Source organism: Vipera ursinii (genome assembly GCF_947247035.1).
Source record: "Vipera ursinii genome assembly, chromosome: 1".
NCBI lineage: Eukaryota > Metazoa > Chordata > Lepidosauria > Squamata > Viperidae > Vipera > Vipera ursinii.
Genome location: NC_139512.1, coordinates 228,654,367 through 228,726,455, shown reverse-complemented (window position 1 = coordinate 228,726,455; position 72,089 = coordinate 228,654,367). Strand labels below are relative to the sequence as shown.

The 72,089-nt window shown below is 37.9% G+C and overlaps 1 protein-coding gene across 1 annotated transcript; it reads left to right on the top strand.

Annotated features, from left to right (window-relative positions):
• Positions 1-28,505: 28,505 nt before the first annotated feature.
• Positions 28,506-71,823, top strand: BMP5 (bone morphogenetic protein 5; the record flags this gene model as incomplete). Its single annotated transcript, XM_083348071.1, has 7 exons — positions 28,506-28,992; positions 50,372-50,564; positions 55,476-55,624; positions 64,489-64,686; positions 68,223-68,299; positions 70,346-70,456; positions 71,640-71,823. The coding sequence occupies 7 exons, from the start codon at positions 28,506-28,508 to the stop codon at positions 71,787-71,789; spliced, it is 1,365 nt and encodes a 454-aa protein (XP_083204197.1). The 3' UTR covers positions 71,790-71,823.
• Between the last annotated feature and the right edge of the window lie 266 nt (positions 71,824-72,089).

The following is a 72,089-nucleotide window of genomic DNA, read 5'->3' as shown; positions in this document are numbered from 1 at the left end:
CTGTAATTATAAACAGCTTCTATTCCTGTTTTTCTGTCTCTAAATCTATCTGAATCAAAATCTATGTTTCTAAAGCTATTTGAAGAACCACACTTCCCCAGTTACATCTACCTGTTCTACAAGAGCAGGAAGGCAGTGTGCATTGCAGGTCCCATCTATTAAGGAAGTCCACTAGATGGGACCTAGAAGGGCCTACCTGTAGTGGCTCCTTCCCTTTGGAACACCATTCCCTCACAAACAAGGTTAGCTTCCTCCTTTTCTAGAAGGCCCTAAAGACAAGGTTTGGTCAGCGGACCTGATCAAGTGGCTTCTATGGTTGTGTTTGTCACTGTCAATGAAGGGTATGAGTTTCTGGGATTTTTATATTGTTGAGTTTTGATGCTGTACAGTGATATTTAATTAATGATCATTTAATTAATTATTAATTAAATATAACTTTTACTAACTGCAACAACTGAACTTTCCCTTGTTCTTTTATCAGCCCAATCTGCTATAGGTAATCCTCAAGATACGACCCTAATGGAGCCTGCCCATTATGGTCACATGTTGTAGTTGTCATTAGGTGAAACATGTCACTTAATGACATCCCCACATCCCCGCTGTCTCCATAAAACCTAAAACAAACATTTGGGTCGTTAAGTGGAGCATGAGGTTGCCTCCTGGACAGGTAGGAGGCTGTTGAAAGCCTAATATAGGCCCAATCCTGCCTATTCTAGCCCTCCCAAGCCCCACCCCACCCTACCCCTAAGATGTCTCATACTCCACTTTCTCTGCCTTAGATCCCAACAGGACTTTTCTTACTCTCACCAGGTCCTACCAAGCCTTAGGCCTAATTCCCACCCCATCAGACAAACACCCTTTTCCTTACCTTCTGATGAACTCTGAGGCTTTCTGGAGCACTGGAATAACTTTCTTTTCTTTCCATGGGGTCTCATGGTACATTTCCGGAAGCGGCCACCATTTTGTCCTGCCCACAAAATGGTGGCTGCAGTCGAGTTGCCGTCACATGTCTCAGTGACAAACTGCTTCATTTTGCTGCCTTAACAAGCTCTGCACAGTGCTGCTGAAGCTTTCTGCAGCATTCAGAAGCCTCTGAGGCACTGTGGAGACCTCTCTAAGGCAGCAAAATGAAGCAGTTTGTCTGGCAGCCACCATTTTGCCCCCACCAGTTTGTGGGCAGGATAAAATGGCAGCTGCATTAGGGTCACACAGCCCAGGGACAACTGCTTCATTTTGCTGTCTCACCAAAACCTCCAGCATTCAGAAGCTTCTGCAGCACTGTGCATACCCCTTTAAGGCCTAACCCTTTAAGGCAGCAAAATGAAGCATATCTCTGGCATCTGCCATTTTGTGCCTCCCACAAATGGGTGGGACAAAATGGTGACCTCATTTAGATCACCCCCACAGGGCCCGGGGACACATGGCCTGTCCTCCTTCCACAATATGAGGTCTTCAGAAGGTAAGTGTTGTGTGTGATGAGGGTGTTCCCACGAGGTGGGATGGGGGAAAGAGATGGGAGGGTGCTGCAGCAACCCTGTGGTGGATTGTAAGGGTCAATGGCCACAGGCCTATTGCAGCCACTGTTACTTTGAAATGGAACTATATGTATTTTTGAGGGCTTCTGTCATAATTTCAAACGTTCGCTAAATGGCCAGTCGTACCTCAAGGGTTAACTGTACTTATGGCCCTCTTCACTGCATGTTGGCAAATGAGATTCTTTATTTGTCTATTTTCCTATCTTTAAGTTTGGATAGAGCCCCTCTTTGTACAAGATCCTCAGTGTGCATCTTGCCTGTCTTGAAAAACCTGGCTTTTCCCTCAGGCCTAGGGTGGCGAAAGAGCGATTGGACCCATGAATTTGTAGAGGTATGGATAGATGGTTTTGTTCCCCAAACAGTGGCTGTTTTACAGTTGCTGTTTTTATGCAGTATTGTTTTTAATTCTGGAAAGCAGCTCAAAGTCATTTGGAGTGTATGGGGGGGTGTTGAACCAATAAATACATTTGTATCAGTTCTCTGACCACATGTCCCCTTAAGGCAGCATAGCTGCTCAGCCTCTCATGACAAGAGAATTGCTGTGAAGACCCTTTGCAGGATGAACATTTGGCCAGGTAGTTTTCTGCTGTGAGAAACACAGCATGAGGGATGGACAGCAGCATGGAAATGGGGAGAGGAGATGCCAATCTTTAAAGTCCTTGACTTTTACCTGGAGGAAATAACAGTTAGCTCATCTGGAGTTCCAGGTATTGACTCTGGGGACAATTTTTAGCCATTCGAAATACAGCTAATCCTTAACTTATGATGATTATTGAGCTGAAAATTTTCATTGCCAAGCAAGATAGTTACTAAGTGAGGTATGTCCAATACTTTTCTTGCCACAGTTGTTAAGTAAATCACTGCAGTTATTAAGTTAGTAACATGTTTTTTAAGTGAATTGTCAGAAGGTTGCAAAAAGTGATCACATGACCCCAGGACACTGGAACCATCATAAATACATGTCTGTTGCCAAGCATTTGAATTTTGATTCAGGGATACTTAATGGTCATAAGTTACTTTTTTCAGTACCATTGTAACTTCAAATGGTCATTGAAAGAATGGTTGTAAGTCAAGGACTACCTGTATGACTCAGAGACCCAGGGAACAAAACTTGTTGCTGTGTGGAAATCCTCCTAGTTAGAATAGTGTCCTAGTTCTAAGAGATTAACATGTGAATTAAGACATCAACCCTGGGTGCACAAGGTTATGAAATAAACTGGTGAATCTTTTGAGCTTCAAGGCCTGCTGAGTCAATCATTCCTCTTGTGCTGCCATCCCCATCTTGGCTGCCCTACAGATCTGTAAGATTAAGCTGCCAGCATTCTTGGGCCATCCCAAAAGAAAATGCTTATATTGAAGACATTTATGTTGTAAAAAGCTGCATCTGGTAAATTAATGTAACCAAGAATGACATCACTGAAATTTCTATGTTTTTCAAAATGGTTTCTAAGGAAATAGCTAAAGCAGAAAAAAATGCAAAGGTTTTTCATATTAGGATAAGCAGAAAATTAATGTCTATAGTGAAATGGGCCTTATACTTTTGATCTTCATTTCCTTAACTGGTAGCCATTTCAATTTCAGCTGCCTGTTTTCAAAATAAGATAGTAACCAGATATCTCATGAATTGGCTAGCAGACTATTCACCTGCCATTAACCTCAAGTAATTATTTGAAATCTGACCTCTCTAGAGGAAAAACTGCTATGATTCATACAACAATGGGCAAGATGGACGTTTATCAACATTTATTTCAAGAGCTTGCCTGGTCTTTATTTATATAGAGTTCAGCATATGGTCAACAGACAATGTAGGATCAAAGAAGTGTCACTGGAGAATGAATGGTTTACTACTTGTGATTGGCTGTTTTAACAAAAAACTTAGGCTTTACATGAGCCGATTACCCTCAAAATCCTATTTTATTTAGTTTCAGGTTGAGAATTTACCTTCATAATTCTTAATACATAACACAGCCTTACCAAATCTTCTTCCATCTGGGTGAGTCTGACTTCAAGCTCCATGATTTCCAGTTATGTCATACTGACTGCAGGCTACATTCAGTATTTATGGTGACATACAAGCTATATTTAGTGATATTCAGAATTCATGCAGAAACTCACTCTAACTTTGATTATGTGCCCAACAAATGGGAAACTTCTTATCCTGAGATTTTCCTCTCAGTGTATTTAATAAATTCATCAAGGCAAGGATTAGGACATCACCCATGGTTCACATATTGATAAGGCATATGTCAACTCATGTGGCTCAACAGAATGTATACAAGGGACATTGTACTGGTAAAGTTGCATAGGTATGGAGGATTTGAAATAACATGAGAATCCATATTACTGAGGAAAAAATCAGATCCAAAAATCAGTTTTCGCTCCAGTTTGAAGGTATGAAATGTGCTTTCAGTCTTATAGTAATGCTATTTATCCATTGTGAATTATTTTTTATAGCCTTTGATATGTATATCATCACTGACTCTTGTATCTGAAGCATATTGGTCCCCTCCCCATCACTACCATAAATTAAAAAGCCATACTAGCCATTATGTTATGATATTTAACTGTTATGCTTGCAGAATAATAGGTGGTATGTCTTTCATTTCTGCTTTCAAAGTAAATAACTGAATCTCTAAAACAGGGGTCTTCAAACTCCACCCTTTTATGACTCATGGACTTCAACTCCCAGAATTCTGCAGCCAGTGTGCCTGATTGAGGAATTCTGGCAGTTGAAGTCCATGAGTCATAAAAGAGCCAAGTTTGAAGACCCCTGCTCTAGAACAACACAAACAATTAAAACAAAAAAGAATGATTAAATTTACAACAAAGTTTTCACTAATAGCTCAAGAGAATATAGCTTAGAGTTGAACTGTGACATCCTTGGTGCTCTCTGAGTTTGATTGTTTGCAAGCAAGCAAATGTCTGCAAGCCAACAACCAAGCGCAGAAAGCACCAAAGCTAGCACTAGATGGCAGAAAATGCTTATGACTAGAATTAGAGCTTGATTTATGTTTTGTTTTTTTAAATTCCAGTCATTCACATGGATTAAAAGTAAAATCCTATAAACGTAACTGGAAGTAAATCCAGTTGAACTCAGTGGAATTGACTTTTGAGAAGACCTAAAATTTATTCTAAGATATAGCAAGCAGTTTTTATCAATTCTAATCATGTACTTTAGGTATCTAAACAATACACTATTATATTTAATACAGTAGTCTTTATTATCATTTCATGTTGTGTAGTACAGATGCACTACTATCTTGAACTATTGCTATTTTCAGTGCTGGCAAAACAACATTCATGAATGTATTACTGATAATAGCTTAAATGTTTAATTATGTAACATGCCATCTCTACTGGACTTTTCTGATCTTGATTTTTTGAAATAATTAACATTACTGGATTTAAATATATTTTGGCAACCACATTCCTTCCTCCCCAAAGGAGAAGAGAAAAAGGGAAACTTAGCAGCTCCCCTCCATTCATTTCTCCGGTTTAATCCAATACTCCAAGCACCTCAGTGTGTTGGTGTTACCTCTGGAAAAAGCCAAGCTGAATACCAAATTGCCAATGAAAAAAATGACACGACCTTGTACTTTAAAAAAAGATTTTTTTAAAAAAGTAAATAATTAAAAACCCAGAAGGATTTGTAAAACTTCCAAAGAGGAACTGCACAAATTGACGGCTGGTGGGAAAAATAAAATTCAGCCTATTCTACTTCTACCGTGTCAAAGAGGCAAAATGCCAAAATGGACTGAAACACCATGTTACACGCATGGAGGGATAATTTCCCCTCTCTGTAGCAATGATACTAACAGACTCAAGATGACGGGCCAATTTTTCTTGATGCAAATCTAAAATCATACCAAGAGAAAATCAGAGCATCTGAATTGCTAACGTATGTCAAGATTCTTATATTTCATGTCACCACCTGTCGGAGCTCCTGAACTGAAATGTCATTCCTCAGTGGTGATTTATTTAGGGAATTGTTTAAAAAGAGTACAAAAGACCTTTGGGAAATATACATTGCCTTGATTTTGTTATCTACTAGCAGTGATTGAAGCCCGGGAACAATTCCATGACATCTCCATCAAGTAAAATTAATCCCCTTTTAGATGCGTGTCAACACTGAATGCATGTACAAATGGGCAGGGCTTGGACTGTGCTGTCAAAACAATCATCTTGACTTCTTTTTTTAATTTCCTCCTCCCAAACATTGTTGCCACAAGGAGATTTTTTTAAAAAAGAACAGTATTCTATTTATTCAATCTTGATTACTTTGTTTTAATAAGTAAACCAGAATATTCTCAAATCAATATAACTTGGATTCCTATCAAATTCCATTTAAGTATAAAATACCTACACATGAGATATTAATAGCAAATTCAAACAATATCTTATTTTATATTGGCTACCTTTGGAAATTGGTTTGACACTTGAAATTTGAGGGTATTTATAGCAGTGGTTACATTAAGCATATTATCTGTTCTCTCTCTCTCTCTCTCTCTCTCTCTCAACTCCCCCCACCCTCTGCAAATTAGTGAGCTGCTTATTTATTCAGCATGTTCTACCCAGCCCACTCAACAACCCACCATATTTATTTGGCACACACTTCCAAACAAAGCACTGTTTGCATTTCCTATGACCGTTTATAGGACATATATAAGGCTAAGAGGCATTCTTGGAAATAAAGATGATCCTATAGGTTGCCACTTTGTTTTGTTGCACACCAACTTCCTTGTTTTGTTTTTGCTTAGTTCAGCCAACTAAAAATATTAAAGCTAGGAGGACCAGAAACACTGCTCTCTAGGAGCAACAGATTATTTTTATTTGGATTGGATGAAAGTAAAATTGCATAGTGAAGTATTGCAATAGTATCGGCATGAGGCAAATAATTGTCCCTCTTTTAAATAAACAAAAATTATTTGTGTCAAGGTTCCGATCAATAAGACCAAATAATTCAGAACTCTGAGGCAGGAAAGTTCTTCAAAGAACATGTTTATTCGATACATAATATTGGCATGTTCAAAAGTGAAACCAGATTTAAACTTTCCCTTCAAGAATCAAAGTAATATAGTGTAACAATTCCCACCCCTCTATTCAGGCTACCCAATAGAACACCTTGGTGGCCTTTCTGACTTAACGATCCTCCTTCCCTCTGGCAGGGGAACAACCTTGGTTCTCACAAGTGGTGTTCATGTTTAGACTACTAGAAATACCATCCCCCCCTTCTTGTGGCAACCTAGAATGAAAAAAATGGCTGCAGCCAGGTTCGTTGTAGAGGTGACAATTTGTACATTTGGCACTGATTAGTAATTTCCCCATTTAATTGTTTACCTATAGCTGGTATATAAAACCAATAAGCTAGCACAAACTTTCTGAAGCCTAGAATAAAAACATGACTAGAAATATAAAAACGGAGAAAAATCCCTTCCTTAATCCTTTATGAGTAATACTTTAGATCTGAGTTTGATTACTTGTAACATTCTAGTATTTAATAATTCTACAACATATTTAACAATCCTAGTAGCATTTTCTTCCATGACATTGCCATTTAGGAAACCATAGTATCAGGTGGGGCTAGTGATGGAGGACTGGTTGCATGGAATCGCCTTCTCATTTTCTTCTGGATACTAACAAGAAATGCAACTCTCTCCTGGGAGGCTAAAACAGAAGTAGCTTAACAAACTGTTTTCTTAAAAGCTGATCCAATAAATCAAGTGCATGCTTACTGGTTTAACTTAAAAGGAGAACAAAGGAAACCAAAACTGTATCTCTCTTTTGTTAATGACTTCTGATATTGCTGGGAATAAGTTCAGAACTTTATTCAATTCCCCACGGTCTCCTCCCTAATAAGTAATCAACCTCTGGAGAAAATATAAAAACTAAAATGGAGACACCATCATATCTGCCAAGTTAGTAGATTTAATTGTCTCAGGCGATAGTATCCATAGACATTTAGACTTAATTAGAGGAACTGAAAAGCTTAGAGTGGTTTCCAGGAATAGCGCACAAGTTAGCTGGCTAAATTTAAAAAAAAACTAATCTCTTTTCCCAAAGTGCTTGAGCAAGCAAAGATAAATTTATTATGACTTATGTAGACCAAAAACCCCCCAGCAAAAACAAAAAAAACCCCAAACTGAATCCAGTCTTTGTTTAGCCTTCCCTAAAGTGAAAATCCAAGGGAAAAACAATTTTGGAATACAATTCTGTGTTCCAGATACCAAGATGTTTCAATCTAGTGTCTGAATATGTTCTTTCCTACAATTTAGATTCAAGACAAGAATTGTAGGACTTTGCTTTATGGATTCCAAAGTTTCAGTGTCCTTTTTTTTTAGTGGAAAAAGGAAATATGTTTACAAATTGAGAGAAATTGTTTTGCACTCTTAGGCTTCTGCAGTACAAGACAATAAAACAATACAAGTAGAAAAACGTGAGTGAAATTTGCCTACAAATTTACTACTTCCCTTGCGAGACTCCATATTCTACTCCAGGGGCCTCCAAACTCGGCCATCTTAAGATTTGTGGACTTCAACTTCCTGAATTTCCCAACTAGCATGGTTGACTGAGGAATTCTGAGAGTTGAAATCCACAAGTCTTAAAGTAGCCAAGTTTGCAGACCCCTATTCTAGTCCAAATGGAGCTTGACTGTCAGTTGGCAGTAGCTATGTACCTGCACAAACCTGTACAGAAACAGAGTAAAAAAATTAAACAGCTAAACTTGTTGGTTTAACCACCTGTCAAAACTTGCCTCTTCCCTGGCAGTCCCATCACACTTAATGAGAGTGATTACTGGATTATAACATTAGTGAGAGGTGATGAAAATGAAGCCAGGGGAATCCACAAATCCCTGCCCGTAATGTGCCTTACGCCCTGTAAATAAGAACAACGGCATCATTCTTGAGGGAAGGTGAAGATCATTAGTGGAGTATAAAAGTTTTATGTTTCTAAAGTTTTTAACAACTGGTGAACATGTTTGATACAAGGAATCAGCCTAGGCTGGGTAATAAGTGGAAAGGCAGCAACTTACATAATTTCAAAAGACAAATATAAAAAAATAGAAAAAATAATTCAATAGGAGCTGAGGTCTGGATTTTATGAAAGCATTTTGAGAAAGCAATTCTGTGGAATGGGATGAATACATCTATATAATACAAGTAAAAAAAGAAAGAAAATCCAAACTCAAATTGTTTGTAAATTATGGATGTAAGAGAGAGGTCTAGCAAAACTGGAAAACGCTGAAGTGTTTTTAACATGTTATTCTAAAATTACTCAGGGAAACACTGATTGGCGAGTCCTAGAAAAGGACTCATTGGAAGTTAGAGATGTCCACTGCAACATGAATTTCTGTATTGCATCTCCTTGGGGAAAATGTATCAAGTATAGGTTTGCAAAAAATTTAAAAAAAAAACAATTAGCAGTCAAGCAAATCTGAAGCAGCCTACTGTTTTGGGATCAGTTTACTTCCCTTTAGATCTTTTTGAAAAAGACCCAAGTACTCTTGGAAAGAGTCTTCTCCTCCAAAGTAGGCAGTTTGGGTGTGTTTTTCGGATTTTGTCCAAAATGGATGCTCACTGCAACTCTTAAGGCATGGGAAGAGCAATCCCACTGTTACGAGAAACAGTCTCTTGCAGAAGTTATTTTTCTTCATCCTTGCCAGGAGAAGTTAAATTAGTTTTAGGAATCCTAATCTAGAATAGAGCTGGAAGGGACCTTGGAGGACTTCTAGTCCAGCCCCCTGCTTGAGCAAGAGAACCTATACTATTTCAGACAAGTGACTGTCTAGTCTCTTCTTAAAAACCTTCAGTGATGTAGCGTCCACAATTTCTGAAGACAAGCTGTTCCAACAGTTAATTGTCCTCACTGTTAGGAACTTTCTCCTTAATTCCAGGTTGCTTCTCTCTTCGGTCAATTTCCAACCATTGTTTCTTGTCTTGCCCTCTGGTGCTTTGGAGAATAGTTTGACGCCCTCTTCTTTGTGGCAGCCCCTCAAATACTGGAATACTGCTATCATGTTGCCCTGTTTCTTTAGATTAGCCAAACCCAAGTCCTGCAGCTGTTCTTCATATGTTTTAGTCTCCAGACCTTTGATCATTTTAGTTGCTCTCCTCTGAACTTTTTCCAAGGTCTCAGCATCTTTTTTGTAGTATGGTGACCAAAATTGGTTGCAGTATTCCAGGTGTGGTCTTACTAGGGTTTTATAAAGCAGTTCTAGTACTTCACGTGATCTTGATTCTATGCTTCTGTTTATACAACCCAGGATTGTATTAGCTTTTTTCGCTGCTGCTGCACATTGCTGGCCCATAGTCAAGTGATCGTCCACTAGTACTCAAAGGTCCCTCTCACAGTTACTTTTTTTTCAACCATTTTATTATTTTAAAATTCATTAATTTGTTTTTAACTCTTCAAAACAAATTTCTGGTTTAATTAAACAACAAGAAAATGCAGGACAATATATTTACAAGGATAATAAAAATTGTAGACCAGCTTTTAAATTCATGGACCTTTTTTTAGATTAGATGCAAGCCAAGTTTTGCCCAAGGGTAAACTAGTGAAACCTTACATTTCTACACTGTACCAGTGTGAATATTCATGGCAGAAAATCTTTTGATTTCTAGCGACTTTGTGGAGATTGTATATACTTGTATTGGCAATAGTACCATAAGGTTTGCTTTTGTCATTGTCTTGGGTTTTTAAAAATGTTCCCAGTTCAGCCCACAGTTTGAGATTTTCCTATTTTCTTTTTGAGATTAACCCAGGCAGCTAGGTTCTGCTATCTATCTGAATAGAAATGAGATTTTGACGCAAATTGATTGCATGATGTGGAACATTAGAAAATATTTTTGGGGGGGTCCCCTATTCTCAAAATAGAAAAAGAAAAAACCTAGATGTGACTGAGGAACAATCAAATTATTTATCTCTTATGGAGAGCAAAGAGTATCAATTAAAACTGGACAATATTCTTGATTAAATTATTCTTTTAAAAGAATAATCATCAACTTTCTACAGATCATTATTATAATAACAATATAGTAATGTAGATCATTACAGATCTATAGGTCATTACTATAATAATCTAAAGTATTTGGAGACTGTCACATAAAAATGTGTGGCAATGAGTGTGACTAGACCCATTTTTTTTAAAAAAAACCTTAAATGGCTGAAATCCCACAAGATTGCCAGATTTATGTAAATCTTTATTTTTGTCAAATGTTTTGAGAGAATTTGAGCCAGAGTGCCAAAAGCTTATATTATTTAGTTATCTCTCAAGGTTGGCTGTATTTGGGGGTGTTCCCTACAATAGGCCCTTCCCTAAAGGATCACCAGTGATTTTCAGAGCACAGGTTGCAAATCATTATTTTAGAAATCATTATTTAGCATTTTAACTTAACTTTTAACTAGATGGGATGAGCAGCACATATGTAAATTTAATAAATAAATAAACAAAAATAAAATCAAGTCACTAAATGTTAACAGCCACATCAAACTACACGAATCACTAAACTGCCAGTTATCTGCAGTCTATTTCCATAAATGGTACTTTATGCTTCGTTCATAAATTTCTTGGATTTAGCATACATTGAAACTAGACAAATTCATTGGGAAAAAATGTTTATTTTATTGTGCTTTCCTCAGCATTCTAGACACAAAAAGGTTCCAAGCATGTAATTGTAGCCATCTGTTATATTTAAATCCAATCTGTCTAAATAGTCAAGCTGTCGTGGCAGCAGCTCTCAAAACAATGGCAATCATGCAGGTTTCCTGTATCTTTATTTGGGGACTAAACAAAGTTGATTTGGGGATATATCTAAATCTCTTTCCTGGAGGCATCTCTTCTGAATTTGCCTATCAAATGCAACTGAGGAAGTCAGGTATCTTGTGACAAGTATGGAATCTTTCCAGAAGTCTTTTCACGTGCAAAAGGACCACCTGATATTCAGCCTGCCACAAGTGAATCTTGATTTAGATTCAGATATGTGATTTTTCTAAAAAAAAAAATAGCCATAGCTATGAACAAATGGACTACAACTGGATCTAGCTAAAGCCATGGAGAGCCATAATCTCTGCAGATTAGCCACTCTGTCTGTGGAGATAGATGCCAAGCAGGATAGATAGGTTCTCCTCTCTCTTGCCGGTTTATGTTTGGAACGAACGATCCTAGGTTTTGTTGTGGCTATTCTTCAATACTCCATATACATTGGTTTTGAGTTTTCTCTTCCTTTTTGAGGAGCTCTGGGTATTAAGATTGCAAAGCAGCCAGCTGGAGTTCTAGCAGCAGAAGAGAGATGCCAAATCCAACCAAGCATAGCTTAAAGCCTTAGGAGCAGTAATGCTGGAAACTGTAGGCCTATAACACCAGAGAAATAGCCAAGTATTGTCTAGCAAAATTATTTCAGATGCTTATGGGGATTGCTGCATATTCTCCTGCTGTCAGATACTGTGTGGGCTGTTGCAGTGAATTTGCAGAATGGATAACATTGCCTGGATTCAGAATGACAGCTACTGCTATTGGTATATGGTTGTTTGAACTATCTCCTGCATGAATTCTGGGTTTAAATTGCCATGTATTGTACTGAAAAACACAAGTAAGAATTGGGAGAACTCTGTGACTGAATATTTCTGCATATGGCTTTTGACTTTTATTTTTTGGCTCCAATTGACAAAGAGGTTGGAAATCTTTCATTTTCATTAGAGACTAAAAGTTTCAAGGGATAAAGCAATGGAGTCATGAGTAGGTCAATCTGGAATTCTGGGATTTGCTGGAGAGGATTTATTTCAATGTGACAAGCCTTTCCATTGAGGGAAAGCATGGAACATTTCTAGAATCTGCAACAGTTAAGGCATTAATAAGTTAGCTCATGAGTATATCAACCTTGCTGCAAAGATTCCAGTGTGTTTCAATGACCCAGAAGCTTCAGGTAAAGGTATCTGTGATAATAACTCAAATAAGCAGGGGATCGTGGTCCAAGATGAAAAACTTGTTTTCGACAGGGAGAAGTGCAAATCTGGTATTACACACCGGTCATGCAAGAACAGAAAGGCATCCAAAAAGAGAAGCCACCTTCTGGTTGGTGATTCAATTATAAGGGATGTAAATTTAGGAAAGGACACAGAGGTCAGGTGTCTTCCAGGTGCTACTGCCAGTAGGGACAAGAAGCATATTTCTAAAATAATCAAGAATGCCAGCAAGGACTGTGATGTGGAGGCTATTGTACATCTTGGCACTAACAATCTGTCCCAAAAAGATGTACTCTCTGTGCAGAATGATTTCCAGAGCTTGGGGCAGGAACTTAGCAGAATAGGCTGTAGGCTTACTTTTTCAGAGTTTTTACCAGTGTATAAGGAGCAAAATGGAAAAGGCCAGCGTATAGCAGAATTTAATATGTGGCTAAAGGAGTGGTGTAAAGGAGAAGGCTTTGGTTATATTAGTCACAATGTCTGTAGCTGGTCCAATGAAAAAATGTATAAAAGAGATGGTCTGCATCCATCCAAGAAAGGGACTGAGTTACTTGGCAATAAATTCACAGCTTTTCTGGAGGAACATTTAAACTAAACAATGGGGACAGTGAGTTAATTGATACAGAACATCACTGTCCCCAGCAATCTAAGAAAATAGGGGAAGTCAGGCACCACACAAGTTATGTAGCAAGTAAACACAGGGTCAGTCATAAAGGACTCAAATGTCTATACACCAATGCACAGAGTATGAACAGTAAGCAGGGTGAACTAGAAATTCAGGTAAATGAGGGCGGATATGATATTGTTGCCATTATGGAAACATGGTGGGATGAAACCCACAAATGGAACACACAGCTAGAGGGATTTAAACTATTTAAAAGAAACAGACTAAACAAAAGAGGAGGTCGAGTTGCTCTCTATATAAGAAATAACTTTATCTTTACAGAAATAGAGCACAACAATGATGAAAACTGTAAACCTGAATGCATTTGGGTCAATATAAAAGGGGGGAAAATGACTCTGCCATAGGTGTATACTATAGGCCACCCAACCAAGCAGAGGAAATAGATGAACTTTTTGCTAGTCAGCTAACTAAGGTATGTAAGAAGCACATCACAATAGTAATGGGGGACTTTAATTACCCTGATATCAACTGGGAGACAAACTCTGCACCAAGTGGAAGATCAAACAGATTTCTGACAAACCTAGCAGACAACTTTCTCTCCCAAAAAGTAAAGAAGGGAACTAGGGGATTAGCCATATTGGATTTAATTCTCACAAACAGAGATGAAATGATAGAAAATGTCGAAGCCACAGAAACCTTGGGGGAAAGTGATCATGCAATATTGGAATTCAACATTCTGGAAGCACAAGCAATAGAACACAGCCAAACTAGAGTCTTGGACTTTAAGAGAGCTAATTTCAATAAACTTAGAGAGAGCTTGGGAAGAATTCCATGGATGAGAATCCTAAAGGGGAAAACAACTCAAGAAGCTTGGGAAATTTTGAAAAGTGAGATAATAAAGGCCCAGTCTAGTACAATACCAACAAAGAAGAAAAATTACAGCTCTCAAAAGAAACCAGCATGGCTGCATAAAGAACTCTCTGATAAATTGAAAGATAAAAAGGACAAGTATAAGAATTGGAAAGAGGGGCACATAACTAAGTCAGAATATCAGCAAATAGCCCGTGCCTGCAAAGATGAAGTGAGGAAAGCTAAGGCTCAAAATGAAGTAAGGCTTGCGACCAAAGTAAAAAATAACAAAAAATGCTTCTTTCAACATATAACAAACAAGAAAAAAGTTAAGGAAATGATTGGTCCATTAGTGGGGGAAAGTGGCAAGAAGGTGACAAGCAACAGGGAGAGAGCAGAACTATTTAACTCATTTTTTGCATCTGTCTTTACACAAAGGGAAAAAACAGTCCAACCTACCAAAACCAGTGCCATAAAAAACAGAATAGAAATGCAATTTAAGATAGGCAAGAAAATGGTAAGTGAGCACCTGTCCAGCCTAGATGAGTTCAAATCATCAGGACCAGATGGATTACACCCCAAGGTTCTCAAGGAACTGGCAGAAGTGATCTCAGAACCACTGAACTATATTTTTCAAAGGTCCTGGAGCACTGGGGAACTACCAGAGGACTGGAAGAGAGCTGATGTAGTTCCCATCTTCAAAAAAGGGAAAAAATAGATCCAGGAAACTACAGACCTATCAGCCTGACCTCAATACCTGGGAAGATTCTGGAAAAGATAATCAAACAACAAATCAGCGAACACCTTGATGCAAAAAAAGTCATCACTAAAAGTCAACATGGGTTTGTCAAAAACAGATCATGCTAGACAAATCTTATTGTATTCTTTGACCAAGTGACAAAATTAGTGGACCAGAGGAATGCTGTAGATATAATTTACTTGGACTTCAGTAAGGCATTTGATAAAGTAGATCACAACCTACTACTTGATAAGATAGAAAAATGTGGGTTAGACAGCATCACCACCAGATGGATTCATAGCTGGCTGACAGGCCGTACTCAGCGTATGGTCCTCAATGGAACTGCATCTGCATGGAAGGAAGTGTGTATTGGGGTGCCCCAGTGCTCTGTTCTGGGCCCAGTGCTCTTCAACATCTTCATTAACAATTTGGATGAGGGGATAGATGGGGAACTCATCAAATTTGCAAATGACACCAAGCTGGCAGGAATAGCCAATGCTCCAGAAGATAGGCTTAAAATACAGGAGGATCTGGACAGACTCGAACACTGGGTGCTATCTAACAAAATGAAATTCAATGGTGAAAAAAGTAAGGTTCTACATTTAGGCAGGAAAAATCAAATAGTAGTAACTGTGAGAGGGATCTCGGAGTCCTAGTGGACAATCACTTCAATATGATGAGCCAGCAGTGTGCTGCAGCTGCCATAAAAGCCAACACAGTGCTAGGCTGCATTAACAGAGGGATAGAATCAATATCAAGTGAAGTACTAATACCACTTTACAATGCTTTGGTAAGGCCACCCTTGGAATACTGCATCCAGTTTTGGTCACCACGATGTAAAAAAGATGTCGAGACTCTAGAAAGAGGACAGAGAAGAGCAACAAAGATGATTGGGGGACTGGAGACTAAAGCACATAAGGAACGGCTGCTGGAATTGGGTATGTGTAGTTTAATAAAGAGAAGGGTGAGGGGTGACATGATAGCAGTGTTCCAATATCTCAGGGGCTACCACAAAGAAGAGGGAGCCAAGCTATTCTCCAAAGCACCTGAAAGCAGGACAAGAAGCAATGGATGGAAACTAGTCAAGGAGAGAAGCAACCTAGAACTAAGGATAAATTTCCTGACAGTTAGAACAATTAACCAGTGGAACAACCTGCCTCCAGAAGTGGTGAATGCTCCAACACTGGAAGTTTTTAAGAAGAGACTGGCCAGCCATTTGTCTGAAATGGTATAGGGTTTCCTGCCTGAGCAGGGGGTTGGACTAGATGACCTCCAAGGTCCCTTCCAACTACTACTACTACTACTACTACTACTACTACTTGTTCTTCTTCTTCTTCTATTATTATTATTATTATTATTATTATTATTATTATTATTATTATTATTATTATTATTATTATTATTATTTTCCCTTTCCTTGGGATATTTTCGAAGCAAGGGGACAGAATTTTTGTAAGAAAAAAATTCTGAGTGGGTTTCACACAAGAGGGTGATGATACAGTCTTTGCAGTTAGTTTTATGAGCCATCTAGCTTACCATAAATCTCCTGAATTTTCCCTGTCTTCGGCTGCTGGGAATAGGCAGAAACAGTGGGCATTATTTCTATAAATAGTTCACATAAATATTTTTATGACATACCTATTTTCTTTCTCCTCTGGGCCAGTAAAAAAAGAATCCTATTTTTTTCAGCAAAGCTGAAAAAAATCATGCCTACAATGTTTTCTTTGGTTTACTGTTTTATTGAACTATCATGGCTGCTGACGTCTTTACTTCTGTTTAATAATTTTGCATTGCATTATCTTTTCTTTGCTTTTATAGTATTTGGTCACCCCTCTTTCCAATTAGATGATACAAATACTGCAAAAACTAACAGTACACATTCTCTGCTCAGAGCAGCTATGCAGATATCTATACAAAAATCCTAATTTTTTGTCACAGGTTTCCTTGTGAAATTGATAATGACCAATCTTAAAATTACAGGACTGCTGCACAGTAAAATATATAATAGGTATGCACATCCCAGGGCTGATTGTGGTCTTGAATCTGTTCTCCCTTAGTTCTTCCAAAAATGATTGCCATACTTTTGAATATGAAAAAAGGGATAATTCATCTTCCCCACCCACCTTGGCAATAAGTCTTTGTCCAGGCTCTGATTTTGGTGGAATGTATGCCTTTGTAGCAAATCTCTGCCACCAAGGCAATTTCAGGGTACATAATATTAATTGCCATTTCTTCAGTGATGATCAGAGGCATAAATATCTAGAGCTATCGTGAAAGAATCCTTTTTTAGTTTAGACTGTTCAGAATTTCATTAGATGTGGTAAGTCAGGGGAACAACAGATAATTTTGCAGAATAATATGAGAATATCTTGGAAAGGTAACATCTTACTTAAAAAATGCTAAAGATATTTATTGCATTTTCAAGAATTCAAAGATTTTCACCTATGTTAACATTTTCACAGATTTGGAATGTTTGACCTCAGGACATTGCTGAATTACAGCTCCTTCAGTCCCAGACTGCCTAGCTAATTGGTATGTTGGAACTTAAGGTTCAATAACATCTATAAAGGGCACTGTCACTCATCCCTATTCTAACTGCAAACATATCAGAGCTATAAAAATCCAGATGATCATTAAATAACATACAGAAAAATCCATATTTCTCATTTTATTTAGTGGTCATTCAGATTGCTTCGGCCAGAGATCTATCTAATTGTGATCCTTTAAAGGTATCTTTTGGACAAGTCACTAAATTGCAAATGGAAGAAGGGATAGAACTGGGGCTGAAATAGAGCTGCCCATCTAAAGTCACCTAGTGAATTCAGGGTGGAGCCAAGATTCCCCATTCATTTTAACTACATAGTTACCAAATCACACTAGTTCAACAAATGCACATTTTACTCTACCCATTTTTTTCCCCAGAACAACCCTGTGGTTGAGCAAAGGTTTTATGAGGGCTTGTAATAAGTGGTCATTAAATAGTCCTTTCCTGTTGAGGGAGACTCTGTTTTCATTGCCAGTCTCCAAACCAGCTGCCTCATTGCAATCTTGGCTTTCCAAAAATCTCCATGGAGGAACTCCACCCTCTCTCTTTCTGACTCTGTGTCTGTGTCCTCATGCACTTGCCTTCTCTGCTGTTCCAATCTTCATTTGTCCAACTCAGTCCCTCCCCTCAGTTGTGTTCTTTCTCTTAGGTTGCATCATCTATTGGGAACTGAACGAATTAGTCATTTCCACATGCGAAATCTCACCTAAAACCTATTTTCTCTCATGGAAAGCATCTGAGAAGAAGATATTTTCGCAGGCTGATTCAGAACATGCTCTATTGAAAGTAAGAGGTGCTGAGACATTAGAAAAACTCTACCTGGTTTTTAGTTTGGTGGGCTGAGTTATTAACTGTTCAACAACATTAATATTTTCCATTCCCAATGCAAACACTGCTATTTCTCATAATTCTTCAGCATGTAGCCAATAGTGCAATTTTACAAGTACATACAAAGAAGTCCCACTGAATTCCATATGATGTTCTTCCAGGTGAGGGAATGTAAGATTTCTTCACCTTTAGCAGATCTTTGGTTGAGGTGTCCTTGGTGCTTTCTGAGTTTGGTTGTTTTCTTGCAGGTGCTTCATTGCCCAAACTAGGTAACATCATCACACTGGCAATGTGTAGAAACATAAAACCTCTACAACAGACATGTCAAACACAAGGCCCAGGGGCCGGATCCGGCCCGCGAAGTGGTTTCATGCAGCCCACAAAGCCATCCTGGAAACAGTAATGGAACGGCCCCCTCTGCCTTGGCCCTGGCCCAGAGACCCTCCTCCTGCCAGAGACCCTCAGATCTGTCCCACTCCTGCCCAGGCCCCCACAGGCACCCTTGATGCAAACGATGTAGAGCTGGCCATGCCCACCCAGTAGGCCATATGCACTTTAGCCACGCCCACCCAGCAGGCCACACCCACCCTGGCCACACCCACCCGGCCCCCTGAGGGCAACCGCAATGCTGATGCGGCCCTCAATGAAATTGAGTTTGACACCCCTGCTCTACAAGAAAACAACCAAGCTCAGAGAGCATCAAGGACACTTTCAATCCTGAGCTACAAATATTCTCCTTTATTAGATCCTTGGTTCTCTGCTAAATATATAGTAGCAAAGCTACTATTAGCTTCAATAGGGTAAGAAAACTTCATACAATACAAGGCAACAACCACATTTTTGTCACTACCATACATATCAGAAGATTATAGCTACTCCAGGCTAACGTACAATAGTTCCAAGTTTAAAAAAAGAAATTTGTGTTGAAATACTTTTTCTTGGATAAATGACCCAGGGTAAATGACTCAGACACCAAACATTTAGACCATTGCTGGAGATGGAAAAATTAAAGAAGTTTGTTTGTTTACTTTTAATGCAACCTGTTAATGTGGTTGCAGAGATATGATGAAGTAGGTCACTAAGATCTGAGCTGAATTTTATATCCCACAGATTTTTAAATTACTTCATATAGTTGTTATGGAGAGTTGTTATGATTAAAAGAACCGGGATAGAAACTGGGAGACCATACGTTCTAGCCCCACTTTAGGCATAAAGTCATCTGGGTGATCTTGGTTGGGCCAGTCACTTTCTCTCAGCCCTTGGAATAAGACAATGGCAAACCACTTCTGAAAAACTGCCTAGAAAACTGAGTATCGGATACGACTGTTTTTTTTAAAAAAAAAATTGTTACAGCTTTAATTGTCTACAAAACTTTGGAAAATAAAACATTTTGGATTTGATGTCAGCCACACTGGCAAATTAGAAAATGTGAACAGGATCTGTTTGAAGAGAACTGATTTTTTTTCTTTAACCTGATCTCTGTGTTGTAGGTACTATAGTATGAGGGCCTACTACATTTTTGACTTCCAAAGGACTAATAAATTTTGTGGCTTCAACATTTGAGAAACTACTTGGAATGGAAGGCTGCAGATAAACGTACAACTTATATAACTGAGCCCTTTTGATCACATTGTTTAACAAAACACTTTTTCCGGCAAAGCTTTAGATGCATTTAACCTTAATTAGAAGAACCTTCTTCACATTAAGAAGCTTAATCTGTCTCCATTAAGATATCTCATAAAGTTGTTTTGTGGGAATCTTTTTATTTTGTTTTGTTTTGAATAGCCACTGCAACGTTAATACATTTTTTTGGATTAAGTAATGGTGTTGGGGGGAAAATGCCAATTTTGAATTAGTCACTACAAGAAATGTAGACTATAATTGAGCCACACAAATACTATGTAAAACCAAAAGGTGTCAGTTCCTCAGACAGTTTTTTAATGATTTAAAATGTTCATCCAAACTTAATATTTTTCAATCAGTTTGAATGTAAGATAAAAACTTTGTGTGCCTAGCCAAACAGAGAATGCAATGGAAGGGCTTTGACATCACAAAAGAAACATATTTTGTATTTCCTCAGACAAACAGTATGCAAAAAATCTTTTTTTTTTAGCTCCAAAATTTGACTGACACTTTCATGAGAGGAGGTGATTATAGTTAAATTTTAATGTAATGCTTCATGGGTTTTGTCATTGGAACCAACTTTTATTGCAATTGCTATTATCCAAGCAAACCTATTAAATTAAGTGTTACATTCAAGATTATACGATCAGACTTCTGTTTGTATAGCACAATTTCATTTTGCTCTTCCTTCTGGACCTCTCTCTCTCTCTCTCTCTCTCTCTCTCTCTCTCTCTCTCTCTCTCTCTCTCTCTCTCTATCTCTCTCTCTCTCTCTCTCTCTCGTATCTCTCTCTCTCTCTCTCTCTCTCTCTCTCTCTCTCTCTCTCTCTCTCTCTCTCTCTCTCTCTCTCTCTCTCTCTCTTCTCTCTCTCTCTCTCTCTCTCTCTCTCTCTCACACACACACACACACACACACACACACACACACAGAGAGAGAGAGAGAGAGAGAGAGAGAGAGATACCACCCCCAAATCTGCTCTGGGTGGTCCTCTAATCTTTTAGAAATCTGAGGGACAAGAGGAAGAGAATTTAATATCCCCACCTCTAGAGAAACACAGCATGGATTTAAAAATGTCTCGAAGCAGCTGCCTTGGCTCTGGGTGGAACATTCAGTATTGTATTTGGTGTAATATAAAGTTTTCTGTGTGATGGCTGCTACCAAAAAAGAGCACCTCTCAGTTGTGCAGCAAGCTTGGATCATTGATTCAATCTATTGCCTCTCCTAGCTGTCATGGGAAAAATACAGTAATGCAACATTCCACTAAGGAAAATTTCAGGCAAACGATAGCTGATAATGTGCTGACAAAGCACTTAATTAGCTGTCCAAGCCAGAATGGTTTCTGAAGGCAATGTTTTCTTTTTTTGAAAAGCATAATAGTCAATTATGACAGAATCCAGGTTTCCAAATTATAATTCAAACTCTGGGCTCTCTCTGCTGCAGAGCCTGTAATGAGTTAGGTTACCAGAAGCCTGTAATTACCTTGGTGCCTGCTAGTACTGCCATAGCAGAGTCTTTCCCTATTTCCATTACATTGGTCATTTTAAAAGCAATTTATAATGTAATTGCTTTTAACAAGCACATTGGACTGAAGCTTGGGAGAAAAACAATATGAAATTAAGGAAACCATGTTGGTTTCTGGGGATGGACTGGGGATGGACTTGGTGTGCCATCACTTTGAAGAACCAGATGAATTTCAGTGTAAAGAAATACTTGTAAGTAGAAAAAGTAACATATTTCAGTGCCAGCAGCTAGCCACAGAATAACTACAGGTAGTCCTTGACCTACAACCACAACTGAGCTCAAAATTTCCATTGTTAAGAAAGACCATTGTTAAGTGAGTTTTATCCTAGTTTACACCTTTCTTGCCACAGTTGCTAAGTTAGTAACATAGTTGTTAAGTGAATCTGGCTTCCTATTGACTTAGCTTGTCAGATGGTCCCAAAAAATGATCACATGGCCCCGGGCAATGCAACCGTCATAAATACATGCCAGTTGCCAAATTTTAATCACATGACCATGGGAATGCTGCAAAGGTTGTAAGTGTGAAAAGCAGCCATAAGTCACTTCAGCTCGTAACTTCGGATGGTCACTAAACAAATAGTTGTCTAGGACTACCTGTAATTGCTTTGAGCAGTGCAGGAAAAAATGAAAGATACATCCGGTCTGTTAAATGGGGCCCACATTAATCTCGCTGTAAGAAGCCACCCTGTATGTATGCTAGTTTTCATTTACTCTATGGGAACAAATCTGTTTTAAAATTTTTACTGGCCTCAATAAAGGCCACATTTAACAAAAGGTACTTGCTCTCACTCATGAATTTCGTATTCCTCCACTTGTAAAACCACTGTAAAAAGATATACTGTAATAAAATGGTTGCAGGTTTTTTTTGATTGAGTATTATTTTGAGCTCTATGCTGCAATTGACCTTAGGGTTTATTACTGCATTTTAAATTCTGCATAGAAATATGAGAATGTATTCAATAAAAACACATTTACAACACACGCTACAGATAGCTAACCATAAACACACACATATATATATACAAACAGAAGACTACCCACTCTCTTAGTAATTTAATTCTATCCTTGTGTTATTGTTTCTCATGTAGGACAAAATCCTCAGTCTAGTTCTATGTGGGGAATAAATGATTCTTTCACTGGGTTTTCGGTTCCAGTCCAGGCCCAGACAAAAATACCCAGTTGAAATGAAAATGCTATAAAAAGTAGTTCTTGGTCAAGGTAGTAAGTTGTGTTGATCCAGTGGTTTGTGTGCATAGATGAATGCTGAAATGTTCAAAGTAGAATATCTTGTGCAGTGATCGTGTCCATTTATTGCACAAAACAATTAAGTAATTAGGACATTTTGTGCAAAATTCAATGACCAGCTCCAGTGTTTTCATTCTCTATCGCCTGGCAAACCACATTAAAGCCTCGACCTGATCCGAAAACCAGGGAATGACTCTTTGAAACAGAAGTCAAGACAGTAACAGACCAATTGATATGGCTAATAGAAACAGAAACAGCATTGGTACAAAATGATGAGTTTCACAGGTACTATTTTATTCTTGGGAGCTCAGTGAAAAGCTTTATTGGCTAAAGCAACTATTGACATTTAAGAGACTGACTTACAACAGTCTTCTGCAGACAAATGTTTTACATTTGCCACTGTGTAATTTCTGTGCTAATCAGAGCCTTATTGTAGACCAAGAAGGATTACTAAAGTCTCTTTAGATAGGTAGACTTGCAAATCACAGTGGCATGATGATGGATTGTGTCCCTAATTGCAAGAGACAGGAGGAGGAGGGAGGGAGGGAGGGAGGGAGGGAGGGAGGGAGAGAGAGAGAGAGAGAGAGAGAGAGAGATGTAATAAGGAATAAAAAAGACAAAGCCTTGAGATTTTTTACCCCAAGATTTATTACTTCACTGAAAGCCATATCCTCTGTGAACAAATAAAGGTGATTTTTTTTCTCCAGTAGTTTTATCTCCCATTACAACTATTTTGTTGTATCTGAAGAAGGAATGAGCATGTGTGGGTGATACTAATTTAGTATCTGCAATGTTGCTGGATCCAGAAAAACAAGATAGTGCAGCCCAATCAATAGAGTCTTTTTACTTTTGCCCAGATGCTGCATCCTGTGGGCAGACAGGTCAAGAAAAGACAGCATTCCCAGCTTCAGAAAGTCACGCATCTGAAGACTCACTGTTAGGTGCTTGCTTTGTCCTTGCAAAGTGATGGAAAGGTGAAGTGCATCTTTTGTGGGATCAGTTTCGTACATAACTGCTTTGGCCAAAAGATCCCTGATAGGACAAGAGTTTTGCGGAAGAGGGGGAAAATTTAATATTGTTAATATTAGTAATATTTTCCCCAAATAGATTGTCCTCATCTATACACATGTCCTTTTGGTCTTTTAGGGTCTTAAGGGCCTTTGGCAATGTCAAAAAGGATGGGGCCAATCTAATATCAGGTGGAAGGATGTTTCATAAGGACCTCACATGAATGCATCTTTCATCTTCCTGCCGGCTTCCCCATTGACTTTGCTTGTTGGAAGCTGACAAGGAAGATAACAAATTGTGATCACATGATTGTGGGATGCTATGATGGTTGGAAATCCAGACCACTTACTGAACACCTGGATCATGATCACATGACTTCAGGGAAACTGACAGCCAGAATTTTGAGGACTGGTTATAAGGACTACTCATCCAGTGCTGTTGAACGGTCGCTGAAAGGGTGTTTGTTAACCAAGGACTACCTGTATTCTGATTTGGAAATTGCCTTTCTACCCAAGCAAAGCAGAAGTTTTCACTGTGATTCTTCATTGGAATGAAGAATGATAATAAGTATGTCTTTTATTAGATTTATGTGCTGCCCATCTGTCTAGAGCAGGGGTGTCAAACTGCCGGCCCATGGGCCAGATGCATCATGCCAAAACCACGCCCACCCCATTGTCAGCAATGGAAAAAAAAAGTCATGATACATTGCGACATGTCACGTGATGTTGCGAGTTTGACACCCCTGGTCTAGAGGCACATTCCAGAAGACCATTGCAGTTGTGTGAGTCTGTTGCAATAATCCAAAGCCCCAAAAGGTTGTTTTCTCTTTAATGCAGCACATGTGCCTGTAAAATGCAATCCATCTCCTCAGTTACAAGCCTGATAAAATGAACTGGAGCCCCTAGAAACCTATGTTCGATTTCTTCATTTTTATGACTTTGTAGTCTTTGTTGCATATTTTCCAAAGTATTTTTTTATGAGGAGTTCAGTTCTCTCAGAAAACTGCTTTCACATCAATTTTTGCCTGAACAGAGCAAGGTTGCTCCCCTTGGCTCAAGAGAACATTTCTCCATGCTGCCTCAAAACTCTGGAAATGTTTATTCCTGGTGTGTTCTTGTTTTTGTCTCTAAAGAGTTGTCATTTCACTGAAAATGGCCTTTCTTTGTGATCTTTCCCAAAAACAAGACTGCAACAAAGCAAGAGCAGAAATCAAGCTTCTTATCCCTTGCAGGATATAGGTCTTCTGCCAAAAATAAAAATTTCTGGGCCGCTGATGTATCTAATTGTCTGGGTCTGCTTTAATTTTTTTCTGTCTTACACAGCTGGAATAATTTTGATAAGCATTGAAATCAAGACAGTTTTATTAATATGTAAGTCTGGTTTAAATCAGTGAGACCTGTTTCCAAATGGATTGGACTGAACTATAGATCTTTTTAGATGTTTTAATGCATCTGATCCCCTATTTGCTGCATTGAAATATCTTTTATTATTTATAGCATGATTTTAATGTGTGCCATTGTGTCCACAGGAAAAAATGACAATAAAGGTTATCTATCATTTTCTTGGATAATTATAACGATTTATATCACACTTGAAATGTTTCTTGCTCATTAATGGGTTGATCTAGGCCACAGAGGTATAATTCAGAACCTTAGCATTGACATGAGTGTTCATTTTAAGTCCATATGTATACTGCTCTCTGGATATGTTGGTTGCCAATTCCCACAAAGGCCAGCCATTATAATGACTCAGAATGATGGATCAGCATCTGGAAATGCATAGGTTACTTAACCATGTCATATGATCCTCAGGTCTCTTTGAAGGAAATGTAATTGGATCTGAGAAGAATCCAACTAGGTTTCAGAAGTATTCTATTAGGCTATAATGAGAGGCTATAATGAATGATGATAGCAAACAATTTATGTAAATAATGTACCAGATATATTGTTCAGGAGCAGCCCTCTATAATTTTTCTCCTGGTACCTGCAAAGTCAGTAAAACCACGTTGAAACTAACTGGATGAAAATTGATTTTTTCTAAATGTCAAGTAGGTGAATCAGTTCCTTAATATTATTTCTTGTTCTGGGTGGCTATATTTGTTTTCTCTTACTTCCCATGGTAGCTAAATGGAAAATTCCTTAAACCAAATTTTGAGTTTGTCCTATCTATGAACATCTCAGAAGCTCTTGGATGGCCATAGTTGGAAGAAAGAAAGGTTCTGGGATGTATGTAATTCTAGGTCCAATCCAGCAGGAGTTTTCTTATGCTTTGATCGATGTGTTGGCACCAGTCCAGATGTGACCTTAATGTGGCTATACCAGGCAAGAGAAAGTATAAAGTATAAACATTTGTAAGTAATCTTTTAGAGTTTCTCGCAAATTAAATTTTGTTATGCTTATTGTCAAAGGTTGGGAAAAGTATCTCAATTGTTGACATCCTGGGGGGGGGCGGACTTTTTTATTATAAGTATCTTGAATTGTAAATGTCAACTATTAGAAACCAGGCACATTTCTTTAAATCTACTTAGGAGCTTGATGACTTAGTAGGCCTTTGGGTTTCTCATTATCTTCTGGGATTGGGTGGGTGAGTTCATGACACATATCTGTTTCTGTTGCAGTTTTCAAACAATGAAACCACCGTAGCTCTTTATTTAGCGTGCTACAGATATGACTCCTTTAACCCAAAGAATATGTTCTAGTTATTTTTAGTCTGTTGTGGCCCAATTTTGTTTCCTTGTCTGTTAATATTACCCCTATTCCCTATCTATTGGCCAATAGAGTCATTTTTAAGTAATAATAAATGAAATCCAAGTATAAAGATAGTGTGTGGATTGATAGTATTTAATTGGTTGGAGTGAGAAGAAATGAATTCATTGAGAATCTATTGCCCGTATACAGAAATGTCCTCATGTAATCTATCACTAATGCCCATTTGGTATGTCCTATTTGATAAAATAAAGAATGTACTTTTGTGGTGAAGGTGTGGTGAAAAGAGAAATGTCATGTAAAACGGAAAGCTGAATTCATAAGTGAAGGTTCACAACTTGATTACTGAAATATTGAGTCATAATTTCCATGTGATTAGTGCAGCACTATTTTTTTTAAAAAATATATGCAATAAACAAGTCCCACAATAGAACAAACAAGCCCCATCTCTTTTCAATACAACAATCTTATATACTCAGCTGGGATGTTAGTGTGATTTCCTTATTGTGGTGTCAATTGGACCTGCTGTTTTTCGTTTTATAAAATGAAGTATTTATCCAAATCAAAAGGTTTTCATTCTCCTGAAATAGTATAGGGTTTCCTGCCTAAGCAGGGGGTTGGACTAGAAGACCTCCAAGGTCCCTTCCAAATCTGTTGTTGTTGTTGTTGTTGTTGTTATTATATCAATTGCCCTGGCAAGGCTCAGGACTGCCTTGAAAGAAAAGATGAACTAAAATATATCTGAAAAATGTGTGAGGTTGCTTTTTCAATCAATCCCCACAACAGACCAATAGTTACTAAATGTAATATATCAAGAAAAGCAAACAGGAAGCAGAGAGAAGAAAGTATTATAAGGCTTTGTGAAAAATCATCACATCACTTCCACTCTTTTGTAAATAAATGCTGTTTTCGCTCCAAATTTGGGCGATAAATAGGTGAAAAGCACTCGCGCTTATGGTATAGAAGCACCCAGTCTGTTACAATTGCATCTACTTAAGGCAGCTGGCTCCAAAACTGTATCCTCGGTCATGTTCCTTTAACTGGAAAGATAAGCCTGTTTTTTAGGTCTCTGCTTGAAACTGTGTGACTCTGAAATGCTTTGCTGCAGTTGGATGGGACCCTTCCAAATTAAGGAGCATGTCCCAAAAAACTCCAGGCCTCACAAGCTGATCTCAGTGGAATGTGAAAGTATTTAACCTGGCCTGCAAATGGTTCCATGTAAAAAGAGGAGGTTCTGCAAACTAGTATAATTCAAACAAGCCCTATGTTCTTTCAACTCTGTAAGTGCTCAGGTGAATTGCAGGCTAGATTTTAAGATCGATCAGTTGACACAATTCTTTTTGGAGAGGTCATTACTCCTATCCTATTAGAGAACTCTACACTGGCTAGTTGGGGAAGGGGAGTAACTGTGTGGCAGTAGAAGGGTTAATTCATTTCCCCCCCCCCCCCTCACTTTGCCAGTTTCAAATTACAATGAGAAGCCTCTTCTTTCCCAGCAGGGTTGTGCTTACATTAGCTTTCAGATCTCTCTTGAAGGGAGCTACTCTATTTTTGCCTGGTAGAGGTGAAAAATTGCTTTTAAGGAACTGCAAAAGACTGGATAGATATTGAGAAGGGGAGGGGTCCTGGTGGTTTTTTTTTTTTCCCTCAGACATATCCCTGGGTGAATTCAGAGGAAGACGTTTTCAAGCCTGTGATGCATGTTTCAGATGGGCTGGACGTTACCAGTGTTAATAGGCTTAGCTGGGTGCTGGGAAAAAAAATACCAAAAGGAAATTGCACCATCACCAAGCAGTAGTTGAAGACAGAAAGCTGGCATTCAGGAAAGGACAGCAAGGTGGAAGAGCAGTTATCTAGTTGGGGATTAGGAATCAGAGCATGAGGGGACTCTGCTGGTTATAGCTGTTTGACAGAAGATGATCTGTTGTTTCATTCAAAACTATCCCCAAGTCTGATCATCTCAAGGTTTTGAATAGGAATGCCTGCCTCAACTGATCAGCTTCTGGGAACCTGTTCTGCCAGTGCAGGATAAACAGTAGCAGCAGTGGAAAAGTGGACGTCTGAATTTCAGCTTTCATAGAACTGCAGGCAGCCTGACACGTCCCATCATACTTCAGGAAGAAGTGGAAGATGATGACCAATATGGGAAATGCAGAAATGGCAACGCTGACATGAGGCATAGGTAATTCATCGTTCATTTATTTATTATTTTATTTTTAACCTTCCCTGGTCCCAGGAACACCAAGACTTCGTAAGAGATCAGAAAAAAAAGGAAAATACAACGTTATTTCAAAGTTATTTGTGCATTTTATTTTATTTTAAAATGGACCAAACTCTGTTCAAAGTTCTATTGAGCTTACTCTGGAATTCCTGGCTTTTAATGGATTATGCTAAGGCAGGCATGGGGGACAACCATGTCCACTCGAGTTTTATTTATCGAAGATTGCGGAACCATGAGAGGCGAGAGATCCAAAGGGAAATTCTTTCCATCCTGGGTTTACCACATAGACCCAGGCCATTTTCAGCTGGAAAACAAGCTTCCTCAGCACCCCTCTTTATGCTGGATCTCTACAATGCAATGACAAATGAAGAGGATCCCGAAGAGTTGGAATATTTGGTGAGGGGATCATCCCCAAGCGGAGAGGGCAAAGGGCTACGGAAGGGCTACTTGGCATCTCCAAATGGGTACTCCCGAAGAATATACATATCACGGACAAGTTCACTGCCTACACAAAGTCCCACCTTAGCTAGCCTGCACGACACCAACTTTCTGAATGATGCAGATATGGTCATGAGCTTTGTCAATTTAGGTATGTTGCCAGTTTCATTTTATTTCCTTTGTTTGAAATCTGCTCTATGGTGGACGAAATAGGAGAGCAAGAGCACTTACTTTTAAAGGCAAAAACTGGCCCCTGGAAGAGGTACAACTACAAGATGGAGTTGGGCTAATGGTAAAACAGCTACTAAGTAGCCCTGGGTAGGGGGAGCTTTCTCTTACCTTTAGTAGAAAGTCAGTGTCAATAACATTCCTGCCTTTTGTTTTCCTTCTTTCACTGATGTAATTACAATGATTACATTGGCCCAAGAATCATTTTTTAAAAAATTAGAAAAAAAAAGCATGCAAATGCATTGCTATGTATTGTTTGCTTTGCAAATCAGTACAAGATTATAGGAAATAACTAGTAATTGTCTGTGCTTCAAGGATGATAGAATTAGAGATTCAAACGGTTGAGGGGGGGGAATATTTCATATTTCACAAGTTGCTCATAGGTGATTCTCATTTGCTTGTTGAATTGGGGAGAGCGCTTGTGGAATTCCCTAACATGCATGCAGAATTTGTGGCCTTTAAAGGATTTCAAGTATGTTTCAGGCATTGTGGCTTTTCCTTTCTGAAGTGAAGTTTCCAAATAAATGCGTTGTAGTTTCTGCTATTTTATATTTGCAATTTTTATATTGGTAAAGTTTGAACACAGATTCTATTCAGGATCGCTGGGTTTCATTTTATTAATTTTAAAAAACTTTCTTTTTCTCACATATTTTTAAAATATGTGAAATTAAACTCTTTAAGATAAAAACTTTCAATTTATTTTAAACATTACAATGATTTAGAGAGGAATAATTATATCATTATTTCATAATGCAAGAAGGTGTGAAAAGTTCATCTGTGGTAATATGTATGTTGTCAAAATATTTCTGTGCCTATGAATTATGAATTTCACATTGGAGAGAAAAATCCATAAACAGTGCTGGATTGAAAGTCTTTTCAGCATTTTGGCACATATCTGTGAAAGATTTCATTGAAAAAGTAAACAATCATATAAGGGCAACTAATTCCTCTTCTATTCCTTTCCTAGAAATATTTTCTATAAGAGTTTTAAACATCAGCATGAAACTCTTAAGATATCTTTAAATGACATATACCGTTTAAGCTGGTTCTAATTATGATAGGTTAGTACAATGTTTAGTTGATAATTATTATTTAGAAACAATATTCAACAGAAGTTTAGCAATCGGAAATAAAATAATATTTTGCTATTAATATTTTAGGGCAAAGGTATTTTGAAAAGTATTTTTCAAAACTTAGTGAAAAGTACCCACAAACGCAATGTGATTTATGGGCACTACATTTTTTTTTAAAAAAAGCAACTGCAGATGTTCCCCCTTTTCTCTTACCTTTACATTTGAAATGATTTAATGTGTCCTACAGCCAGAACTAAATTGAAATGTCTATATAAAGAATCAGTCATATTGAATGCATACTTTGTATAAGCATTTTAATAAGACAATTAAGGTAATTCATTGACCCCTAGTTTAACGGTTAGCTTTAATTCTTAAAGTAACTGTCTTCTATTGGTCTAAAAACAGATTCAGTAAATGCATTATTAAACAGATGACTGCAATTTTTTTCTCTTCAGATTGTGGTTGTTGGATTTCTATAAACAAATAGGATTCCTGTTCATGTGCATTCAGCATTACCCGTGATGACAATTAAGTTTACTATAAGGTCATTTTTCTCCCCTAGCCTACTAAGCTTTCTTAATTTATATTATTAGATAATAGTAACTGTTGTGTTAAGGAACATCAGAATGCATGTTCTATAATGAAACCTGATTTTTTTTAAACTCTTGAAATGTATAGACATCATTAAAATGAAATGCTTGCTAAAATAAACCTTTATCTGGTTTATATGCCCTATTAAACTAATGTTTTACCTTTCAAAATAGATTAAAGTTAGATTGCTTCTTGCTGTCTTCATAGTTGTGCAGAATTTCAGGGCATCAAGCACCCTTTTCGTTAAGACGAGATGAATATTTTTGGTGAAACTAAGAGAAATCTTAATGCAATTAAAGTACATAAAACATCATGCTAAAGAGCAACCATTCATATTCCATATCTGATAATCAATGGCAATTATAATTAAAAGTACCACAAAGAAAAATGGTAATGATAAATGCATCTTTGGTCACATTGTGGACATTGGTGGAGGTTTACACTATCCATCATCTGCAATCAAGTTGCTTTCTTCTGGAAGTACTCCTCACTCTTCAAGTGGAGGGTCATTATCAAATTACAGTACATTAATCCCCCACGAGATGATAAAGAATTTACATAAATCATTGCATCTGCCAAACACTAACGATTTAAAAACTTCTACGCTAAAAATAACAAATGGGAGGTGTTAAGTCCTAGAAATGCTGCTTGCTGGGAGCCTGAGGTAATAAAGTTTCATCCTTGAGGGACATGTGATTTTAAGGCAGAAAAAAGAAAAATCCTCTGGAGGAAGGAAGATGGTTTCTGTCATAATAATTATGCTGGTGGAATAACTGCTGATAATGTTTGCTTGCTTTGTTAATAAAATTTAAAATGCCTGAGAGGGTATTAAAAGCAGATCCCACTAGTAAAAAAAAAGTCAATTTAAAGGTTTGTTTTGTCTTCAATGTTCCTTTTCTTTTTCTTTCCAAAAAGTGAAGCCAAAGCATTTTGCCATTTTCTCCACCATTCACATTCTAATATATGGCAATATAAACTCATCTTCTCTTCCTTTACCATGGCATTCTAATCTTGATGAAAAACATTTACTGAGAGATAATTCTTAGTGCCTTGCTTTTTTTTCCTGCCCAGCTCTGCTCATGTTCTTTTCCAAAACTTTTTGTTTCTGCCTTTTCCACCAGATTCCCCCATTCCCTAATTTGCAATGTTGTACTTTTTAACCGTAGCTTTTAACTGGTTTTAATTACTTTTAATGGTTGAAGGTTGTAGTAGTTAATTAGACAGACAGATATAAATGGCAGGCATATATTTCTCATTTTTCTAAATTGACATCCAAGTTTATGCCACAAAGATAGATACATGCATAATATTGGCTTGACGGCTTTCATCAATGATGAATGAAAGCTTCAGAAAAGATTGGTCTAAAACACACCAATCAACAGATATAAGAAATCCGTCAACATTTTTTTTCTTAAATGAACCAACTACAATATTTTCAAATACCTACTTTAATTTTAACAGGAACTTAACATCAATTACTGCTTCACAGTGGTTTTTTTGTTTTTTGCTTGATTGAAGGAAACGGAACTGTTTGACAAATCCTGTTTAGATAGACAGATTATTTGTTTATGTACTGGTATATACTTGCTTTTTAACTTGAACTGCAGAAGTGGCATACCAAGTCTCCGCTCTGTTGTTGTTAGTAATCAGCTGTTATTGGATAGGAATGTATTTTAATTTATGCTACTGAGAATGTTCAGTTCTGATTGAATTTATATTAAAAACAGTCCTCTAGCTTTGCTAAGATTCAAACTACTTAGATAAATCTGAACTGAGATGTGGGTGGATGATGGGAGATTCTGATTTTTTCTCCCCATGAATAAGCAATGAAATAACTTATGATTGTACAATTATTTAGAGAATTTAACGATGACCAAATATTTGTTTCCATTTATTAAACCAGCAAGAGAGTGGCATTCTCAGTTTTAAAAGCAGTACACTCAGATTTTCTCTTAAGTGTTAGTAATTTCAGCGGGACTCACACAGACCTCCAGCGAGTATGAACAGCGTTGAAATAATTACAAGTCACCACGCCACAAATGTTTAGTACATTATTTTGGGAGTTCATGCTAGACTTTATAGAATGGAGTATAAGATAATTAAAAAATACAGATGTATTCCTTTTTGGTTACCAGATCCAATAAAATGGGTGTACAGTTTCCTTACTGAAATAGAGCAGCTAAATCCATCTTGGTTTCATATAAAATGAAGGACACTTCCTAAGCCTTGTGGATCTAGTGACCACTTTTTAGAACAACAGGGCGTTTTTACTATCTAAATCCTGGATTTCCAACTGGACCTTTGAGGGTCATAATGTACTTCTTGGTACATGGATACTTCTTGGTATCCATGCAGCTCCCAGCTTTGCCAGCTTTTATTTTTAATAATTCATTTTAATTGAAAACATGAATGGGAAGCTACCACACTCTCAAGAAAATAGTAGCTTTGAATATCACCTATACAGGTATTGCTATTATTGACCCTAGGGCCAGAGCCTTTTTTTTTTAAAAGAAGGTGATGGGCCACTGCAGTATGAGCCCTTGGGGTGGGGAAGTTCTGGTCTTTTGCTGTACTTTCCCTCTCTTAGACTTGCTTTAGCTTTTGTCCTTATGCATTGAAGTAAAATAATGTATATTATATTAGCCCAACGTGATAGTATGGTATGATTTGAAAATGTGATCAAGGATATATAGGTAATACGTAGTAATTCCTCTGTCCCTCCCTTCCTGCCTCTGTTTGTCTAGAGTTAAAATATTCTCTTTTTAAATATATGAATATCTCTATCTCTATCTCTATCTCTATATCTATATCTAGATTGATCGATCGATCGATAGATAGATATATTTTAAATATATTATCTAACAATATTTGGAAAGCAGTTATTTGCTCTTCTCCCAGATTTGAAATAGCCTCAACATCTATTTTTCTCAAAAAAAGGCAGGAAAAAGAAACAAAAACCCTGACAGAAGTGAGCAATAATCTGAGAGAATCTGATGCAAACTGATAATTAGGAATGTGTGTGAGGGGGACCTAAATGGGTTTTTCTGTGTGTGCATACATATAAAAATATGCACTGTTAATAATTTTGCCACTGGGAGGTAGACAGATAAAATTCTATTTGTTGTTTCCTTTCAAAGTTGCCTTTTCAGACTAAACACAGTCTTTGGGTGGGAAGCTGTGGGTTACATACTATACATGCTTTACTAGGAAAACAAAACCTCATAGCAACCCTGGATAGCAATTAAAGTAATCCGAAATGATCCTTTGATTGATGTGACTTTTTGTTTCCCGGAGACCCATGTAGTGTGCAATATTCCCAAGCAGCATGGCTATTCTGATATAAAGAACTCTGTGACAGCCATCTCTGGCCTTTATGAGCAAGAAGGCCGGCTGCTGGTTATTGCCTATTGTTAAAGGGAAGATAAAACATGAAAAATAGCTCTTCATTATGGAGGTGTAATTTTCCTTCTTTGCTCCCCTGGCAATTCTTCTAGCTTCAAAGCCATAGGTCACAGTGCAAACTCTGAACTCTTTGAGCCATAGGATAGAACAACCATCATCATTATCATTGCCTCCTATAACCAGCATTAGAAAGAGGCATCATCGGTGGATTCCTTCAAAGGGTAAAGCCATGGTATGTCCGTCCTGTTGTGGTCTGGAACTTCTAGTCTTGTATTTCCTTCTTTCTGTTTCCTAGTCTCCTCTCCAAGGGTTTGAACTATGGCAAGAGTGAGGTGAGAGTAAATTAAAGGAAAAGGTAGAAGTAGTCCTTGACTTATGACCACAGCTGAGCCCAAAATCTGTATTGCTAAACAAGACAGTTAAGTGAGTTTTGTCCCATTTGAGGGCCTTTCTTGCCACAGTTGTTAAGTTAATAACACAGTTGTTAAGTGTATCTGGCTTCCCCATTGACTTTGCTTATCAGAAGGTGGCAAAAAATGATAACATGACCCTGAGACACCGAAACCATTATAAATACATGCCAGTTGTTAAGCATTTCAAGTTTGCTCATGTGACTGCAGGGATAAGCGTCATAAATGTGAAAAAATAATCCTACGTCACTTTTTCAGTCCCATTGTAACTTTGGTCACTAAACAAATTGTTGTAAGTGGAGGATTACCTGTAGTGATGCCTATAGGATCCTCCAAAACTTTGGTGTACTGTCACTGCCTTCAAACATCTCAAAGTGTGAGATAGCATTATTAATATTTCTTGCTTCCCCCTCAAAATGACTACATTTTTAATCAACTTAAATTGGGTCCTACCAAACTTAAAGACAGGAACACAATATATTCTAACTAAACCTGAATAGTGTCACCAGTTAAGACAATTATCAATTATGCAAAATGATACAAAAATTCAAAAAGAATCTGCGTTGTCTTGAGAAATGCTGTACTGAGGAATGATTGTTTATATAAGAAATAAACAAAAACCATCTGTCCACAAATGAGTTCCAATTGTGTTCAGTTGTCAGATATGCATAACTGTTAAAGTAATTTTTTGCAATGAGTTCAAGGGCGGAATTTATCCTTGGGGCCAATGGCCACCCTGTTTCTTTGTCTTCCAAGATTTTGCGGAGAATGGAAGGGATATGTTGGGGAGAAATCTGGGAGATCTTGGCCTTGCAGAAAGTCCCTTTGTTCCTGAAAGACTACCTGCAATAGAAAAGAAATCAAGTGATGTGAAAGAAGCCAACACTCGTGTCTTCTGTCATGGCTGATAGGAACTTAGCTAATCGTAAATGTGGCCATTTTCTGTCACAGACTGTCTCACTCAAATTTTGTAAAATTGCTGCTTCTTTGTACTTAGATTGATGAGCAAATAAACACTATTTCTTCATTTGTGGAAGCCAATGGTAGCCAACAACAACACAAGTGTATCTTTGAAGTTCAGGTTATTCAACTAAAAAGATGTTAGGAATATGTGGGGAATATATCCCCAATTTTCCAGATCTGATATATTTGAAATATCATGGCTAGTAATTTTGAACTCATTTCTCCCCTCAAAAAGAAAAAAACAACAACTAATCAAATGGCAAATCTTAACCAACATTTTAAATCCAATTACTGGTATAATAATACTTTTATTTCTTACAGTTATCTATTTTCTTAACCATATTCAAACATCTGTTTAATAGTATAACATCCCATCTAATAAGTCAAAAACTCTATTTTCTTCAGTTTTACTCTAGCTTTCCAAATCAGTGGATTTGAATCATCAAGTAATTCTTCCTCTGTTTTTGTATGTATTGTTCGGAATGAGGAAGAGAATTTGATTGAAGTATTTTTGAAGAACCCTCAACCCATTTATATTCATTAAACAGCCTCCATCCTTCTCCTTCAGTTTTCTTTTCATTTCTTGTTTGTCAATATTCAGCATTTCTCCTAACAGCTTTATCATCTGTTTGATCAGCTCTTCTTCCTTATGTTCAAATGTGTTCTGAGATCTTTACAAGTGAGATATCTTTTCCATTTCCAGTGTTATCACTGCATCTTCTAATTTTTCATTTCTCTGTATCTGTCTGTTAATTTCTTCCTTAGGTCCTTCATCTTTGGATCTGTTTCTTCTAATTTTCCTTCTGTTTTCTGGGTTACTAGTTCCTTCTTTGTAGTCATTGTCTGAATTTGTAAGTTTAGGTTAGAAAATTGTTCTTTTATCTCATTTGCGTTATTTTTAGTCTCATCATGAAATAAAACAATTGTCTCTTGGATTGATTTCAGCACAGAACGAATTTCTTTCTGAAATTCATTAACATTTTCTTGTTGGTAAGTCAAGCTGGGGGCTTTGGAGACAAGTGTTAAATATGTTTTTTTACCATTTGAGGCTAAGTATGGAACAGCCATTTTGTTTTTGTATGTAGTCTTTATAATCCAATAGAGTCCCCAACACAGATAAGCAGCCAAAGAGGTTCTTTCCATTTTTCCAGCTGCAGTCTGCAAAAGCGAAAGTTTCCAGGAACAAGGAAGAGTCTTATCTAAATCCGGGCTTCAAGCCAAGTTTTCTTTAAGCATAATAAATTGTAGTGCCATGATTCACCACTAGATGTCATTGACACCATCTTCCAGCTTTCCAAATCCAAGCCTATTTTATAGACTTTCAAATATCTTTTCTAAAAAAAGTCTCAAAGGTACTTTTAGTCCCAAAAGTCAAAGCTATATATCAGTATTAATTCCAAATTGATCTTGTAGTTTTCTCTATTTTCCCTCAAAGCAATTAATTCACCGCTTTTCTTTTCCTGAGAGAGTGGGGCAAAAACTTCCCTCTCATTGGGGAGGATTCTTTGCTTTGGGCATTCTTTTTTCCAGGAAAGTAGTATTAAGGTCATAAAAAGAGGATAAAGTCTTACCCAGTTCCATCGACATTGCTCAAAAATTGCTAGTTAGTGCTTATCTTTGGTTGTCAGAAGCTTCTGACTGGCCACACGAATATAGCTAGTCTTTCCCCCACTGATTTGGAGGGCTTCCTCAGATCCAGCAGAAGGGCTGCCGCCCCTCTGCAATCGACGAGGGTCCCCTCCTTTGTCACCTCTCCGGGGCACCTTTCAACCCTTTTTAGGATCCCAGGGGTGCAAAATCGAACGTTGAAGATGAAGCCCCATCTTCCTGTGTCTGTTACACCGCGATGTCCTATAATTCCTTTTATCTTAACCATTTTGGACTGTGGTGATGGTGGCCATGATGCAACATGCCTGGAAGGTATCATGTTAGCGAGGGCTGATTTATTAAGCAGTGCCTTTTCCAGTTTGGGAGAGCCAGTTTGATGTAGAGGTTAAGGCACCAGACTAGAGTCCAAGAGAGAATGGCTACCAGATCTAGACTTCAACAATCCAGACAATCATGAGATGGCAGCAAATAATCACATTTTTTCTTTGTCGTCATCTAGTAGACATAAGAAATTTGCAGGCCAAATTTAGTTGTTCTAATTGTCATTCATTTTTTAAAAAAGAATTAACGAGTTTCAGGGTGGTTGGCCCTTGAGATATAGTTATATGGAGGTACTGCAGATGACACTTGGAACCTATTGTTAAAGAGTGTAGGTTTTTTTTTTGCCAGACTTGTTAACTCATTTCATAACCTTTAGAACAGGCATGTCAAACTGCCAGCCTGTGGGCTGGATGCGTCACTCCGAAATAATGCCCACCCCATTGTCAGCAATGGGGAAAAAGTCGCAATACATCATGCAACATCATGTGACGTCGTGAGTTTGACATGCCTGCTTTAGAACAAAAGCTACTGCTGATTGATTGCAGGGAATTGCACTACTTTTTTAATGTTTGCATTACCACCATTTCTGTAATTAATTATAACATAATATAACTCTATTTTTTCTCACATCTATTTTTTAAAATATTGTAAAGGGTGACGTCTACTGCTGGTCTATGACCGTAATAAAGTTATATTCATTCATTCATTCATTCATTCCTCAGTGTTATAGAAGATCTGGATTTAAAACTTCAAGGGTCAGTTTAATTGACTGGCTTTTTTATTAGCATGAAAAGCATAATGTTTTATGCCTGCTAATGAAATCATTCAAGGTGGCAAACCAGAGAAGTAATGTCTTTTTAGTCTTGGCCTCATAGTTGATACTTGTGATATCTTCAATGCAAACCTTAATTGTTACTACTAACTGCTCAATTGTCATGCACAAATTGTTTCTGTAATTGCATCTGAAATGGGATTATGTGAAAATAGAGTACATGCTGTTTGATCTATATTAATCCCTCCACACTCACAAGCAACTAGCTGATGGTACAGTGATAAATCTAGTGTATTAAGAAGGATGAATCTTGTTTAGTGACCCAAAATCTAATCAAGGGTAGTCAAATATTGCCACCTTTTAAGGCCTTACTAAAATCACAAAAGCAAATCTTATTGCAGTTTAGGATTATATGTGAATTAGGAGATAGAGTGGTAATATTTATTGCAGTTTAGGATTATATGTGAATTAGGAGATAGAGTGGTAATATTTATGTGGTTATCACTTACATTTTTTATAAGTTTTACCTTGACAAACAAATCTCAGATCAGCCAATAAAATTATTTTTTTGATTTTTTAAAAATATATAACCCTTCTGTCTTCATTGTTTTTAAGTCTTGTTAAGTGTTCTCCTCCCCTTCCCCTTTGTGCTAAATTACAGAGTCAGAAAGAGTTTTGGTAGGTTATAGTAGCATCTGCCCTTAATTAGCGAGCTTGTGGAATTCTTATAATGGCTAATTATTATTTAATCTTTAAGTAACCAAAGAATTGGATTCAGATTTAGATATTCTTAGGACTGAACGTAATGGAACAAGCTAGTAATGACTAATGTAAGATGGTTATTTCACTGGTTTACACCAGAAGTCTACAACTTTTGAGAGAAGTTGCATATCAGGAGTTGGGAGAACCTGTTGTGAGCATTTTTTAAAATCAGAAGACACCCTCAGTTGCAAAGCACTAGTTTACTGAATGCTACTGATACATCTTTCTTTGCTGCAGGACACCCTCTCAGTTTCTCAAATGTTTGTTTTCTACCAAAATTTATAGGGGCCATTTGGCATCCAGAGGCATTTTTAGAAAGCGAGATGAGATTTCTGCTTAAACCTTGCCTCATTCCAGCTATAGTTTTTTCCCTTCGTAATTAAATTATTTTTAAAAGAGGTAAAAAGTATTGGAGTGAGAACCTTACTACAGCTTCATAGGCAAATCCTTTCAACCCAGCCATTGAAGTTTAGAGCAAAATCCTTTCCCGTCCCAAGGTGTGGATGTGCAGGGAGAACACAAAGTAGCTACTAATGTGCTTGGCCATCAAGGAGTTGCTCTCTGGAAACCACAGGTTAAGGGATGAGGATGGTTGCTGTGATGTACAAAGAGAAGCTGAGATCAGAAGAGAGGGGGAAAAGGGGTCACTTCCAACAAGGAAGGTCCTTGTTCAGAGTCCAATTTATGAGAGCTTCCTTGCCCTTCAAGTTCATATGTTGTTCAGCAAGCTGTGGGGGTTCCCCATAACAGTCTGTGAAGAAGGATTCGATAAAACACCGGAGCACATCAGGCAAACCTGTCAGAACTGACAACTATTTTGTTTGTTTTGGTGGAGTGGTGGTTGTGGGGCCAAGTTTGGTTTTGGCTGATGATCAAAATCATTTCTGGGCAAAGCTGACACAAGGACCTTTCAGCCATAGCTGTGGTTGGCCCTCATGCCAAGTCAGAGGTTTCTTAAAATGTCACTGTTAGTCTTGTGTTTAATTTTGTAACCTTCCCAAATGTGTGTGCGGGTTCATGTGTGTCTGTGGTGTGTGTATATGTGTGTGTTTGTGTGTCTTGAGTTTTTTGTATGCAAGTGGAAGACTGTATGGGCAGGTATATATGTATGAATAAAAGGCAATGGAACTTTCATCATTAGCAGGTAAGGTATTACTTGGGAAAAGCAGTATTGATCCGAGTTTCTATCTCGATCAACATCTTTGGAAGCAACTGTTTCTCTATACCATTTTCTTAAAGATTAACTTTAAATAATTAGTCTGCTTGGGTTTTGATAAGTCAGTGCTCTGCATTCATTAAAATCCTGATCTCATTTTAAGCCTATTTTTATCTCCTGAGGATCTGACCCCTGCTGTTGATTTAATTGCATTGTCTTCTGCCATTCTTAAATGAGAGAGTTTTTACAAAAATATTCATGATGGAGAAGTGAAAGCTAATAATAAGAGTTACAGAGATTTAAATTCTTGTCTTAGGAATTTCTTTAGCCTTGAACCCTGGATATTTCAGTGAAAAGTGAAGTAGTCAATTGAGTGGTTTTCAGTTTTGTTGTTGAAAAGGAGAAGTACTTTCCTAGGGTAATAAAGGGGTTTCTGTTTGTTTTGGAAGAAAGGTATAATGTCTCCAAAAGCATTAATCAAGAAATATAATCACCATATGGTAAAATTATATTTCTTCTAAGGGGCATACATCTGGAACAAGAATCCTTGCTTTTTGTTAGGACAGGCTGTTGAGCTTTATAGTCCTCTATTGCCTACTCAGACTGGACAGCAGAATTTCAAGGCTTCACGAGCTGAGCTACTAGTATTCTGTACCTGTGCTGTGTTATAGCTGTGCAGATGATGATGTCGTCATTGGTGAGGGACAGTTAGAACACTGATGGGTCCTTTTCCTTCTCAATCCTTCACTGCCTTCTTGTCCTAAGTGATGGGGTAGATTCAGGTCTTCCCCAAGAAAAGTCTATTCACATTACCAACTGTTTGGATTTTCAAGGAAACAAAACGAAAAACTAGAGATGAAAACTAGGCAGTGAAATATTAGACCTAGGAATCTTTATACAAACTGTTGTATAACTGAGCTAGGGTTCCTAATTGGAAAATGTAAAACTCCACATCCAAGAAAACACAATGCATTCAGTTTTATATCACAATGAGGATTAAGAACTCTCCTCTCTCAACACACATGCTCATTCTTTTTTTCTCTAAGTATTTTTCAGTATGTTATATTCTGAATACTGAGTAAATGTTATATACCAAATACTGAATACTCCATCCAACACTGCATAAAAAGGCTGCCTTTATTCAATAAGTTATAAAGATACATTTACATCAATGTAAGTGAGGCACCATTACTCTAGGCAGATATTCAGATGTTTGAGCCGTATACTTTTACAATGAGCTGGCTTTCCAGTAAGAACTAAAATGGCAAACATCAACCTGGAACAACTTCTCTCCAAATATTTCTAGGAAAGTATTTCATTTCTTAAATAGAAAAATTAAAAATTCCATGTGCTTTGGCTTTTTATGATGTTTATAAATGTATAAATGAGGCAGCTCTCAAGAGGGCAAGGGTCACATCCATGTTGTATCTACTCAGTGTAAACTGAAACCAAGTGAGTGGAACATTCCTGGAACAACCACCAAATAGCAGTAACCCTATGACTTCAACTATGTGTATTAGGTATTACCAAGATCAGCATCTTAAAAATAATTAAAAGATCTTCATAGCCTCATAAAAAAATGTCCTGTAAGGTTGTCTCATAATTAAAGCTAGCTTTCCACTGCTGAGGAATTGGCTAATCAGGAAGATAGAAAAGGGCATCATGTTTTCATTAAATACTCATATCGTGAACCATTTATTTATTTTAATAGTGTGACATGGAGGTAGAGAAGTAATGCAAGGCAAGAGTTATCTTCTGAGCCTGCAATTTACCAGTTGCCATGTATAATATTAGCTTTAAGAATACACGAGACATTTCCACAATGTAAGTTCTGCATAGCAGATATCAACCAAAACTCACTCCTATCATGTACTGTATACTAGAATGCATTCTTTTTATCTATTACATCTTATATGTCCCAACCATCCAACGTATTGTCCCCATGAGAAACTACAACTGGTTCCCCACTTTCACAAGGTGAGGGAGATTGTGATTCTCACACCAATGCTATGGAAGTCTTGGCTTTCAAAACCTCCCAAAGTGAAGCATAGCATTTAATTAAAAATGCATCAGTGCAATAGAACTGTTGTTATTAGCTGCGAAGTCGTGTCCGACCCATCGCGACCCTATGGACAACGTTCCTCCAGGCCTTCCTGTCCTCTACCATCTCCTGGAGTCCATTTAAGCTCACGCCTACTGCTTCAGTGACTCCATCCAGCCACCTCATTCTCTGTCGTCCGCAATAGAACTACATACATTCTATTATAATTGTTGACTGCTGAATGACTGTTACAAACTGCTGAGAGTTTGCTGATTGTTGTAGGTATAGATCTGATGCATAAATAAAGAAAATGTGCCAGATGGTGAAATTACAACTTAATGGCCTTTGTGACTCTGGAAAAATTTAACTCTTGTTGCCCCCATATTTGGAACTCTCTGTAGAAAGTGATTGTTGTTAATGATCTAAAGGAGACCAGAGCTCAGTAGACTCCAGTCTATTAAACTCAATTCCACTGATCCTACATAATATGCCCAAGGATGAATGATATGAACTGCATTCCAACAGGAATTATAAATGACCCATTCAAATAACTGCTTCCATTCTATGTCTAATTTGTTGCAAATATTGATCTTTTTAGCTTCTTTTACAAGTTCTAGCATAGAACATGCCACCCTGAGCCATTTTATAGGAAAGATGAGGAAAAATTTAATTAATTAAATGATAGATAAATACTGTATACAATACTGTATTCTGTTGATTATTTTATGTAGACACGATTCATCTTAAATATTTCTGTCGTTCTTTAGAATAAAAAAGTCTGTTAATAAAACATGAAACCCTTGTCCCAAGCTTGCAGGGGAACAAAAAAGGCAGCATACAAAAGGAATAATGCATGAGGGAGGGGTGGGTGGGAAGAAAACAAACAGCAGCCATGTTGAAAAGTATTTCTTCTAACAATTAGTTGGAATGAATTAGAAATTGTTTAGAGATGACAAAAGCCCATCGGTAGCTGGTTTCAGCAAAGTTGATAGTTCTGATTATACTTCCTGGCTTTCTGTTGCAAACTGGAAGAAATGGCAACGGCCGGGGACAGAGATTGCGATGATTTTGAAGACTAATTTCCGAGTCCATTCACACCTGAGTCACAACTTGCACACTGTTTTGAATGGGTGTCAAAACTTCCAGTGAGGAAATGTGTAAGTCAGAGCAGATTTTGGCTCTCAGAAGCCCAAAGGGCAGAGTTAGGAGTGTGATTTGAACTGGTATTTCCAAAACAAAATTATACACTGTTTCAAAGTTTTCATTGTCTCTAGACATTTTTGTAGGGAAATTTTTCAGGGAGCATCAGGAGCAGTTTACTGATCTCCAACCTCTTTGAATCTGTCATGTTCCTCTGCAGCTTTTTAAAATAGTTTCATTGCGCCCCTTTTCCTGTCGACACAACTAAAGTCAAATACAGCTGTGCCCCAAGCAATGTAATATAGCTTGATCTGCCTCTTGTGTTTTACTCTTAAGTAGGCGGAACAATTTATTTGAACTTATGGACAATTATGAATTCACCTTACGCTCCCACTAATCAGAACCTAGAGAAAAGGACTGCCTTTCTAACAGGATATGAAGGAAATGTGGAAAAAATTGTCTTTCCACTTTGAAACAGACCTCTTACTGTATTCTGTATTCTGTACCTGTATGGTATTAATTTCCCAAAGTTTCCATGACTGAAAAGGTAGTGTTAGCTCAATTCTTTAGAGGACTTTCCATTTTGAAGGTGGAAAACAGGTCTAGTGGGCTACACGTCCCATACATCTGTGTGCATTTAGGACCTAAGAAACTAGCAGGCTTCTATTTAATTCGACATCCAATGCAAAATTAACTCAGGCTCCATAGCCAGAGAGTTGAACTCTTGAGTTCTGGAAAAGTCTGGCTACAAGATTCTAGATATGAGCCAACTAAGCAAAGTTATTTCAATTTTCAAAAAATAATAAAGTAAGGTTATATGAAGTTTGCAAAGGAGTCATCTTGGGTCTGTATACAATATCCTTTCCCTGTGTGATGCTGCTTGGTGTTTTGAAGCACCATGACCTCCAGATTTCCCATCAAACTCATCTAGTGTACACCCTTTTGGGGAGAGTGGACTGGTGTTCATTTTCAGACAAAAAAGAATGAACGATAATCATGTGACTATTAAATAAGGTTGTTCCTCTGCTGGGGAAAAAAAAAGGGCAATTCATTTTTGTTTCCAGGTCAAGAGAGAGAGAGAGAGAGACTGAAGCTTCACTTGGGGAATCATTGCACAGAGTCAAATTTTCACAGAGTTATGTAAGATCATGCACTGTTAAACTGGTCTCTTAAACTGGTCAAGACCATAAAGTTAAAGCATTTCTAGTCAAGTCCGCTGAATGACCCAGTGATGTTGAGTGACCACTTGTATGTGCTACAGTAACTATCCCTTTAGGATCAGGGTCAGCAACCTATCACCTGCGGGCTGGATGAGGTCCACCACCTAAAACTCATTGGGCTCATTGCCACTACCAGAAATATATTCACACAGCCATGCAAGGGAGGGAGAGTGCTTACTGTCTCTTTAGGTAACCATACTGGTGACAGGTTCTCTGCCTAGCACTAACAAGAACACAGATTCATAGGGCTGGGAGAGACCTCAGAGGTCGTCTAGTTCAATCCCCTGCTCAAGGCAGGAGACCTTATACCATCCTGCACAAATGGTTGTCTAGTCTGTTTTTGAAAACCTCCAGGGTTGGAGCACTCACAACAACAGGAGGCAAAAATGCAAGCTAAGAGATGGAGAAGGTAGAAAAAATAGTGGCGGTGATGGGATGGCCTCTGGAGAAGGTTGCTTGACCCTTGATGTGGGAACACAGAAGTAGAGGGACACTAGGGAGACAAACCAGGATTTGGAGGGTTTATTAGATTTTTATCCTATCTTTATTATTTTATAAGTAACTCAAGGCAATGAACATATCTAATACTCCTTCTTCTTCCTATTTCCCCCAAAGCAAACATCCCTGTGAGGTGGGTTGGGCTGACTAAGAGGGACCTGGCCCAAGGTTATCTAGCTGGCTTTCATGCCTAAGAACTTACAGTCTCCTGGTTTCTAGGCCAGTACCTTCATCACTGCACCAAACTGGCTCTCGTCAAAAACGATGGTTCCCTGCATCATTTTGAAATTGCCAATAAGCACAGTTCTGATCCTACTTACTGCTGGTCACGTGACTCTGCCACTGGTGTAATGTGTGGCAAAGCATTAACAGATTTTACACATCTGGGGTTGCTTTGGGAAGCTGCTGGCTTTTGGAGAAAAACACAACTTTATTATTGGTAGACCTAGGGATAGCTCAAGATTGTCACTGATGGTCTAGAGCAGGGGTCTTCAAACTCGGCCCTTTTATGACTCATGGACTTCAACTCCCAGAATTCCTCAGCCAGCATGCCTGGCTGAGAAATTCTGGGAGTTGAAGTCCATGAGTCATAAAAGGGCCGAGTTTGAAGACCCATGGTCTAGAGACAAGTTGGAGGCCATGTCATGAAGACAGAAAAAAGGTGCTGCCAGGACATGTTTTGATGCAAGAGGGACCAGTTTAGTAGCAAGAATAAAACTTTATTTCAAAAGTTAACAAGCAGGTTGCTGCAAATTAATGCTTGTTTTGATATCCACAACACTAGTGGGATTTGGAAAATATAAAAGATTATAAATAAAATGAATAGTACATTTTTACAAATATGTTTGTCAGAATTACTTAACTTTGTGGGGGTGAAATGGTTTTCTTATTTTATACACATACATACACATTTTCATGAAAGAATGATCAAGAGAGCCTCTTGTTTGGTTAGTGGCCTCTGAATTTCTGTTCTTTGTTGGGGTCTAGCATCTTTAGACTTTTTTTTCTTTTGAATGCATGAATAAAGAAAGAAAGAAATCTACCAAGAATCGCTTGATAGTGAGAGGAATGTCATATAAATTTAATTAATAAATAAAATGCAATAAAAAAGTAAATTAAAATACAGGCAGCACCAGCACAAGCTATTATCACAAAATACTAAGAATAAGATAGTTTGTAAAAAAAACAAAACACCAGGACTTCATGATGCTCAGGGTGTAGATAAGTCTCTGTCAAGGATTATTTAAGAGAAGAAACCCAGGGCATACACACAGTTGATCAGGTTTTAAGTAGCTGAACAAGCATACAATGAAGTTACATGAACTGAGAGTTCAAAGGGTCATTTTGTTTAGCAGCTATTTATCTACCATGTCTTGGGGTATTTTAAAACAGTAGGAACTATTCTCTGTTTTAACTTCTTCACAGAAGTATACATTCTGACTAGTAAAAAATGTATATCCTTTAATGGCACAATTTCTCAAAGGCATGGATGTAACAATACATTTTTCAGCAGTAATAATCTTGGAAAGCAAACAGAAAAAAGTTTTAATATCCATTTAAAAATATCGCGGAAGGTTTTAAACTTCTTGAATGTAAAACAGCTTATGGTGGTTGATTTTACTAATAGGCCCTCTCAGTTTCATTTTAGCGACCAACTAATAAACATTTTAAAATACGGATTTAGCCGAGTTCTATATATGTTTATTTTGAAGAGTGTTCCAAGCAAAAGCTTAACTAGGGATGGAGACATAGGAAGCGTTTTGGTTTACTCAGTTTCTTATTTTTCCATCACCGTAGCCACTAGAGCCTCCCAAGATTGCACAACTGTGGCATGCGGCCAGACATGAGCAGTGTAATTTCCTGCTGATATTTTGTGAGTAAACACACTGAAATGGTTGTGTCCAGCTGCAGGTAGCATTAAAACACCAAGGGAGCAAGAGAAGAAGACAGACTAGGTCAAAACCTCTGCTTCAGTTCCTCCAGTAATGTAATTATGATCTTGCCCTGCCTGTTTGGCACTTGTCTGTTCAAATAATAAAGGTTTTGGTCAATGATCAGCTGCCCTCCCAGGAAGAATATTTTTCCAGTATTGTTAGGAATGCATGCAGGGGAGTGAAGAATCACTTGCTGGCATGCTACAAGAGTATAGAGGACTACAACTTTGTCTGGTTGATCCAGATGTGGATTTTGATAGTTGCAACTGTGCCAGAGAACAAAGCTACATCAAGCCAACCCCAAGAGTTTTAAAGAATTTATATCGGAGGCCTTAAGCTCACAATCTCATAGTCATTGTTCAAAGCTTGCACTGGTGCTTTGGAGAGGAAGGGTCAGAGTGCTGTAGGCAATCTTCACGTACCTTCTTACAGAGGAAGGGTGGCCGATGAGGTGAGCTGATAGCTTGCCAATCTCAGTTTGACACATTAGCTCCTCCATTGGACTAGGACAGAGGTAGGCAACCTTGGCTCTTTTATGACTTGGGGACTTCAACTCCCAGAATTCCTGAGCCAGCCATGCTGAGGGGAAAGGGAGAAGTTTCCAAGCTGAGCCATGCTGGCTCAGGAATTCTGGGAGTTGAAGTCCCCGAGCCTACCCCTGGACTAGGAGAAAGGTATGATTTGGAACCAAAGCAGAGTAGGACAGAGGGTGGCTGTGTGTCAAGGTGCCAATGTGACTGGAACCAATGTTGTGGTCTGCCCACTTTGGTAATTGGAAGAAAAGGGGCTACCTTAAAACATTCTTTTTCGAACAAGCTGGCTTGGTCTGATGGGATGGGGTTGGGTTTTTAAAATTAGTTTTTAACTTAATATGTATTGATTTTATGGGCATGATGTTTAATGGTTTTTTAATGGTTTTTTAATTTTTGTATTTGATTTTTATTGTGTATTGCCCTGTTCACCGCCCTGAGTCCTTCGGGAGAAGGGCGGTATAGAAATCAAATTATTAAATTAAATTAAATTAAATTACCTCAATGGATGGGGCTAGGATAGCTGTGGCCCTGCCTTGTGTCAGGATGGCTGAGATGTTTTGGCCAACAGAAACGGCAGATGTGTTATATTGTTATCAGCATTAAATACATTTGATGAGTGGAGCTCTCTGGAGGCATGGGACCACTTTGAGGTTGGGGATGGGATGTTGCCTGCGATTGTTTTGCAATAGTTTTCTTTTTTTAAATAAATTTATATTTGATGGTATTCTGGGTTACTCTATTTTCTCTCTGGAGACTTTGATACCAGCGTTCATGGCTACTTTAGGTGGAGACCCTTGGTTTATATTGTATGTAACAAAATTCCCAATTGCTGTAAAAGTATTTTGAGTTTACTTTTGATGGATCATGCACTTATTCTTAGATATTTTTATCCCAGCTTTATTTTTTTTTCCAAATAATTCAAGGTGTTTACTTGGAACATAAAAATGTGATTAAACAGCAAACTCCATGACAGTTCAAACACTGCTTTCTCATCCATGTTCCCTTCAGAGATTGTTGGATTCAAAGCAGGTATATGAAGAAAGGTTTTTATTTTTTTCTCCTAATCCTGTTAATTCACGATAATTCAAATTAACATGTAAAAGATGTGTCTTGGGGAGAGTTAGGAAATAAATTTCTATGTGCTGTGACTAATTTGCATTGCAAGTAGTTGCAATCAATATAAATGAGATTGTGGCATTCAGGATCAGAGGATTAATAAAAAAAATAATTCTGTTCTAGAATGGGATTCAATCTGGTGGGCTCTAGTGCCTTTATTAGTTTGCAGGTTATTGTAGTGTTACAGATAAAACTCAGAGCTCATACTTTTGGGAACCATCCATACTGAGTGAAATAAACATATCACTTTTTCATTCTGATGAATTCCTTTTTCTAACCCTCTATGGAAGTTCAGGTTTTCTTCTGCACCCTTGGGAGGATGCCTGAAGAACCAAGGGATCGGGGAAGAGCCAGTCTTGGATAATGATAGAAGATAAAGATAGGAATAGGTACCATGACTGATGCCTTAGTCTGTTGTTCCCAGTAACACAACAGAGAATCCCTGGAGCCTCTGCCCTTTGAGGGTATAAGAACTAGAGTCTTTCCATTTATCTGTGACTTATCTATCACCTACCTCCTTGGATATTTCCAGCCTCTGCTTTCAATTATCAGCCAGCTGAAGAGCACTTAGTAATTTCAAGACAAAACTCTTGGAACCTCTGACCTCTGCTTGTCAGATAACCCAAGTATTTCGTGAAAATATACCATCATTTCATTGGTTTGAAGCTGTAAACATGTGTGCTTTGTTCTCTGTCAGCTTACAGTAACCTCCACCACCTAAAAGTGCTTGGTTTACTTTCCTGCTTCTGCAGGGGATGTAGAGATTTAAGTAAGCTGCACCAAGACCTCGTATCTCTCTTAATAGAAAGCAGTGACATTTGTGAAGTGTTATGTATATGGATTAATTAGGCATTGCATTCACAATCCCACATCCATTAATACCCAGGGTGTTAGGAATAAGGATTTAATTCTTGACGAGAGAATGAGTAGAGCCAGGATTCAGAGCAAAGTGGGTGGAATGTGTTTTTTATTATTTTAAAACTATATTAAGCCTTTTTTGGGGGGGGGGGTATAAATGACTATTTTTATGTATTTTGCACCTCACAATGATCGGAAACCAAGCTTCCAATTTCCAGCAATTGCGGTCAGTGGTCAGCACTGGGAGCTACAGAAAAGAGGCTTAGAGGCCCCAGATGGTTTGGGGACCTCAGGTTAACCACTCCTCCTGTAAATGAGTCACCAGTCCTGCCATTATGATAAACAACAGATGCAGCAAGAATTACTTCTTCAAAACAATTCAGAGAGTTCGTGACTAATATTTTTGTCTAATGAGCATCCTGCTGTAGATAGTAGTTATGCAAACAAGGTTTACAGTATGGTTTCATTTGCAGAGCAAGTGTAGCTGGGAATACGAATACCACTGCATGAGAATGGAACAAGTATCCATGTAATATATTATGACTTCAGCCAAGGCCTGGCCAGCTTCGTTTCCTCAAAGGCTGTCCAAGCATCCATGCCAAGATCATCTGCTAGTAATTCCTGCTCATATAGAAAGATGAACCAACCCAATTTCATAATTCTTTTCTTACATGTGGAGATTCTTTTTTTGCCCACAGCTTTATTACTTTTAAATATATAGTCTATTTTTTGTTCTTTTTGCAGAATGATTTCCTTTCTGAGTTGTTGCAGGCTCTGTCCCCATTGACCTTGTGACTTCTAGCTTGTTGAATGTCTCTTATAGTTTAAATTAAAACCTGTAATGAGTGCTGCATTAACATGGCATGCGGATGTCTAACCTTTTCATTTCATTTTATTTTCATAGTGGAAAGAGACAAGGATTTTTCTCACCAAAGACGGCACTACAAAGAATTCCGATTTGATTTGACTCAGATCCCTCATGGAGAAGCAGTGACAGCAGCAGAATTTCGGATTTACAAGGATCGGAGTTACAGTCGATTTGAGAATGAAACAATTAAGATTAGCATTTATCAGATCATCAAGGAATATCCAAACAGGTCACTTTTTCTTCCAGTTGTACTTCAAATTAATTCTTCCAATTTAGAAACAAGGGATTGTTTTATTTCTGTTAAGGAATGAAACTATCCAACAAAGTGGCTTGGAAGTTAAAAAAAAACAGTTGAAGGTGGTTTGAAATGTTTTGCTTGAGCTAGCTGTTCAATAAATAACTCAGGATAGCTAGCTGAGTTGTTTTACACAGCTGTTGCTGGTATTCTTGCAGATTATAGTAGCAAAGGTAATTTTTGGATTTTGTTTGGATTTGGTGACAATGTGTTTTTTTAAGTAAAAGAACATACATGCATTAAGCCTCTCCAAGGTTTACACATTTTGTTGCACTGACCTTGGTGTTGCCATGTTACTGCTATGCTTTGTAACCCTTGGAGGACAACTACCCAAAATGGGTGGACAGAAAGTAGGAAAAGGTCCCAAGTTGGGCCTTGATTGAGAGCATTTCCCAGGCACTCAGATTCTGGTCCTTGTACAAGGATGTCAGGTGTTGATTTTAGCCCAAACCATGCACTCTGACCAAAAGATACTCAGCATTTGCTTATCGTATGAATGGAATGGAATGTTAAAGAGAGAAGCATGCTTCTGAAATTCTGAAGCCACCAAAATATTTGTATTATAATTTAAAAGGATACAGTCCTTTTGCAGATCTCACTCCCCATTCCCTATGAACTCTGTCTAGAAAAATAATTAAATAGATAAATCACATGCTACTATATTCCTTGGATAATTTTTTTGTGGTATTCCTTTGCCTGAGAACTGTGTTTTGTCTTCCATTATTGTATCCTTCATCTTTTAATTTAGTATGTTGGATTTTGTGCATGCTCCTCTTGATATATTTCTATTAGGAAAAATGAAAGATTTTTACATTGCAGAATGTAATGTCTGGGAGGCAACAGATGAAGATTTTTTAGAGAAGACTATTGTGTAGGTGCATGGAAGCAGTGGTATATAGGTGTTTTCAAACAGCTGACAATGTTGATCCTTCAACCATTTAGGTAGGAAAAAAAAGAACAGTTAAGAGCAGACAGAAATAAAAAGAAGTATAGAAAGAGAACACAGATTTAGCGCTCAGGCCCATATAGATAAGAATGGCCATTCTGTCTCTAATGGATGTCGACCATTGTCAGTATGAACATTGTTTCAGTCTGAAACTCAGCTCTGATTCTCCACCAAGAGTCCACGCCATAAAAATATTTATCTTGTATATCAAAGATGCCTTAAGATGAATGAAAAATGGTTTTACCTGTGAATTTTCCTTTAAGATCTCTGAAGTAGAAAGAAGTCCATCCTATTCATTTAGCTATTGGTGTTGTTTTTCTGTGAATTGAATATAGCCTTTGCCTATTCCAGTATTTGAGAGGCTGCCACAAAGAAGAGGGGGTGAAATTATTCTCCAAAGTACCAGAGGGCAGGACAAGAAACAATGGTTGGAAACTGATTAAAGAGAGAAGCAACCTGTAATTAAGGAGAAAGTTCCTAACAGTGAGGACAATTAACCAGTGGAACAGCTTGCCTTCAGAAATCACTCCATCGCTGGAGGCTTTTAAGAAGAGACTGGACAGTCACTTGTCTGAGATGGTATAGGTTCTCCTGTTTGAGTGGGGGCTGGACTAAAAGACCTCCAAAGTCCCTTCCAGATTTCTATTCTATTCTATTCTATTCTATTCTATTCTATTCTATTCTATTCTATTCTATTCTATTCTATTCTTTTCTATTCTATTCTATTCTATTCTATTCTATTCCTATTCCTATTTCTATTCTATTCTTGTGTTAGGAATCCCCTCTTTACATATGCAAGTACTTTTATTTGCCTTATGTCTAGTCCTGCCATATTTAGTCCTTGTTGGATGAGAGCTTTCCCCCTTCATATGGAAGAGCAAGAAAAAAAAGTCTGAAATCAAATGGTGGCAGAGAATATCAGATCATAAAGATGCTCATTTTTCAAGGAAAAAAATGGCTTCTGAATGGGATAGAATTTAGTGCAGCAACTTGTAGGCATTTTATTTACTTACAACTAGAGTAGATAATAACCACAGTAGTATTTAAAGGGCTTGTCCTGGCTAAGCAATTCCTATCAACAAAGCCCCCAAATACTTTTTATACTTTTAGATCTACTATAGATATAGATGCTCTACTTAGAATTTGAAGGACCATTTAAAGTTTTTAGTGTGGTTTGTGGGTTGTTACATCACCTTATATTCTGGCCTTTCATGCATCTGACTCTCAGCTATTACTCACCTTTAATTATTTCCCCCCTCTCAATCATGTTGGCATCTTATCTTTGCTTTTTGCTCATTCCAGGTAGCTGCTAATAAGATGTTCCTTTTCCCTACTTCAGGTGCTTTGTTGGGTTTTCTCCACTTCAAAGAGTTTCTGCATGTTTTGTTTTTTTCATTAAGAGGCTTGGAATTTCATTCTTATGCTCAGGGTGCTAGAAACCTGCTTCTCTCTTGCCCCCTTTCTCTCACAGAAATATCTAAAACTGTAGGGTAAAATTGTTTGAAAAATAGTAAATGGATAGCAAACACCACCCACAGGAAAGCTCTTACAAGCACCATTGCTACAATCAGATCCATAGATGACATTACAGGTAGTCTTCTACTTACAACCACAATTGAGCCCAACATTTCCATTCCCAAGCAAGACAGTTGTTAAGTGAGTAAATGCCCTATTTTACTTTTTTTTGCCATGGTTGTTAAGCGAATCACTGAAGTTATTATGTAAATCATGTAGTCATTAAGCGAATCTGCTTCCCCTATTGTCTTTGTCAGAAACTCCCTAAGAAAGTTGCAAATGACAGTCCTAAGGAGCCGTCGTAAATACATACAGTAAAAAGGTAAAGGTAAAGGTTCCCCCGCACATGCGTGCTAGTCGCTTCCAACTCTAGGGGCCGGTGCTCATCTCCGTTTCAAAGCCAAAGAGCCAGCGCTTGTCTGAGGACGTCTCCGTGGTCATGTGGCTGGCATGACTAGACACCAAAGGCGCACAGAACGCTGTTACCTTCCCACCGTAGTGGTCCCTATTTTTCTACTTGCATTTTTACGTGCTTTTGAACTGCTAGGTTGGCAGAAGCTGGGACGAGTAACAGGCGCTCACTCTGCTACGCGGCACTCGGGATTCGATCCGCCAAACTGCCGACCTTCTGATCGACAAGCTCAGCATCCTAACCCACTGAGCCACTGGTTGCCAAACGTGCAAAGTTTGATCATGTGGCTGTTGGGGATGCTGCATCGGCCATAAGTGTGAAAACTGGTCATAAACAAATGGTTCTAAGTCGAGGACTAACTGTACTAGATGTAGGGTACAAATATCTAGACATTAGATGACAGAAAAGGATATAGAAGATCTAACGCCGCAGCTGGATCTGATAGATTCCAAGATCTACCGATTGAGGGAGATTGTGCTGAGGTTCCCTTTTGTGTGCCTGTCCTTTCAGCGGTTCATAACTGATGAGTAACTTCAGCCCCTGCTCAGTTCTTCCTTAGCAGAGCTCTTTATCTTTACAAAGTTTAGTCTGGACAGCTGATCAAATAGGGGGTGCTGTTAAAGACAGCATTGTAGAAGAGAGCATGTGATTCAGCTTACCTCCTCCATAGGGGAATGATCCAACTGACATGGAACATTTATTCTTCTAAACATCTACATAGTGTGTAAATTCAGGTCAGCCCCGATCAAAGCCTCTATCATCATCTCTGCAAACTATCTTGGCCACTCCATCCACCCAACCCCACAAGTCTGGAAAAAGAAAATAGGATATTGGTTTGGATGGAGAACAGAGCGGTGGTTCCTAATACCGGCATGTCTGTTTTCAGCCTCTCCCTGGAGTCTTTTTCTCCTAGTGGTTGGAAGGTTGAACAACTCATCTCTTGTCCTGCTGTCCAGTGAGATTGCCAGAAGGAAAATTCACAGGTATCCAATTTTCCAATTTCATCATGTAAACGATTAGTTAAGTTAATCATTATAGATGACCAAATGCAAGGATTGCATGCACAATTTACAGGACTAGTTTTGAGAAATACTTGCTGCCCTGAACCATGAATAAAGCAAGCCAAGTTTAATTTAGCTGCAACAAGGGATATACTATATGGCTCAGCTGTATTTATTTTTAGAGAACCAAGAGCTACATTTACTTTGTTAATCTATATGCAGTATATAGGACTCTTGTGTTTGAGTTGGGATATGAAGCCATGAATGAACTTTAAGATGAGATTTACTACATCCATGGTCCTCAACATGAGTAATTTTTAATGCAAATATTCCATTAGGAAGAAGTGGGTAAAGTCATAATCTTGGACTTGCTTTGCAGAAAGATCTGTGAATTACATATCTAAAATATTCAAGCCACCGAAACAAGTTTCACAATATTTTTCCTTTTAAAATATTTAGAACGGATGAATTTTTGGTCTGGTTTTCATAGAATTCTTCAGAAAATCAAAGTAATATATAGCTTTCCCTCCCCATGCACAAATTGTGAAAAAATACTTCAAAATACTATCAGTCTATTCTAAAGCCTAATCTTTACATGTTTTCTCATTATTGTCTATACTTTGCATGCAACTATTGGAATTTCTGTTACATCTGCAACACTTACATGTTCATAGAATTGAACTGTGGGAGGTGAAATCACATAGTATATCAAACCTATAGAAAATAAAAATAAAAATTATAAATGTCCAGATTATTAATGCCAACAGAAAATTATTTTGGAGAAATTAATTTGAAGAGCTAGAATTAAATTAGTTTATGGATCACTGCCTTTCCTTTCCAACATGTGAAGTCATGTGCACGTAGATTGTCTACCTTGCTGTGCCACAGCCAGAATCAATGTTTTACTGGCAAAGTTAATTGCAATGACATAATTATGATGCATTTTTATTTACTCATTGTTTCCACACTAGGGATGCGGACCTGTTCCTATTAGATACAAAACGAGCTCAAGCTCCTCATATTGGCTGGCTTGTGTTTGATATCACTGTCACCAGTAACCACTGGGTGATTGACCCACAGAATAATTTAGGTTTGCAGCTCTGTGCAGAGATGGCAGATGGTAAGTTATATGTATGTGTCACATTTCACAAGAATCTTTTTGGAATTATTATGCTATTTAAAGTAAAGGGAAAGGTTCCCCTGCACATGCGTGCTAGTCGTTTCCAACTCTAGGGGCCGGTGCTCATCTCCGTTTCAAAGCCGAAGAGCCAGCACTTGTCCGAGGACGTCTCCGTGGTCATGTGGCTGGCATGACTAGGTGCCAAAGGCACACGGAACGCTGTTACCTTCCCACCGTAGTGGTCCCTATTTTTCTACTTGTATTTTTACGTACTTTCAAACTGCTAGGTTGGCAGAAGCTGGGACGAGTAACAGGTGCTCACTCTGTTACGTGGCACGCGGGATTCGACCCGCCAAACTGCTGACCTTCTGATCGACAAGCTCAGCGTCCTAACCCACTGAGCCACATGCACACAAATTGCACAAAACTCAAAAACAGTTTGGATCCTCTGTGGGAACATTTTGATCAATGACATCCATTGAATAGAATCTGTGGGTGCTATGAAAATACTATTACACATGGGTGCATTCCTGGTATTAAGCCCAAGAGACAGGAAAAAGATGTTGATGGTATAGCAACCTTTATATTTAATGCTGTTCTCTGTAGTCAGGCTAGCTGAAGTGGTGTCAGTAGTAGAAAATTCCAGAATGGTGCTTTTGGAGAATTTAACATACATATGGGGCCCTTTTCAATGCTAGGTTTAAGACTTCCCAGCCTCCATGATTACCAAGATGCTGCCTCATTTTATCACTGACATGACATATGTGGGCCTAAATTGGAGATGTCCAACTTTAGCAACTTTAAGACCAGTGGACTTCAACTCCCAGAATTCCCCAGCCAGCCAGTCCACAGGCTTTAAAGTTGCCAAGGCTGGACACCCTTGGCCTAGATAGTGCTATGGGCAGAAGGAAAAGAATCTAGGTTTATGGGCAGAGTCATTTATTTCATTGTCATGGGCAAACCACTTGGGTTGCTGATGGAAGGAAGAAGTGATATTAAATTTGCTTGGTTTTTAGCACCAGGGAAATACTTGGTTTTACTCAAGCATTCAGAATAGTCTGGCCTTTGGTCCTTCTATAATTGTCTATTATTATATTGTGGCTATTGCTATTTTAATCTTTTAAACAATCATTTTTGTTTCATATGAGTGTTTTATCCTGTGTGATCTACGGATTAAAGCAGATCCTGCGATGTGTAGGATAATAAGTAGGTGTAAATATTTAAGAAAAATGAATTGATAAACAAACTTTCTATTAGTGATGAAAATAACATTACATAAGAAACACAGAACCAGATTCTACTGAGATATGTCTAACGTATACAAAATTACATAATGCTGATTTGCACAAGCATGTACTCAGGCTCCATAAAATGTAATCTGAGCTTTGGTTTGCCATACTAGTATATAATTCTGATTAACTTGCAATGTGCCAATAACAAAACCCAGGAACTGTTTCTCTAGCCTAGCTTTAATGCTCTCAACACCCTAGATCAGGAGTCCCCAACCCCTGGGCCATGGACCGGTACTGGGCTGTGGCATGCCAGCAACCGGTCCACACAAAGAAGCAAAGCCCCATCCATGGGATGCAGGCAGCACACAAAACCACAGAACCAGTCCCTGGTGCCCAAAAGGTTGGAGACCTCTGCCCTAGACCACGGGTGTGTCTAGATTACGGGTGTGACTGTTTTCGCATTGACGGAGCTGGGGTGGGTACAGCCTCCACATGATGCAACTGGCCCGTGGGCCGGCAGTTTGACTCCCCTGCCCTAGACCTTATTCTACTTATTTGATTATGAGGATGGATTGAAGCCTCTCGTTGAATTAAAATATGTTCTTTTTGGATCTCCACTGGGTCTGTGATTTTTAATTTTAAAAGAGCTTGACGGGATAAAAAAAGATTGTTTAAATTGCAATATGTTGGAAAAATATAGAAAATAAAACTGCAAGATGAAAAACATACCTGCTCATCATAATTTTGCATTTCCTTCTTGATGAAAAACAAAAAACAAAGAGGCAACATCATGATGAAATCCATTTTTTCCTTTGAAAATGTAATTTGGTATCATAGGCATCATTTCTGCATGAAATATGGCTGATTTTCTGCTATTTTATATTCAATTGTAGGTCTAAAGAGCAACATAACACATATGGAGTATGTCAGCATATAACATTGTTTCCCTAGGGCTGTGCTAAATTAAGAAAGGATCAGGCATTTTCTAATTCTCTGCATATATCTTTGTAGTGGTCTACTGGGTGGGTTCTGTTATAGTTTACATTTTAGGCTGAAGGCAGTTGTGATTTTACAGGAGAAACCATCACATCCAATTGATACAGAAGGTGAGAGATCAGCTAATGAATGGAAGTGTTAAAATGTATGCAGATATAGAAACCATCTTAAGAAACCTCTTGTATTATTTTGATATGGTCCCTTGTTTTAGCACCCATGCTGTAATGAATAGTTTTTTAAAAAAATGAAATCTGATTTTTGTGCTCATTTTCTGTTTCCATTTCCTCCTAGATTGTAGGATTAAACACATTCAAATGTTAGATTAATTTCTAATAGTTAATAATGGATTTATTTCTTAAAATAGCTGTAGGCACCAATTTGTATAGCCAGGACCCAAAGGAAATTAGGCAATGAGAAATGTACACATTTTTCTAAAAGGATGCAAGGGATAGACGGGAATCTGATTATGAGCTTGGTGGTTGTTGAGGAGCTAGGCTGTCCCTATTATTTTCTTATAAAAATCACTATGTTTTTATAATGAGAATCTCACATGTATTGGTATGATTTTCCTGGGTGTAAAAGCTTTTATTTTATTTTATTATTTTATTTTATTATTTTTATTTTATTTTATTATTTTATTTTATTTTCCACCCATCTCACCATAAAAGTTGCTCTGGGTGGATAGGAAAGGTAGGGCATTCATTGGGAAAATAGTATTTGGAAGAAGAAGTAATTCTTCCTAGAGATCCAGTCTAAATGTTCCTCCTCTTGGTCCATCCCCCACTAATCCTTCACCTTAAAGCAAACAATAAAAGGAAAACTACATCTAATTATAGATATTAGCTGGTTGGATCAGATTTGGCTCTGAGTTTCAAAGTATGTGACCTGTATTTATGACATGGGAATTTAAGATTGTCAGGATGGTCATTTCGGATAAGTGACTTTTGGTATCTTCTACAATCTTTCCATTTCTATCTCTCAAAAATAAGATTCATGAGGACAGGCTTTACATCACTTCAATGATGGCTAAGTGATGAAAATACTATAAGTCACTAGGGGGAAAATAGCTAAAATTGTATCGGTTTCCCTGGGGAATGTTCTTACTATGAGTTTTTAGTTTTCCCTCTGGCCTCTCACTCAGTAGTGATTTATGTGCAAGGCACCACCTTAGGACATTTGTGGATTGTTAAGTCTGACAGCTGAGTCTTGTTGTTTGTTTTATTTGTTTTATAGTTTTCTATTTCTGCATACTAATAATTAATCTTATGGTGTTTTTTTTAAAAAACTGTCAATGTATGAAACATTTTGAGTCTATTCACTGTATCCTACCAAGTTGGCATTCTATCTTTCTCATTTATTAGACATACCAAATTACTTTCCAGCCATGTTAAATATATTTCTGACTCTACATGTGGTCCTCATTTAGCAACCACTCATTCAGTTTGAATTTGCAAGCACGCTGAAAGACTGGTACTTACGATCAATCCTCAAAATTCTGGCCATGGCAGCACCCTCGCAATCATGTGATTAGTCCAGATTTCCAGGCGTCATAATGTCCTGTGATCATGTGATTTCAATTTGCAACCTTCTCTGCTAGCTTCCCCTAAGCAAAGTCAATAGGGAAGTTAGCAGGTAGTTGAAAATTGTAATTACGTAAGGTCCTTGCTTAACAATCCATGGTGATTCACTTAACAACAATACCTGGGGACTACTGGAATTACCATTGTTAAGCAGCATAGCATCTACTTCACAACTGCATCGCTTAGCAGTGGAAATTCTGGTCCCAAGTACTTTTTTAAAGCAACCTCAGTGGTGGGATTCAGCCAGTTCAGCAGAACCGGTAGCTACTTTTTTGTTGCCCAGGCCTGGAATGGACTTCCAGAAGTGGCATCCACACAGAGAACCGATTGTTCACATATTTGAATCCCACCCCTGAGCAACCTGCATATAAAATCATGTGTAAACATTCAAAGACATAGCTCAAGATATTCCGATTTTGTGAATATAGAGGACAGAATGAAAATGCTGTATTCCATACAACAAATAATTATGGGGATATGAGACCTAATTTGATACCATACACCAGAAAGTTTAGTGTGTTTGATAAAAGACCACACTGAGATAGAACACTTCTAAAACAGAAGGGAGCAACCTTTCAAATATGAAAAAAGTATATCTATTTCAAAGAGTTGTACCTCTTTTTGTTTCTGTAATAAAATACGGTAATTATGAAGGGATCATATTTATTCTCTGTGCTGTCATATGTTTATGATTATTACAATGAAGTCCAACTAGAATCAAGAAACCTTGTAACACTTCATTCACAGTGGAAGCGTATTATATTGAAAAGTTGGTTCTAATATTTCAAGAATACATTTTGTGAAATGATTGCAATTTTTTATGTTTTTAACAATATATCTTGCTGTATTGAAGCAATGTGTACAGTAAAACATTCTGAAATGTTCATAAATCTTTCAGAAAGATTACATTACGTGGCTTTTGAAATATCATTGTCAACATGTACGGATAAAACCACAAAACAACCCTATCACATTAATATAATGTAATTCTGACTTCAGAGAGGAAAAAGAATCTTCTTTTTTTTTAAAAAAAATCCACTTTTGGCAATCGTTATGATTAGCCTTCCTTTTTTAAAAAAAAAAATCCAAAGTGAATTAATTCTTAGTATGGGTTCATGTGTGAGACTTTGAGGTAGGCATAGAAATGAGGTATGGTTTCATGCAGTCCTAATTTCATATGGAAATTTGGGATACAAATTTACAATCTGTCCCTCCACCTACTTTAGGTGGAATACATTTTACTATATTCACTTAGGCATATGCTTGTCTGTCTATGTGGAAATAAATCCCAACAACTGTAGATGAAAGTAAATTCAGAATTATACGACTTGGAGTGATAAACCTTACAACAAAACTACTAAAATATTTAATCCAGAATTATTCCACTGATCACAAAGTCCCACAAAATCTTCCCCCTCCCCCTCCCACTCATCTACATGTTTTTGGCTTTTAATATCTGAAGAGCTTTTCAGCCATGGGAAGCCATAGATTGTATCAGTAGCTCCTGTTCTTCTGGACTTCATCTCAAATGTGCAAGACATAACTATGGTATTTTTGTTGTGCTAATTCTTTGTAATGGGGAATTCCAACCATAGATACAGGTGGTTGAAGTGTTCCTGTCCTAAATCGGGGACCTTTCGGTAAACAGTGCTTTAATTTGGATTCTTGTACTAAACAGGAGCTTGGATTTTCAGCCATAAGTAGTCTCTACCAACTGAGGAATACATTTAAAAAGGTAGACTAATAATCCACAATAAGGTGTGTATTGACTGGACTATGCAAAGTGAGATTGGAATCCCTACATTAGCTATGCCCAAGGACTTGCCCTTGGTCAGAAGGAAATTGAACTTTCTGAATAACGGTTCCCTAATCACAAATGCTTCTGAAAGAAACCTTGGGCTCAAAGATATTTGCTGTGCAAGAGTTTATCCTTTGAACACAAGAAGGGATCTCCCTTGGGCACATCCCTTGGGCACATGGTACTAGTTGCCCAGCTCTTTGGAAACTGCCCTTAATCTATAAATAAAGGCTTCTATTATGAAACAGATAACTTTGGAGGAATTTTGAGATCTTTGAAATAACTTTGGATTAAATTGGATTAGTTTTGCTATAAGCTTTGATTCTAAGTTGTGTGATTCTGAATGTACTCTCATCCATAGTAGGGTTGGGCGCTTTTATGACCTGTGGACTTCACCTCCCAGAATTCCTGAGCCAGGTATGCTCAGTTGAAGTCCACGGGCCATAAAGGGGCCATAGTTGCCCCTCCCCCAATCTATAGTTGTACTCTGATTTCTCGTTTGATTGCTCAAATCTTTTACTTTCAGATCATATCTACAGTTGTCGGGATTTCTTCCCACATTCATAGAAATGCACATTCAAAATTTAAATAAAAGAATTGTAAAGTGAGGAATTTTTTAAAAACTATCTCTGCCTACCTTGGCTTTTCAAAAGACAAGTAAACACAAGATAGCCATATAAATTGCTTTATGTTGAGTGGCTCTTTAAGAGTGGCTCTTTAAGAGTCTACATATCTCAAGGATTTATGTAAATGATTACTTGTAGTATCTTTGTTGTTATCCTATTACTAACCCAGTATTATTTTAAAGGAAGTTTACATTACATTAAAGGCTTTTTATTACTTATTTTTGCTTATCGCACAATATATACTTCAATAAATTTAGAGTATTTAAAATTTTTCATATATTTACTCTATTTTCTAAGAACTCTTCCAGGAAGATGTTGATTTTTTTTTACAGCAGTGTTAGGCAACCCTTCATCTGTGGATTCCTAGAACTCAAAATTGTTTTACTAATAAGAATGCCACTGACTAATCACAGTGTAGTTTTCCACTGGTTTTCTGTATGGAAATGTGTGTGGACCAGTGTACCAATGATGACTTTTTAAAACTGGACCTGCACCAAAAGAAAACAAAAATGGAGGGAAGTAGCCAAAAATGAATGTAATTATTCAGTGTCTAAGCATCCAGCACACTGTCCCGCACACCAACCTTTATCTTCCATCATTTGCAGAATTTCCCTTATTCCCTCAAATTAACAATTGTCTGAATATGCACTCAGTTATTCTGCTCCTAAGTTTAATTTTCATTAAAAAAATCTTTTCCAGTTCTCTGTCATTAGATACTATACATCTTAACCCAATTTAAAGTGCTACATCTGAATAAACACACTGTAAAAGTGTTTATATACTGAAGTGGGTCAATTCAAGGTATGGTATTTGGCTGAGACTTCTAATCTCTCTCTGTCTCCCTGCAAAAAGATTGCCAGGAAAGAACTGAATTAATGCATTTGTTACAGTGGAAGTAGAATGGAAACTGCTTTAACCGCAAATCAAACTGCCTCTTTCCTTGATGCCCATGATAAACGTTTCTCTCAAGCATACAAGCCCTGGCAAAGAGCCACCATAAATCTGCCTTTAAAAAGGGAAGCATAGGGCTAAGTTGAATAAGTCTTGCTCCTAGGAAGATTAGTTCTTTCTGTAGCAAGAACAAAATAACAGAACAACAGAACAGAACAGCAGAATAATGGAGTTGGAAGGGACCTTGGAGGACTTCTAGTCCAACTTCCTGCTTAAGCAGGAAACACTATACCATTTCAGACAAGTGGTTGTCTGATCTTTTCTTAAAAACCTCCAGTGTTGGAGCACCCACAATTTCTGGAGGCACGTTCTTCCACTGATTAATTGTTCTCACTGTCAGGAAATTTCTCCTTAGTTCTAGGCTGGTTCTTTCCTTGATTATGTTCCATCCATTGCTTCTTGTCCTGCTTTCAGGTGCTTTGGAAAGTAGGTTAAACCCCACTCCTTTGTGGCAGTTCCTTAGATATTGGAACACTGCTATCATCTCACCCCAGTCCTTCTTTTCATTGAACTAGACATACCCAATTAAGAAGAAGCTTGAGAGCATGACGTAGTTGAAAAGGCATAGGCTTTTTCATCCATAGTTGTCCTTTCTTCAATCTAGTAATAGTTCAGAAGAATTCTAGATATACCCAATTAAGAAGAAGCTTGAGAGCATGACGTAGTTGAAAAGGCATAGGCTTTTTCATCCATAGTTGTCCTTTCTTCAATCTAGTAATAGTTCAGAAGAATTCTAGACATACCCAATTAAGAAGAAGCTTGAGAGCATGACGTAGTTGAAAAGGCATAGGCTTTTTCATCCATAGTTGTCCTTTCTTCAATCTAGTAATAGTTCAGAAGAATTCTACTGTGAATTGCTCCTCCTAGAAGAGCTCAGTTCAGCATTTCTTTACTAACACACTACTATTTAAAGTCTGGCCCGTGGTAATTCTTCTCCCTGTACAGCTGCATAGCTTCATATGGCACTGTTTCACTTTCTGAAGGTTATGCATAATATGGAGAGACACACAACTCTTCAAGTTGCCAGAATAAATTTTCTTAAGAGCCTGGGGGTTGTTTGTTCAAACATTCAGATGGATGCAACTTCATCGTCTAATTCGGACTTTCCCTTTTCAACTTTTTCTTCTGATACTCCACACTTCCACCCCTCCCCCTCTGCCCCCCCATGGCCAGGAGGGGAGTCTCTAATCCAACAAAGTGACTATTCAGTCTCAACTAAACAAATATAATAAAGAAATATGCACATCCCTTGGGATTAAAATCAGAGTCAATCATGTCATATTTCACCCTCTATTATATATTATTCCTTGAAAGACTGAGGCCTCAGCTGTACTTGAACTTCAGAGCCCTGACAAAAATGAGTAATGCCTGGGAATTATTTATGTCTTGAAATGTAAATATATACACTACCTCCATTTCTTATTTCTCTTGGGGGCATTTTGGGCATACAGAATTCTCAATGTATTTTCCCCCGTTTCTAAAAACAGGATGATCTGAGTTTTTTTGCTTGGCTAATGTCTTTATCATCATAATAATGTGGAACTATAGCAGAGACATTACATACTTCTGGTACTGTAATATCAACAAAATATGCTATTCTATAGACCCACACCTTATCAAGAATATTATCCAAGTGGATTTTGTTTAAGGGTAGCTAATTTTATATCTCTTCATTTTGTAGGTCGCAGTATCAGTGTGAAAGCAGCTGGTCTTATAGGCAGGCATGGTCCTCAGTCAAAGCAACCATTCATGGTTGCCTTCTTTAAAGCAAGCGAAGTCCTTTTTCGATCTGTCCGAGCTGCTAACCATAAGAAAAAAAACCAGAATCGCAGCAAGTCCAGCAGCTCACAAAATACTTCAAGAATGTCAAGTGTTGCAGGTAAGAGTGATGAGGTACCCTATTTTATGGAACACTGTCCTATTTAAGAGGCAATCAGAGTAATTTTCTTCAGAGAAGTTCTATTTCTCGATGATTAGCTTAGAATTAGCTTAACTAATAGTTCAGATGCCTAGAGTCAACTGAACCTCTCTTTGGAGACCAAGTTACATTTCCACCTATGTTATTCCAATTCATCTGGTAGAATTGAGCATGTGATAAAAAAAAATTAAGTATTGCATTAAGTAACAAACGTTGCCCACATCCTTTTTGATTTCTGTACATATTGTTTGTATGCGTTGGCTCTTTAAAAGACTGGATGGCTGGCATGCCTTTCCCTTGCAGCAGAAAAAAAATCATAAGAAATTTAATTTAATTTCTGGCATCTGACGTGATTAAATACTCCTCCATAAAAACAAGTCATTTTTCCAAAAAAGAAAGCTAGAATGTCAGGAGTATTCTGCCCCAGCTTTCTCTATGATGTTTTTATTTCTGGGAAATAGGACTTCGTTGATCTGCAGCAGGGCATGCCAACACACACTGTACTATTTAACTGCAACCTGAAATATATAATACAGCTCCATCCTAAACTCACCTTTCTGGTGAGGCTTTCATTTGCAGAAGTTATTTTGAAAGAATGTACCTAGGTTGCATCTTCACGCGACGCCTTAAGGCACACGATTTAAGGAAAATGCATAGGCATGTTGTAGCAGCGTATCTTACATTTATTTCTCGAATGGCTTGAATACTTTAGGGTCGTCTGATTGTTTCTGGAAAACTTCTAGGCACAAGTCAGTAAAAGTTGGATATTTAAATCCCACTGATTTATGTTGAGGAGATGAAAAAATGAATTATTTTATACAGTAGGTAACAATGTTTCACGGTCATGGGATCCTATTTCTCATTCTTTGCATTTATATTCTACCTTTCCTCAAGTGGCAAACATAGAAGATTGTCCTAATTTTGTATTTGCAATAAACATCACCGTGAAGTGCTTTGGGATGAAACAGAGTGCCTGGTTCAAGGTCACTCAGTAAACTGCATGTTTGAGCTTGGATATCTCCAGTCCGATGAATACCATATTACATTAGGTCTATGCAGAGGAGAAACTCTGTGTCTGGTGTTTATTTTCAAAGAAGAGAACTTACACAAGAATTCAAATATCCTGTTTAGTTAATGATACTGGCATATATAAGAAGTTTATATGAGAGTCATTCTTCTGCTAACGTATTTGTAAATAAAGTTAAAAAAAATATTAGTTCACAAAAAAGTAAGAAAGGGCAAGCTGCTTGTTTACAAACGCTACCTACAGTGATGGCACTACCTAATTGGTGGCTCCATGCCAGTCGGATCAATGTGAACAAATTGTCCAGCCCTCACATGTAAAAAACATACTCATTTCTGTTATATGGAGACACAAACATCCTTACCACAGCTTGCATACCAACAATGTTGCTAGTGCTGTAATAGAATATACACTACTATAAGTCTATTAGGAAAATCTGACAAATATGTTCTAATCACACATTCCATCATGCAGTACACAATCTTCAGCTGCCGTTGTCATAAAAACATCTTCCAGGTGAATTCTGAATCTTGTGCAAATCATAGCCATGCCTTCAGACAGAGGAGGGGACATATTGCTCACAAGCAGACTATACCGCTTAAATTCCAAAAAAAATAAAAATAAAATAAGATTTAAACAGATCAGTAGAATTCCATTATATTAGATACTCTCTTGTGGCTACTGGCCTATTTTGCTTCTCTTGTAATATCCTATAAAGGACAACAGGTGACAATGCCATGCTTCTTTCCAAGCAGCATTGTTACCAGAATTGCAGCCACTTTCATTAAATAACCACACCCGACCCTACATTTCTTCATTAACAAATGGAGCAAAAATCAAATCTGTGTTGAAATGGTAAAATTTAATGTGATTTCCTCCCAGTGTGTGTTTATGATGGGAGCCCAGCAGTATAATCATTATTAAATCTCTATATATTCTGTGATATTATATTTACACTCAAGTCTTTTTTATTAACCCTCTTTTCTGCTGATCGATCTCAAGCACGCTTTGCTTGTCTATGGGTATTTTGACAAGTTTCAACTTTGATTTCTTTCCCTTCCCCTCAAAGAGACTTTCCCTCTCTTTCTGTTCCATAAAGATTTATGTAAAGGGCTGGAGGGCAGTTGCCAATTCCCGTTCCTAAATTATTTGGGGGCAAACTTTATTCATCCATAATATCCCATGTTTTTGATTCCTAGCAGAATAAGCAAATGGAGCACTGGAGGCAAAATCAGTGAAATTGGAACTTTCACACGAGATTCTATAGAGTAAATGACACCCTAGCCATTTACATGAAATGTAATATAATGTCCCACACTTCCCTCATCTGAAAAGCAGAAAAGCAAGAAGGAGTATGGATTTCAGTTTAGCAATTTTACATTCAGAAGAACCCTGCAGTCTAAATGCATTTCATTTTTCTTGAGATGGGATACTAACTCTACATTATCTATGCTGGAATCTTATGCATTTTTTTTCACAGCTAGACAACCGCCATCTCTTTTCAAATTGTGTTTAGTCTTTTTAGGACTGTGGAAAAATGCAAAGTGATACTTTGGGTCATTTCTGGATACTTTTATTGGTGGGGGGGGGATGCCCAAAGGACTTGTGGGGAGATGGGTTTTTGTAGACCTTCTGGGTGAGCAGTGTGTGTAGAACGATATTATTCCCCTGCTATGAATATTATTCAGTTTTTCCAAAAAGCACCTGGTAGCTACAGAGCCGCATGTTTTCTCTGAATCTATCTTCTGTACAGGGGAGGTAGAAATAATCTGAACATTTGAGAAGACAAAAAAGGAACAGAAAGCCACAAAAAGTGGCACTCAGTGGATACAATAGACAGTGTGTAGAAAGCAATTTTATATTTAATGTATATCACATCTCTGAACCCTCATCTTCCTTGGGAATAATGCAGAGACAGAGGAAGAATTCCATTCTGCCTTCTTTGTCTAAATTCATCTGTTTTAAAAGTAAGGTGGAAATCAAGTCAGGCCATGAAATTATTGAAAAATGGTCATCCATTAAATGAGGAAAATGCGCACCATTTTATATTCTACAAAACGTGTTTCTCAATCCTGGCCACTTTTAAGATGTGCAGACTTCGATTCCCAGAATTCCTCAGCCAGCAAAGTTAAATCCACACACCGTAAAGAAGCAGAAATTGAGAATCATTGCCAGAATGTTTCTGTCATCTGCACCAGCTATAATTCCTGTGAAAGGGCCAGGAAAGGAATGGGTGGGATTGGTGTGACGTAGATCATAGATCCAATCCATCAGTTATTCAAAAGAAACAAGACAGGACAAAACTCGTACGAATCAATTCCAGCATTGAACAGAACGGCACAGTGCATGTTTTATGTAAGAGAGTAATATCTCCTGAAAGAAAGAGTGAATGATTAAAACCCGAACAAATAACACAGGCTTAACGAATGCTTACAATAAGCGATTGTGCAACGTGCTTTTTTCCCCATTGCAGATTATAACACAAGTGAACAGAAGCAAGCCTGCAGAAAACACGAACTCTACGTGAGCTTTCGAGACCTCGGGTGGCAGGTAGAGATGATATCCCATTTTCCGCTCGCCTCCTTTTCCTTCTCCTCATCCACAAATCTACCCTTTAGGTTAGGCAAAGGTTATGCAAAGAGCAGGAAAAGGTGAGAAGATGAGGAGGGAGAAAAGGGAAAGGAAACCTAATTACATCTAGTTCCTACTTCCTTCCCGTCTTTTTACCTCCCATACTTACACACGCAATTCTCACTACATGCTGTGGTTCTCCTGACAAATCCAGCTCTCACTCCGAAAGGGTAAAGTCTGGGGATTGTCCTACAGTTTACACCAGGGGTAGGCAATCTTGGCTCTTTTTTTTATGACTCGTGGACTTCAACTCCCAGAAATCCTGAGCCCGCCACGCTGAGGGGAAAGGGAGAGGTTTCCAAGCTGAGCCTTGAAGAGCCTTGGTGGAGCAGTGGGCTAATGCCTCCTTAAGTAACACCAGCTGCCTGCAATTAGTGCAGGTTCGAGTCCCACCAGGCTCAAGGTTGACTCAGCCTTCCATCCTTCCGAGGTAGGTAAAATGAGGACCCAGATTGTTGGGGGCAATTAAGCTGACTTTGTAATAATGCCGCTTGGGTGTGTGTGTGAAAGCCCTAATAAGCAGGCATATACATAGAATGAAGGCTACTGCTAAGCTTGTAAGCCGCCCTGAGTCTTCGGAGAAGGGCGGGATATAAATGGAATTAAAATAAAAAAATAAAAAATAAAATAAAAGAGCCAAGGCTGTCTACCCCTGGTTTAGACATTACCATGTTAAAAGAGGACAGGAGACTCTGCTCCTTGGGTGCCGAATCTGCAGAGGAAAAGCAGCAAACAGAGAAAGGAAAACTGAAACTACCCTTCTCGGCCACTTCTTTTCACTGAAACATTTGTGCCTTACTCTGTGCTCCACAGCAGTTCAGCAGCACCTGGCTTTCATAGGCTAATGATTTTCATCACATTTATTTACTTGCGTTTCATATTTTTTTAAACTCTACCCCCCCCCCAATCTCCCTCAAAGATGAGCTCTGGGCAGTGTTGTTGTTGTTCAGTCACGAAGTCATGTCTGACTCTTTGCAACCCCATGGATCACAGCAAACCAGGCGTCCCTGGTCCACTGTCTCCTGGAGTTCTCCCAAATTCATGTTCATTATCTAACCATTTCATCCTCTGCCATCTTCCTCTCCTTCTGCCTTCAGTTTACAATGCAATATAATTCATAAATAAAACAACACGTAAAAATTAAGAATAAAATTAAATTAGGATTAAAAAAATTTTAATTACACATTCATGACAATTAAACGTCAAAAGGATAAAAATCCTAAAAGGGCCATTTTACATTGGTTATTACAAGGTGGGAGGGCTGTCATGGGACTAGCCAGCCGCACAGTTGTATGGTCCTCTGTGCCCCCCATGGAAGGCCACAAAGCTAAGATTTATTATGCCAGTTTGGCTTATAGCGATGGGTGAGTCCAGCCTGGTTTACATACTCAGGTTTATGGTTTGAATTATCTTTAAGCCAAACAATTGGAAGTTTAGAAACAAACTACAGCGAAAACATATGGAACATGCGGAACATACAGAAATTTAACATATGAGGTCAGCTACTGACTCTTAACTGTTGCTGAATATGTACGTAAACACTGAAACAGGTGGAAGTGCTAACCTTGAAAAAGCAAAATGGGTTCAGATCTGGTTAGTTCTTGGATGGGAAGCCATCTGAAATTATGAAGGCTTTAAGCTAGGCTGGGATGTTGACTAAATACTCCAGATGAAGGCCATGAAAAGTCACTTTCTTATTACTGCTAAGAAAACCACATGGACAGCCTGAGAGAGTTTACCTATTTACATATGACATATTTATGTAAACAATGACTTTTACATATGTCAGGTCTTGCAGAGTAGCGCATCTTGAGGAGACAGTGTTGAAAATTATAGCCCATGTCTGAAAGTATGTGGAATGTCAACTTTCAGGCATTTTTCAGGTTTGTGTTTGTGTGTTTAGCAAAACTGAGGGATGACTGAGAGGGAAAATTTGCATTTAAACATTTTATTTTTATTTTTTAGGATTGGATTATAGCTCCAGAGGGTTATGCTGCATTTTATTGTGACGGAGAATGTTCATTTCCTCTCAATGCTCACATGAACGCCACAAATCATGCCATAGTACAGACGCTGGTATGTTTCCATCTGTTTTTATAAATAATAAATGAATAGATATTTTTTTAGAAATATTTTGTAAATAATAAGTACAAATATTTACTTATCAATCAGTCAGTCAAAGAGATTCAGTGGAACTTCATTTTCAAGAAATACAGCATCCTATATGTACAGAGAAGAACATATCTATTTGGCCCTATTTTTAAAATGTCTTTTTCTTCCTCAGGGGCTTTAAAGAAAAAGAAGTAATATTTGGAAGTATTGCATGCTATACTAACATTTCATTTCAAACACAAACCAAGAACAATGCTGTATTTCTGAAAGGACAGCTATAAGCAGTGAGGCTTTGGGAAGCTTCTATGAATTTTACAACTGTATTTTTATACTTTCCATTTTTTTGGGGGGGGGGAGGTTTCCTATAATTTTTCAGGGCCATGCTACCCCTTACTCCATTTTCTTTATCCTGCACAGACTTTGGATGGATTTCCTGTTTAAATATAAAAAATGCATTATTTTTCTGAGGGAAATGGGCATTTTAGAAATATGAAATATAGATAAATAAAATAAGTAAATTATTTCTCCTCCTCCTTTAAATCAATCCATTACATGATAAAACACTATTCATGGAACGTGATGGACTGGTCCAGTGAGGTTGGTAGATTTTTTTTTCTGCTTTCCAGTCTAGAACTATGAAAGAGAGATTTGTTCAAAGCCATCTTCCATGCCTGAGGGAAGTCTACAACCTGGTCTTCCCACTACTCATCCAGTTCCTTAACTACTACAGCATACAGTCTTTCTCTCTTTCTCTCCCTACATACAGACATACACACTATACACCAAGCCTCTATCTCTGTATTACCGGTATGTTTAAATGTGTGTGTGTGTGTGTGTGTGTGTGTGTGTAATGGCTGGCAGGGGAATTCTGGGAGTTGATGTCCACAAGTCTTAAAGTTGCCACGATTGGATACCTCTGCTGTAAACCTTTAAGTAGCCATAGGACAAACTGGTGTTTGTTGATATTCTTATTAGAAGCATGATATACTTTTCACTGCAAAGTATTAAAATCAGAAGCATTTTACCAATATGACTATGACTCTCCCAGCCAAAAAAAATTGTGTGTTATTGCTGATTATAGGATTCATGACAACAGATTATTGAATGAGTAAAAATCACATTGTATCTTCTTGTCTTTGACTTTCAGGTCCACTTGATGTTTCCTGATCACGTCCCAAAGCCTTGTTGTGCCCCAACCAAGCTGAATGCCATCTCTGTCCTCTATTTTGATGACAGTTCCAATGTTATTTTGAAAAAGTATAGGAACATGGTGGTACGATCATGTGGTTGCCACTAGGATTCAATTGCAAAAAACAGAGTGCCGCAAAGAGGAAGTTATTTTTTTATGTTTCTTTTTTTGGCTAGAGGAACTGGAGTGACCCTTTCACAATATTTCTCCAAGAAGAGGATCATTCTTCATTCCAACAGAGACCTGGAGCTAAAGTTCTCCCTATATGGTGGCCATCATTCCACAGCTGGGCTGCAACCGAGTGGTTGCCACTCCCCCCCCATCCTCTAGGTACAGCTTCATTTGTAAGCATTTGGGGAAGGAAATGTGGCTGTCACAAACATCAAGAAAACCATAAAAAATTAAGAG